The following is a 72,089-nucleotide window of genomic DNA, read 5'->3' as shown; positions in this document are numbered from 1 at the left end:
AAGCTAGCTGGGGACAGCTCACACAGGGGTTCCAGCAGCCAAAACTCAACTTTTAGGTATGGGTATGGCACTCAAACTAGTGCTAGGAGTGCAGGAAGCAATTAACAGTGCAGGAAGCAGTAATACTTGGTAATTAAATGGGAAGAATTGGTATCAAAGTAGTCTTGCATGGCTAGACCTTCCTCCACAACGCTGCGGAGGAAGGTCTAGGAAGGGCTAGTCCATACAGCATTCCTGGATGGGAGAAAAACGTGCTCTGGTTTATTGACATTTCTTTAAACCAATCACAATCATCTTGGGTGGTGCTGAGCGCCGGACGGAGCAGCGGTGCCTCTGCAAAATAGTCTCAGGAAGGAACTTGTTTTGGTGGAACATGTGTACGTTCAAAAGTAGTTTTAGTCGTGCAACAGAAAACTCAGATTGGACAGATAGTCTAGCTAGCTGTCTGGATTTACCCTGCAGAGATCTGAGGAGCAGTTAACCATAGTCCTCACAAATCCACCAGAGGTTAGAACGCCAACACAGAGAAAGAGGAAGGGGACGGACATCCAGCCGAAATGAGGGACATTTGGTGGAATTTCCGGTGGCATCGCAGCAATCCCGTAAGTGGAACGTTGTGGATATAGACTAGTATCAAAGTAGAAACAAACTGACTGCACTTTCATTTGAAGCAGCCATTAAATGGCCCTGATTCTTGTGATTAGTTATTAGATTGCATTGCAAATCTCATAAAAAACAATTTAGCTACTGTACATTGTTAAGTGTCCATGGAATGTTAAGTGGAAGACAAAAAAAAGACTTTAAAATAAAACAAACTAATATTTAAAATGCATGTTAAACTCTGATATCAGATAATGGAACTGCGACGGACCTGGATACCATTGTTCCACATGGGTTATTCCTCTGTTATCCAATCAAACATTGCAACATGGTTTCCCTTCATATTGATTCATAGAGGTCAAAGGTGCCGAGCTCAACACAAGTTGATGTATAAAGCAAGAAGTTTAACACCTATTGACTGGATGAATAATGTGCTGAACAGATGCCAAAAGTGAGGGCACACCGTGTCCTCTACCTTAAACAGCCTGCCCACTCTCACTTTGTCCCTGTTTTTCAGTTTCCAAGCAGAGGAATTGTTGATTAAGAGGAGGCTTGTGGGTGGCTGTTGTTTTACTCCCTATTGATCCTCAGAGCACAACTTTCCATCATGCAGAGAAGGCCAGGGCCAAAGACGACAGCTAATTAAGATGGCTAATCACTTAATTTCACAATGGCTGCAGGCTCTGTCACTCTTCTCCCAGCACATGTTGTTTGCTATCAGTGACATGATTTACAAAATAAGCTGAACATTTCTAACATTAGGCCTTTAAATTAGATGAGACTATGACACAGAGATCCTACTAAGCTAAGCTATGGGAGGCCAAAATAAAACACTCTAATTGGTCATAACACATGCTGGTGCCTTTTGAACAAAGATTTACAAAGTTTGGATGTTCTAGCACTAAGCATGTTAGGGTTACAATAATTAAAATCCTGTGGCATAAATATGATTGTTGGCCATTGAAATATGCTTTGTAAAAATGTATTTGAAATCAAAGCTTAAAAGAGAAATTGGCTATGTGCGTGCTATGTTGACCGAGAAAGCTGCAGGTTGCAGCTGCAAAATCTGTTCTCCCTGCATCCTATGCAGTTACAGTGATGTAGTTCGAGGCGAGGAAGAACTACAGGCTATTCAGCTTGCATTTCTGCTCTGGGAATCCAGGGGTTTACTCTAGATGCCGCTCAAAAACAGAACTTTTTCTCTTAACTTATATTGAAAACTAGCTACGTTCCAACAGTGAAAATGGCATACGAACATTTGAGTGCAGAGGACGAGGATACATTTACAGTGTTTTAGCTGACTTGGATATTTAGCCATATTTATCCGAGCCAGAGTATACAGACGAACAAATGCAGCGGAGAGAGGCAAAGGATATGGCCAGCAGGGACCCTCCAGAAACGGTGTGCCCAGAGCAAACACCGACTGGTGATGCCTTTGCTCAAACTGCCCTCCAATGCAATCAGAAATAGAATCAATCAGTTTTTTTGATGGATGGATGGATGAATGGATGAATTGAACTGAACTGAACTGAAGAATTAAATGTAATTGAGTGCTTGGAGTGGAAGGTAGATACTAGCTTAATAAACACGTGATTGTTCTGTAAAGTACTTGTAGAGACAATAAAATCTGTGAGTCAGGCAGCGAGACGCTCTGCTTCTGAGACGCTCCCGGTGTGGTATGGCGCGTGGCGGAGGACGGAACAGAACCGCGGCACAGCCGGCACGCAGCACAGACACGCCCGGTGGAAAATCCGGGTGAGAACAGTGGGGTCAAGAGGGCAGATGAGTATTTTCCAAGGTGAAAGGAGTCGCGTGACCTTATATATTTTTCCTTTCAAAGATACCAATGAGAGACATTTGTGCTTAGCCTGGAGGAGAAACATTGTGGAAACCAAAAAGTTAGTGGCCTGTGGAGATATTAAGAAGCAAGAAGGGGCGGCTGTGGCTCAGGTGGTAAGAACGGTTGCCTAAGGTTGGTGGTTCGATCCCTGGCCCTGCAGTACCATGTCGAAGTGTCCTTGGGCAAGACACTGAACCCCAAATTGCTCCCGATGCTGCGCCATCAGAGTGTGATTGTGTGTGAATGTTTATCTGATGAGAAGGTGGCACCTTGTACGGCAGCCTCGGCCACAGTGTCTGAATGTGAGTGAATGGTGAATGGTTCCCGTACTATGTAAAAACGCTTTGAGTAGTCGTTAAGACTAAAAAAAGCCATTTATTTTACATTTACATATTCACCCCGGCGGAGACACAGCTGTAAACGGCCAAAATGGCGGTACTGCTGTGACAGAAGCAGAAAAGCATCAGGCTAATGACCGCGGCTAAAGATTGGTAAAATATTTGCAGCACTGGAGAAGAATGCGGCTGATCTGGAGAGTCTGAAGGAAATTTGCCACGAGAGACTGAGCCAGAACCATTCTGGCAAGATTTGAGATCTTCGGACAGGGACCTTGTGTAGCAAGGCCTTTCCTACACAGATGAAGAGTGACAAATTCAATGAGTGTAAGAAAAAGCTTCACGAGCGAGAGGTAAAATTCAGGATCCTATATCATGCCAAACTTAAAATAGACGCCAAGGATGGAGTAAAGACATTTGAACGTCCCTGAAAGGCGATGGCATTCTTAGAAAATATGGAGTGATTTGCTGGCGAGGGAGTTATAATGATGTGCAGCCTTGTGCTCAACGGGGGATTTGCTATTACGTGCTGCTTGCTGCCTCTGATTATTTTTTTCGGCTTTCCCCTGGGGTGGACTGGCGCTAATATAGGACACTGGCTAGGACTCTGGTTGGACACATTTTATTTTGGTAGCATTGCATGGGAGACGGAGCGTGTGAAGTGAGAACGGAATACAGACCGTAAAGACAAACTTTTAAGGAAGTTGAACTGTGCATTGTTCAGGTTCAGGTGCACACGGACTGTTCTGGGAGTATTTGGGATTTAGTTGTTTTTAGTCATCACCACTATGTATTTGGTATGTGCTCAGAAGATGGCGGTTATATTTGAATTAGGGCTGTCAGCGTTAACGCATTCATCGCGATGCGATTAATTTTTTTTAATCGCATGCCGGCATGCGATTAATTTATTTTCCACTTCACTCGGCTTTGCGTCGTGCCTAACGGCTACTATTTTGACCCTTTGGCGCTGCCGTACTTCTTAACACATCTTCTGCTACAGAATGCAGGCAGGCTGCCGGCATGGAGAAAGACAGCAGCAACACACTTCTGATGGCGCTTTTCTTTTAAAAAAAACTCCCAGACGGTAGACAAGTCAAAAGCCATATGTACATTGTGTAAAGCCAAATTAAAATATCACCGAAGCACGTCAAGCTTGAGCTACCACCTACGAGCTAAGCACATTAACGTGACGCAGTTTGATGCTAGCGGGCTCAGGCAAAGTATTTTGGAGAGTGCTACTTGCCGACCTGTGGATGAAACCAAATCCCAAAAAAATGACTACAGCTCTTGCAAAATGAGTGGCAACTAACTGCAGACCTGTCAGCATCGTAGAGAACTCAGGTCTTAAAGACGTACTACGCTTGACATGTTCTGACCCGTCTTATACATTGCCATTGAGGGGGACAGTAGTTTCACCACACACAGCCTGTATGACAGAGAAAGCAGCTAAACTGGAACTGCTGCAGAGTGCAAACGCTGTCTCATTAACCGCTGATCACTGGACGTCATCAGTAATCAACATTATTTAGGAGTTACTAAACACTAGATTGACTCTGGCTGGACTTTACACTCGTTTGCCTTAACGGTGGTTGTTAGTGTTACATCTCAGTCAATTGTTCTCAATCCTTGTTAAAAATGTAAAGGTTAAATGTCCTGCTGTGGCATCTGGTTTTTGGACCATTTAGTTTGTACTGTATAAGCAACGTGTTAGTGTTACATCTCAGTCAATTGCTGTGATGTTTTAGTTAGGTACTTGTGTGAATGTCATTATTGCACAATTCCTCCATTTGTTTACAGTAAAGAAATAGTCAACTTCATAAAGTCACTTTCTTTGCATTCATTTGATTCCCAATCAAGATCCACTGGTAAGAATTGCTTTCCATTGTTATTATGTACTTAAAAACAAGTAAATGCAAAATAATAGCATTTTAATTGTGATAAAACATGCGATTAATTGTGATTAACTATACAACTTCAGCGATTAAAAAATGTTAATCGTTTGACAGCCCTAATTTGAATACATATACATGTTGTCTAACTTAAGCTCTGTACGTTTCTCCACCTGGAATGTTAATGGAATGGGGAATCCCATCAAGAGGAGGAAGATTATGTCCAGTCTTAAAAAAAACAAAAACATGATGTGATATATTATTGTGATATTAAGAAACGCATGTCGATTGTGGAATCTGAAAAATTGTGTGGAGGATGGGTAGGATATGTGTTTCATAGTGTGGGGTCTAGCAGGAGTAGAGGGGTCATTACACTGATTAGCAAGCACCTGCACTGTTAGAATTACGGGAGGTATTGGGGGGGTCCAACCCCCCCTAGATGAGACTTGGACCCTCCCAAAAGAGGAAAATAATAGTTTGAGGGGTACTGAAAATAATGTAATAAAATATAATGTTAGCCTATCCAAAATTGTATGTATTTAAATACAGTATTACCATCACATGCCAACAAGTCAGGAAATAATCTAATAAAATACGATTTTCAAACCCTCACTCCCCATTGGGCTGTACCATTTCTCTGGTACGTTCAGACTGTTCTTTGATATCACTTCACTAGCTGTCAAAACGTACGTACCAGGTACAGCACAGGCACTGGTGTGTCAGCGAAATTAAGAGCAAGTGGCTGAATCAACTTTAATCTCTGCCTATGGTTTTGGCTGCCATGTATATCATCAATACACAAATATAGGTGGAAATACTGACGAACTAAAACAAATGCAATGTAGGCTGCAAATGCCTGATATCCAAATGGGTTTACAAGCAGTGGCCATACATTTGTCTAATATTTCACTGCCTTTGTAACATAGTGATAACCAACCTTTGGAAAACATTGAGTAGCAAGATCGTTATAGTTTAACCGGAGGTCTCTTCCACTCAGCGGCCACGACCATCGCTGCTGCTTATCTTAAAAACATTAGGCCTACAATCACACGCCGTAGCAGGAGTTCCATAGATATACTGACACAGGGAGGGGTTTAATGAGACAATTTATAATTTTGTGCAATTTCCATTCTTAATGTCTTAAAAAAGAGGAATCTGCACCAATATTCAGGGAATTTCGCATATAGATTAGTGGTTCTTATGTGTGTAAGCCTATATAAAATGGAGAGTGACGTCACCAGTCGAAATAGCTGTACCCCCCGAAGCTCACGTTATAATTTGAACACTGAGCACCTGCAATTTAAATTAATTTAACAACTTAAGGATAATTCTGCAAAAGTTATCGTTCTGGCTGAAATACAAGGGCAAGAACTAATTCTAGCTAACATATATGCACCTAATGTAGATGATCAAGCATTTGTTATAGATTTGGAAAAGAAATTACAATTATTGTTCTCCATTTGATAATGGATTCAGTTCTGGACTACAGTGGGGTTGCGGCACGCAGGGCCCCCAGAGCCTCTCTCACATTCCAGAAGATGAGTAGGATTTTAAGCTTGGTTGATATTTGGAGAATTTTAAACCCAGCTGGGAGAGACCATCCATTTTTTTCATCAGTGCACAAGACATTCTAGGATAGACTCTTTAATGTCTAAATCACTGGCTCCCTTTGCTGTAGGATCATTCTGGAAGAGTTATCGTTCTGGCTGAAATACAAGGGTGAGAACTAATTCTGGCTAACATATGTAGATGATCAGGAATTCTTTATAGAAATTACAAGCTGTAGGTAACCACAATATTGTTCTAGGGGGGAAGGGGGGGTCAATTCTAGGCTTGGTGGATAGTTGGGACATTTTGACTCCAGCTGACCATGCGTGCGTGTGCCTAGACCTGCTGCCTCAAAGTGAGAGAAGGTGCTCTTATAGGGGTTGTCCTTAGTCTATAATTGACAACTATTAATTTCCGGGATTGTTCCGGTGCCGCGGAAAATTCCGCCAGCTGTCCCCAATTTTAGGCCGGATGTCCGTCCCCTTCCTCTTTGTGTTGGCGTTCTAAACTCCGGTGGATTTCTGAGGACTATGGTTAACTGCTCCTCAGATCTCTGCAGCAATCCAAACAGCTAGCTAGACTGTCCAATCTGTTTTTTGCACGACTAAAACAACCTTTGAACGTACACGTATGTTCCACCAAAACAAGTTCCTTCCAGAGGCTATTTAGCAGAGGCAGGAGATTGATTTAAAGAAATGCCAATAAACCAGAGCACGTTTTTCTCCCATCCAGGAATGCTGTGAGGACTAGCCAGACCTTCCTCCTCAGCACTGTGGAGGAATGTGTGGCAATGCAAAACTCTCCTGTCAAGGCTCAGCCAGAGGACTCAATTGCACAACTCAGCAGCAGTGGTTCTAATGTTAAAATGGGTTTATTCTACAAAGAGTACAATAAGGTTTCCAAATCTCAAGGCAGAGTCAAAGTCAAAACACCGCAATGGTCAGAACTACACACTGGGAACAAAGGCTGGAGTGCTAGACTCAGAGGTGCGAAGACAAACTGGCAAATGACAGACGACACAGGGTGAGTATTTATACACTAGGGCAGGGGAAACAATTAGACATGGGTAGAACACATTAGTGCAGGGCGGGTAATCACACAGGCGGGGAAGGCAGACAAAGACAAGAGACCTGCAACAGAGACAGACAGCGAGTGTCAATATAAAACTGGAAACAAAAACATGAGCTAAGGACGGGAGCTGGATGTGATACCTTCCTTTTACAGGAGCCAGAAAATACAGAAAGGCTTAGGTCTGAGCTAAAATACTACTTGGCAATCAATTGGTCCTCAGTGTCATCTTCAGGGGTGGCATGGGAGGCCTTAATGGCTGTGATCAGGGGGCGCGTTATATAACATGTTCATTTCATAAGAGGAATAGTGCTAAAGAATTAGAAAGTAAAATCAAACATGCTAAAACAGAGATTAAGCGAAAAAATCTAATAAAACACCAATAGTTATATTCTAGCTCAGGGCAAAAAAGAAAAAAAAAAAAAAGAAAAAACTAATTTTGAATCAGGAGATAAAGCAGGAAAATTGCATAAACATATACTCCTACAACATGCACAAAAGCATAACCACACAGGGTCTGGTGTCAGAGCGCCGATCAATAGAAAACGGCTGTTTTCCTTTACATTTGCATTGTGCAGGCTGTTAAGGAGCCTGCTCATACAGGCTACTCTTGCTGAGGTTTTCAAGGTGATCTAAGAGTAGACATTTGCTGTGGATTTTTCATGCTTTAGCAGCGCTCTTGGCAAATTATTCAAGACACAATATCCAGCTTTCACCCACACGCTGTTGCTGGACGAGAAGAGCACGCTAGTCTAGTGGCAGCCACATAGCCAGTCCTTTTAACGTAACCACGCTATGAAAAGTCCCTTCTGCTGAGTTTGATCCTGTAGTCTCAGGTGTTGCCATTACTCATAAAAGCTATTTAATAAAATCTATAAAATCTTTTTAAGTATGAATCATCCATGCTGACCACCACTGTAACTATTTGCTGCTAGGTGCTAGCCTATGGGTGCAACTGCTAAGGGCAGTTCAGGTCAGGGCGCTGACCCGGAGCGAGAAGGAGAGGATGTCACGTGACATGAGGCAGGTTCGGTCTTTGACCTCATCGTTGATCATTCATCACAGTGTGAGAACCGACTACTCGTGTGCAAATCGATGTAAACGTTGGCCTGAGCGTCAAACCTGTGATAGAAGCCAAAGCCTCTGCCTTGGCCCTCGGCCCACCCATGGCCTGAAACTTGATGCATTCAGGAACGGTAGTTTTTGGAGCAAGCTGTGGTAAAAAGAGCATTCCATTATGTTTAAACAACTTGACGGTTTTACTGGAGTATGGATAATCCTGATGCAACGTGGCTGGTGTGGATGGAGGGAGCTACAGTAGCAGTTAGACGGAGCTCAGAGTCTACAGATAACTGAACGGAGATTCCACACTGTTTTGAAAACCAATAGAAATAGTAAGACATTAGTACAGGTTAAAATGTACAGACAGAAGATAACAAGATGTCATGAAGACAGCAACAGCAAAAAAAGCCATTTAGAGCAGGAAGCAGTAGAACATTAGAACAGTAACACATCAACAGTATTCACATTCAGTATATTAAGCCATTTTCTTGAAACATGCAGAGCAGTAATAAGCAGTGAGACAAAAAAAAATTAAAATACACTCACTATGGAGATCTTGATAGAATATTAAAAGTTCCATTACAAGTTAATACGATGGTGAAATAGATACAAGTAATAGTGCGTAACTTTTAGATATTAATGAAGATCCATTACATTCAAGCCATTGCCAAATGAGTTGCTACAAAGCTAATTAAGACTATCAGCTCCACACAACTCTCTGTGTTTCTCAGTATGACTATGTTCAGAAGATTGTGGCGTCCCGTGACTTTCCCACGCAGAAGCTCGAGCGAAGATAAATACCTCTTCCGGAGAGTGCATTATTTTTTTTTAAATCCTCCTTGTCCTCCTTGGCTACTAGCAACCGTGTTGAGGGAGGGGTGGGGGTGTGATCACCGAAGGCTTGCTTCATGTGGATGCAATGACAATGTTATCGTCAATACTTTGAATTCCTCATGGGGGAGGAAGATAACTATGCACTAGCTAAGTACAAGTGAATGGTTCACACATACCCTCGCCATGCAGAGCTGGCTGTATCTCACAACGGTAAGACATCGGACATGTGAGCAGCAGGTTAGCCAGGAATAATAAATTAACATGGAGATTAAAAATGTTATCATCTGACTTTTCAGAAGCCAGACCCTGAGATGTCTTCTGTTTGGTAGGTGGTACAGTTTAAGTTGGTAGAGTGTTCCACATATGAGAGGCTCTTACAGAAAAGCATGATTGGCTAAAGGAGCTGTAACTGTAAGGTGTTACACAGTCCCCGCTCTCAGATCTTGTGGGTATTTTGTTTGAATTGTTCTGCTTAATGAAAATATTAAGTGGTGGAGGAGCTTTGCTATTTAGGATCTTAATCATTAGCAGGTGTCATTGTATTTAATTACATTTTCCCAACTAAGTGTGGCAAGGCGGGTGGCGCTAGGGGAGGAGCTGCCACCCGAGTCCAACTAACCGACAACGCCACCTGGGGACTCTTACACCAAGATATGTTTATTTCTACTTCAACAAGCACCCCAGTTATACAAAAGGCTAAACAGGTTCACTAACTTAAGTAAGACAGACGTGGTTACAAAAGAAATTAATTTATTAATGGATAATTTATGACCAGAAGTGCCTGTAAAAGGGATGGTTAGAAATGAGGTTTAAATCAAATTGCAATAGGAAAGGTAGAAAAGACACGATCTATAAAAGGCTATTTCTTCTTAAAAACAGATACACTCCCAGTTATGGCTTAAATTATCAAAGGAGAGGGGGAAGAAAGTGGGCAGAGGCCAGCTGTGGAGAGACAGTCTACTAAGGGTGTGTGCTGGGGGTACACCAACTTACCCACTGCATGTGCCCACTGCAATTGATAGTCACTGCAAACCAGTTCACTGCAAATCGTGTCACCACAAATCGTGTCACCGTGCAGTTATCACTACAATCTGTGAAAGGAACCACACTAACGTGCCTAGTCTCCACCACAAGCTGGCTACTAGCTCCCCTGCAAAGCAAAATAACAAAATAAAGAAAACAAACTAGTTGATAACCTAAAATACAAGCAAATTAAACAGGGAGAGTGTCCTGGGGGCACTAACAAAGATGTACTAAAATGATTAACAGTGGTCAATTTGTGATAACATTGAGCTCAGGTAGTAATCATACCAGACTTTCTACTTTAAGTTACACATACCTTCACTCAAATGTACTCAGTAGGCTGAGGGAGAGTTCATCACACCACTCCAGGCAGGGGAGCTTGGAATCCCTTCCAGGCCCAAGCGGACAACAGTCAGGCAGGCAGCAGACTGCTGCAAAATAAACACCTCCGTATTTAAAAACTCCTTAAAACCATAAACCGACTTAACACAATTACCTACCTACCTACCTACCTACCTACCTACCTACCTACCTACCTACCTACCTACCTAAAAGTCACAGCGATGGTCCCATGTGGCAACCAACAGGCACAGACAAAGCCAAGAGGCAGCCATGACGATACAGGTGCTTTATATAAGCTCAGCTAACGAGGGGGTTTGGTCTGGGTGGAGCTAATTTGGTCTAGTTAAGGTGCGTTCAAGAACCAACAGGGTGCAAAGCTTACTGCACATACCACTACATAAGGATGTCATATTTGTGAAGAATGTTGCAATGATGGTAAGTATTGTGTTTTCTGTCTAACACTTTGAGAGCCTGTTTGTACATAGAGAGAAGCTTAAGGCTGCGTCTCATTTCTCTATCTTACCCCTACCCCTTACCCCTAGCCCTTGGTTTGCGCGCTCCCGAGAGAGTAAGTGCTGTCCCAATACTCATTTTGGTCGAGGGGTAGGGCTAATGGGAAGGGCTATATACCCCTTGACGCCAAGTAAGGACGCAAACTTACTTGAACAGCAAGGGCTATCCAGATTCATTGCGCAACACGGAACATGGCTGCCAGGTCGACCAGAGAGACCCATAAATGTAAGTATTTTCGGCTTAAAGAATTGATTTAAAAATTACGACGGCCTTATTTTGTGCTCTACACAGTCCTGTACATATATATTTGCAACCATATTTGTAATTGAAACATTTTTAAAAATCGCTAGCTTGCTATGCTAACGCTAAAGTTAACGTTAGCTACATTGCTTATTTGCACAACAGTCCCGCATTTCTCTGCCTTGAATGGACTCCATGCATGTCTACAGTGTTAACTAAACTCCATTAGCAACGAATTTCGTTTGATATCAGTGTATAACACTACCGTCCTGTATCACACAGGGACGCCTGAGGAACATATACCATCCTGTATCACACAGGACGCCGGAGGAACATATACCGTCCTGTATCACACAGGGACGCCGGAGGAACATATACCGTCCTGCATCACACAGGGACGCCTGAGGAACATATACCGTCCTGTATTACACAGGGACGCCTGAGGAACATATACCGTCCTGTATCACACAGGGACGCCTGAGGAACATATACCGTCCTGTATCACACAGGGACGCCGGAGGAACATATACCGTCCTGTATCACACAGGGACGCCTGAGGAACATATACCGTCCTGTATCACACAGGGACGCCGGAGGAACATATACCGTCCTGTATCACACAGGGATGCCTGAGGAACATTTACCGTCCTGTATCACACAGGGACGCCTGAGGAACATATACCGTCCTGTATCACACAGGGACGCCGGAGGAAACCCAGCAGCTGATCCACTTTCTGAAAACGAGCAGAAGTTTCTGCGTTCATGTTGTAGCCAGTCATTATTATATTGGTACTGTATTATTGTAAACATGTGTAATTCATTCCTGTTCATGCACCTGTACATTGTTGTTGGTTATGATACAGGACACTAATGAAGGAAATGGGGTATGAGGGGAAAGGTTACTGGCCAACAGGCATCAGACTGGGATCTGGAATTTCAGAATAGCTGTAGTTTTTTGTTTGTGGTCTTGTGTGTCTTTTTTGAGTTTTATACATTTGAGTGCCTTCTTTATGTGTGTGACATGTAAGTTAAATAGTTGATAATGGTTCTGTAATATAACATATTTTTATATAATGTTTTTGCCTGTAGTGTTTACTTTATTGGGCAATAAAGACAGCTTTTTGTTAACAAAGAAAGTGTTTCTGAACATCAATGACATTTAAAACAATGATAACTGAAACATATATACAACACACCATGCAGTGTGTATACAAATATGTATTGCAAACAGACCTAAGTATGTATGATGATGTAACCAAGTGGCGTCCCATTTCATAGGGGTATGTTTTCACCCCTACCCCTTACCCCTCGTTTTTCTAGGGCCAAGGGCTAAGGGGTAGGGGTAAAAGAGAAATGGGATTCAGCCTAAGTGTTGCTCGTGTCCAGCTTGTCATACAGTAAATTAAGTGGGGGATGATCATTCATATATAGTTTTGCTGCTGTATTTGTTAGGCAGCGTCTTATGTACCTAAAATTAGCCAGATTGTATTTTGTTATTTGCATTACTTTTTTCACTTGTTTTTTGATGGACAAGGTGGAGTCAAGAATGATACCGAGATATTTGACATGAGAGACAACTTGGATGGTATCTCCAGACACATAGACGTTGGGATCACAGTCAGATGCAGAGTGTGTCTTTGTAAAAAATATGCCGACAGTTTCTCTGATATTAACAAACAGGTGTGAATCGTTGTGAATCATCAAGCCATTTGGTTATATTTGGTTTTAAATTGAGTTTAGAAGCTGCTTGTTCTTTAGTTTTTGCATGGACATACATTACATTGTCATCTGCATGCATCTGAACTTCACACCCTGTGCAATGGTAAGTCATTTACCTATAAGCTAAACAGGAGAGGTCCCAGGTTTGTGATTTTCCCTTAGCTTCCCCTATTGGCTTTAGCTGCTAGGATGTCCTTTGTTAGCCTATTTCTACGGTAAGTGAAATGTGTCCCTCATTCAATAGTTTAGTCTTAAGAAATGTTTGCAGAACAAGATCTGTTCTTCATTAATCTCTGTATATCACCATTCATCCAGGGGATAGTATTTACTGTCACCTTCATCATTTTGTGGCCTCTAATGTACAGACGTGAGGGTTTGATGGGAATTGTGTCGTCAAACTGCAAATTAGACATGTTGTTCATGCTGCTTTGGGGTTCAAAGCCCCTCAGGATGAGAGTGAGGGCTTTAACTCAGACGCAGCACACAGCGGAGGATAACATAGTTGATGTACAAGAAAACTCAAAGTCTTTACATCTCACTTGGATTTTATTTTTTCATTTTCGCTGAGAGCACCCGTTCTCCTCCTTCATGTTTTAATTGACTGCTCTCTCAGAGTGCCAGGGGACCCTGCACAAGAGTTTGCCAATCCTCCTGTGATCACCACACCCCAACCCAGCCTCAGAGGGACCGGCAAAACTTGGATACTGCTCCATTATATCTGTATGTCGTTGGCAACCGCCTAGGAATACATTGTGAGACAAGCTTGTTATACAGTAAGAATCCAGGAGGAAGCAAGTCACCTCAGTCCTTTTCAGAATCACTCTCCGTGAGGTATTGGATGCTGCTCTTTATGTCAAGTGGACTTATTCGGATCCTTAGAGAAAAAGGAGCCAAACATTACTCAACCAGTAAAGGTGGTGGAGTGTATTTATGCATGGCAGGCGCAAGATCACAAAGTGCAGCATTTCTTTTTTTCACCAAAGCGATATTGATAACAGGAGACTCCATCTGGAAAGTCGACCCCAGCCTCGGTGTCACTCCCATCATTTGTTAGCTCTTTTGACCATTCTGAAAAGTGATTTGTGCGCTGGGATAAACACAGCGGAGCTAAGCCTCAACCAGCGCTTATAAAAGGAAACTGTTAGGGAATGATTTCCCACCTGGATTCAGTCTGGATAAGCAGTTTGAAATGGCAGCTGCTCGTATACTGTTGACTGCATTACTGAGTCTGTGCGAGGCCGCAATATTGCATCGCTCTTTCATTGTCTGATCCAGAAGTGCCACTAGTGGAAAAAAAAGTCTAAGAAAAGAGTGTGAGAAGTTGAGTTAAATCATGCCAAGTTGTAGAACATACAAACTTAGTGAGAGATTATAGCTGGAGTCACTTCACATCAGGCAGATCCACCAGGGAGCTAATAGAGACAGGAGAAACAGGAGGAGCTGTCTCTTCTTACTCTTATCCATTGGGGGGATTGATATGCTGGGAAAAAAGGAAGGGAATCACAAAGGATAAGGCTGAGAGATCCAGGCTTTGCTACACATTGGGCCTGTCATCTTCTGCTGCCATTTTGATATTTCCTCCCGTTTTAGGCTCCTTTCAGATTGGCTAAGGGCTGTTTTCAAATTCACTCCACTGATCAGTCTGAGGTAGGTTGAAGATCAGGGAAGGTTTGGAAATCCAAAATAGTTGAATGATAAAAAGGAGAATGTGATATTTAATGTCCTTACATGTCTCGTGTCAGTTGTCAACACACTGTAGCCATGTGTCTTTGAATGAGACTTTATTTTAGCGATACTGTGGGAGACACATCTAATAGGCATTTAGCTGTCATTGTTGCTTTGACTGTGCCGCTGCTGAAATGTTGACACATGCTCCAAACTGGATGGAACTGTGTGGTTGAAAAGGCTGAGAGGAAGCAGAATAATTGGACTACTATGGATGGGAAAACCACAGGATGCAGCAAATCTGAGCGATGAGCCCCCGTGTCAGGATGTATTAAATGGAGCTAGGTCATCTGTAATTATGCCCCTGTTGCAAGGAGGAATACATATGATCATTGTATCCCAGTTTTTTGAGCTTTTCAACCTCCATTTTGATGTGAAGGCCCGGGCCACCAAAAAGAAACCCGCTGCTGACTCAGACCAGCTTCTCTTTCATTTTTGAGAAATTTTTCCCACATTGAGAGCTGATTGGTTGATCCCCTTCACCTCTATATACACAGAGTGGGCTGATGGCTTTCCCTGGAGTCTTACCTTTTATATCTTTATTGGTAGCAGCACAACTGCACAGACATGGGATGTCTTCAGATGCCCTTCAGTCATTCTCTAAAGCAAGGAGCAAATCATCTCTGCTGTCTGAGGGGAAACTTCACAGAAACAGTCGTCCTGGAATAATTGCTTCAAACAAATGAGCTCTTGAAGGTCCATTAGGCAAGCATTGTTCCCATCAAACAGTGTGTGATACTGAGGGTTGCTCAGAGGGCCTGTGTGAAACAGATGGGGCTGTGTTGTCCACATTTCTAGGAATTACATTATATTTATAATCTTAATTATAAGAATTACAATGCTATCCAAGTCCTGTACGTTTCCCTTGAACTTAAAGACACACTATTTGTCACATGCACAGATCCTGAATGATCTGCTGGATGGAAACGTTTCATGCTACATATCCTGATTATTATATTGTTCTTTTTGAGTTAAACATGTTTAAAACATTAACATCCACTTTAGTCAGCCTTTGCACATATGGTGCAGACTAATTTCATATTTCAAAATGCTCAATATTATACTATATTTTATTTATAGTGTCAAATCGCAACAGAAGTTATCTAGGGACACTTTACAGATAGAGTAGGTCTGTCTTTTATTCATTCTCTTAATTTACCACATGTTCATGTTTGACATTTACAAACCCAGCAAAACTGATTCTATCGTCTGAACGGGCTGCTCAAAAGCACTGTGCAGCTGTTGGTGTGTGTGTTTGTATGTGTGCCCTGAAGAAAGGCTATAAGGAACAGCTGAAGGACAGGGCGAGTGTAACTCGAAATATTTCTTTATTTCCACTGAGTGTACCCCAGCCAATTAAATGTTACTGTCCGAGATTTAATCACTTCATTACATTAGCCAATCACATCATGCACTGTGTGCTTTTTCAGTTCAGCATTCACAGAAAGACAGCTGGTAGGACTGCCCTGTATTGAACTGATTGAAACCAAAGTGAATCTTTTATTAACAGATCATTTATTATTTGACTTGGTTAGAAAAGCAATATGCCCGAAACATATCTTTCAAAAACAAACATAACCCCATACTAATGGCCAGTGATATGTGAGTGTGTTTGCACACGTATTCATGTGTGCTAATGATTTTGAGAATTTCCCAGGGTGTTGTTAGGAGGACGGCAGCCTCAGCTTCGATTATGTATCCTCTTTTATTCAATCATTGCATTGCTCTATAGCTGACATTTGGTCAATACTGCAATCTTCTAGTGATCAGAATATGCCAGACAGTCTGCTCCACAGAATTCCATTAGTTTTGCCTTCAGATTGATGCACTAAAACAAGATATTGAGTGAGAAACAACTATTTGATGACTATCTCTGGGTTTAATTCTATCCTTTGAAGGATATTGAGTCATCAGTTTATTCATTCCTAAATGTTATAATTTGTTACCCATATAATAAGAATTTATACGTGCATTCTGCACAAATTACACTACGTACAAAATAATTTACAAATCCATGTTAAGATAGTACATTCGCATGAACAAAAACCGATATATTAGAAGATTCCCAATAAAATGAATTGGTTCATCTTACATTTGGATTTCAAATAGTTTGAAATGAGCGTTCCAAAGCCACAATGTATTAAGAAAACAGTAATAATAATAATTCTATATGTAAAATGTATGTACTTCAATTAATGAACTATTTTAGTTCTCATAGATGACGTAAACCTCAAGCATACATTGTAGTAACTGACAGGATTACATTTCACTGGAATTGTATTTTATATGATTTCATGCGAGACAAAAAAAGCAAACCTCACTCGAAATGTTTGGCACATATCAGCCAATATGCAATATTGTTTTTTATTCCCTGATTCACAAACTCACATGTGAACATCTGAACAAAAATATGTGAACACTCATTACTCATACTCATTACTAGTCCACACAGCATTCAGGGATGGGAGAAGAACGTGCTCTGGTTTATTGGCATTTCTTTAAACCGATCACAATCGTCATGAGCGGTGCTAAGCGCCGGACACAATGACAGTGCCTCTGCTAAATAGCCTCTGGAAGGAACTTGTTTTGGTGCAACATGTGTACGTTCAAAAGTAGTTTTAGTCGTGCGAGAAAAAACTCAGATTGGACAGATAGTCTAGCTAGCTGTCTGGATTTACCCTGCAGAGATCTGAGGAGCAGTTAACCATAGTCCTCACAAATCCACCAGAGGTTAGAACGCCAACACAAAGGAAAAGAGGGACATTCGGCGGAATTTCCAGCGACACCTGAGCAATCCCGGAAGTGGAATGTGGTGCATATAGACTACTCTGTGCTGACTTATACAGCAAAAGACTAAAATGACAGGCCTAAACCACTGCAGTGATAAGTAAGTAACTAATTCCGCAAGTCCCCAAATACAGTATCAAAATGTTCCTTTAGGAACCACACTCTCTGTGGCCAAACCTCTGTTTTTATATGCGATATCATTTTCACTGTCATAATTACAAGCATTGAATTTGAAAAAAATGAAATGTGAATGGATGCTCTTAATCCCAGAAATCTGTATTGTGTTATATAAACAGTATTATTTTAGATTGACAAGCCTATGCACACGTTCTACACTCTACACACACTGCTCTACATTTACAAGAGAAACCACAACCGGAGTATGAAAACCTCATTCATGACGTTATAGTGTTAAGTGTTAATACATAACCCTGTTCAAAAGTATGTTGTGCGCTTCAATCAACATATCTAGATAAGGATAGTAAATGGTTTGAAAATCTCATATTACTGTTATTTATTATTTCTGTTTCTGGACACCATTTTCCTTAACCTTTGCGGGTTACAGTAAACCGAAGAGGCCAGTCAAATAGGCCAGGGCTTACATAGCTGGACATTCCAAAGAGCTAATGGTAAGACAACATGCAAAACAAACACCTTTTCAGCTACAAAGTTACATATTTGACTTACCTTCATTAAGTTACAGAAGCAACAAGTCCTACAAATCAAAGGACAAAATATGCCCCCAGTTTATACACTGACATGAGCAGCTCTTGTACACACATCATATCATTGACTTGGTATAAAGAGCTCATGCTCATGTTCCTCAAAGGAGACATATTGCTGGTTATTTTTTGACTCACTCAATAATTAACTGCACTTCGTCCTTTTTCTTTGGCTGTTGCATCGTCTCGTCTATTGCTCTGGAGACAGAATGCATGTCTCCATAGATTGCCACAATGTGAATATTTAAAGGAAACAGCATGAATAAATCAATGCCCTACAACTGGGTATACTTATCAGCAGCCAGGGCTTGTGACAGACAACTGGATTAAACCCAAACTGCCTAAGGTTTACATACAGTATAACCTCCTTTGACTGGGATTCAAATGCTGTAGGTTCTGCAGCAATCCTAACCTTATTTAGTCTTTGGGAAACACTGACATTAATTTTGACTAAATATAAGTTGTTTTTTTAGCATTCAATCACAGCTGCTATATACTTTCAGTATATGCTGAGCCTGGTCTTTGAAAACATCACAAATATGCTACAGCTGCGGCTGCAGAGTCGCCTGGTTGTCAAATTGTTACTGTAGCCATGAAACTTGTTATGCACGTTTTGAAGTATTGCATTAGAAATGCTATATGGAAACAGCATAGTTTCTACGTGCGCTTAAGGTGGGGTTTTCCTTTGTCGAAAAAGAGTTGATTTGCTAAATTGCATATGGAAACGTCTTTGCCAAATAACGCGATTATTATATTATTATTATGACGTAGCGAACATTTGACTCCCAGGACAGATCATCTGTTTCCGCTGTTGGCGTCTTGCTACGTGCATTACAATCATTGCATAACATGTCTTCTCCAGACAGCATGAAACATGGCCAATACTATCTGAAATGAAAGAACAATTAAAACTTGCCCAACTGAAGCAGATTCCTGAAGACTTCTCTCCATTATTTGTATCGTACATGGGGTAGAGGGCCAAGGCAATTTGTGTTTTTTTGGTTAGCAACCTCTTCTTCTTCTACTACTTATTCTTTAATAGCGGATTACAGCCATGCTTAGCCTATAGCTTCAACTTCTGACTTCACTGTCGCCTAGTGTATTTGCTCTAAAACAGCTGATGAAAACATGTCTAATTTTTTTTTGCGACGAAATGTTAGCTTAAATGTGCTTCACAATTGAATGGAAACACGACTCCACATCACAACGGTTCAAGCCTCTGTGGCAACATTTTTTTTTATAATTTTTTAATTGTTTAGGTATGTCATGAGTGTTATTTGAGTGTTGCTGTGTATTCTAACCAAGGTTACCTGTTTTATACAGTCTATTCCACAGACATATATAGTTTCTGACTGGAAACCCAGAAATTCTGACATTCCATGTAAAATTGAACACAACTTAGTCCGTGCCCCTCGCCTGGCATCATGGCGGTACCGAAAGTCTGAAGAAAATGGCAGAGTCCTGTTTGATTAGGACTGTGTCAGATAAAAGCAAGTGCCTCACAGTGGAAGGTGGTAAAATATGTGGACAATTTATTAAAGGGAAAAATCCCACGAATTTGAAAGTACATTTGAGAAGCATGCACAAGGAGGCTAACCTAGCTTAACTTAACAAGGTAAAGGAGAAAGCAACGCCCCCTTTCCCCGAAACAGAAGCTAACCCCGGTACAGGGCGTGGACGTATGGGTACAGGGCGTGGATGTATGGGTACAGGGCGTGGACGTATGGGTACAGGGCGTGGACGTATGGGTACAGGGCATGGTACAGGGCATGGACGTATGGGTACAGGGCATGGACGTATGGGTACAGGGCATGGACGTATGGGTACAGGGCATGGACGTATGGGTACAGGGCATGGACGTATGGGTACAGGGCATGGTACAGGGCATGGACGTATGGGTACAGGGCATGGACGTATGGGTACAGGGCATGGACGTATGGGTACAGGGCATGGACGTATGGGTACAGGGCATGGACGTATGAGTACAGGGCATTGACGTATGGGTACAGGGCTTCAAAAAGTTCGCCACTTTACTCAAACTAAAGTTCAAAACACCTGTCCATGTCTGTCTTCTTTAAGCGTCCATCATACTCGCCATTCCCGACCTGTCACGCAACAGTGTGACATCATGGGAGCGCCATAACTATTTCTACTCACACTTGGTGGTCGTGACACTAGTTGCCGTCTTCTCCTGAACAGAGGTGGCGCAACTGAGGAAAGGCTATCGACTTTGCTATTTCCATGAAGTAGAAGAAGAAAAAGGTAAACAATGGCAGAACTGGCAGCAGCATTGACGTCAATGTCAACAGTGGCGAAGATGATATTGGAGTCAGTGGATGAGGAAGAACAGCTGCTTTTGAGCCCGCTTGCAAAGAAACAAAGAAAAAGAAGGTGGAATGCTCGTCCTTTGAATAATAGCAGACATAAATATGGTGAGTTCAATATCCTCGTGAAACAAATGAGGATGATAGACGAAGAGAAGCACTTTGAATACTGAATGTCTGCATAACGATTCGATGACCTACTTCGTTGGATCAAGCCTTTCATTCACCATAAAAGACCTCATCTTAACCCAGTAAGTTTACAAGAGAGACTTGCAGTCACTCTATTCCTGGTATCTGGTACCACTCAGAATGCAGTTGCTATTGGCGCACTTGCTCGGAAAGCTAGCCCTCGAACTCGTCCATGCTTCCTTTTTCTGCTTTGTCGTGCGCCGCTGAAAAAAATAGAGTGGTGCACGACCTCTGGTCGCACACTTTAAATCCTGGCGCGCCAGTGAAATCTACGTCATTTGGAGGTCACATTGTCGCGCGACAGGTTGAGAACGGCGACTGTAAAGAGGCCTTTAGTCTGTTGGCTATTTAGGTTTTTTCCTGGCACACGTCACTTACTGCTTATTGCTGCATCTTGTGTAGACTGTTTCCATATTTGTGCTCATCATCATATGTACATTTTATGTACTGGTGTTACTATTGAATACATTGTGAATACATATTTCTAAAATTGTATGATGTTTTTGTTGAGTTATTATTACACAATTCTTTTTCTGACCTTTTTCAATCTTGCCCCTGACAAATAACCCATATTACAAAAAAGACTAAAACTAATAAAAACTGAACAAAAACTAAGCATTTTCAAAAAATTTAAAATAAACTAAACTAGCAAACCCACTTTAAAAACTAATTCAAACTAATCTGAATTTGAAAACAAAAAGTCAAAACGAAATGAAAATAAAAACTTTAATAAACTGCAAAACTATAATAACCTTGATTCGAACACAGAGCAGAAGTAATCCAATTTAGATTTGACTTGGATTCACCAAGTGGGAAGCTATCCAGTCTTATGCCACACTGCATGTGGAGACATGTGTATTTTAGATTGAGTTCAACATTGTATATGTTTTAATCCTCATCATCATTGAACCTCTATCTTCATAGATTAAAAGTCAGAGGATCACCAATGTGATTACAATTCATCTGTAGGGAAACATGAATGTGTGTGCCAAATTTCATGGCAATCCATCAGTTAGTTGTAGAGACAGTTCATTTAAAATAATAAATGTCAACCTCATGGTAGCTCTGTCGGGATCACCAAAGTCATAAGAAATCACTCTTTGGGTACCGTGAATAACTGTAAGATTTCGTGTAAATCCATCCAATAATTCTCGTCTGGACCAAAGTGGTGGACCGACCCACTGACTGACTTACATTGCCATCCCTAGTGACATGGCTTAAGTAAGAGGTTTACAATAGAAATATGGAATGTTGCATAAGGCCCAATGTCTTTGTGTTTTGTTGGGTCCAACCGCAATTTAACTGGATTTACCCATAAATTAGATCTAACCTGGAACAAAGACAACTATGTTATAAAATAATTGGTGTGGTGTAAGTGGTAAAAACGTATTGATAGTAAAACAAATTCATCTTGATGCTGCTTGGAAGGCCACAGCAAAACAAGCACAACAGTTATACACAAACAACAAAATGTAATCAAAGTCATATTAAAGAGAGAGCAAAGGAAAAATATCCAAACATATATGTGGCTCTGCGCTGTCTATGTGGATATAATAATGAAGGAACCTTAGCCTCCACCAGTATTTCCTCCCTCGCAATCCCACAGTATCAATTGAGTCAATCAGAGCTTATTCCAAAGGCCGGGGTAGGACACAGGGACCTTATTTCCAGATAGAGACTTGGCATTATCATTCATATTAAACAATAACCCAATGGCACTTATTTTCAGAGAACAATATCAGCGGTCAATCAATAATGCATCCAAGGTTCAATTTGAAATTGATATTCTGCTTGCTGTTAATATCATGTGGCTGCTCAGCTGCAGCTCTGTGTCTATGAAGAAATTACCTGGCTAAATAATCAAAGGGTATAGTGTGAATGGCTGCCACACAGCAGATATTTATCTCCTGGGAGGACAGCTTAATATTGAAGGAAACATTAATATAAGAGGAGGATAAGCAAATACTTGTGGAGATAAAATGTTTGCTATGAAGCAGCTAAACGATTTTCGACTACCACATGTCAATAATAGGAAAGCTTATGCATTTGTTAAAGTTCTGCTTTATTGCCGATTTACATAGAAATTGCCTTATTTTAGACTAAATAAGGACTTCTTTCATTCTCTTATTATAGCTCTTTATCCGAGGTCTGGGATAGGATATGGTATTGATTGAGAGTGTTCCTGTGCTAGTGCACTGCACTGATGGAGCAATTTTCAACAGTTAAGAATGGACTTCCCATTCTATTGCTGCTTATCAGAGGGGGTAAGAAACAGTACTACACAGTAAGTACTAGACTTTAATCCAGTACAGTTAATGACACAATATTACTCTGCCGTTTTTGACTACCTGTACTTACCAATCTTAAGTTTAAGTCACTGTGTTGGCATCAAAATGTGTTGGGCAGCTGTAGGTCAGGTGGTAGCATGGGTTGGTGGTTCAATCCCCAGCTCCTCCTGTCCACATGTTGTCACCTGTGTTGTGTGTAGAATAGGCAAAACTGGACTGTGCGTCTCTTTGGACAGAAATGTCTGGCAAATGAGTGAAAATATTTATTCCCTCAGTGATGGCAAATCTTTTTCAACATACTAATCTTTACTTGTGCTTAATTAGTAGTGGTACATAATGTGGTTGGTTTAATTGGCCATTGGCTAAATCTGAAGTGTGCTCTACAGACTTATACTGTATGTACTGTGATGGATCTGAAGTGCTCAATGTCATTACGTCAAGTCTGCAAAAGTAAAAAAAAAAAAAGTACTATGAAATAGGATGTTTAGGACTTGTAATCCATCTGAGAGATTTTTTTTAACAGTTCTAAATGGAATTCCCATAGGTACAAGTGTCACTACATAAATAATCTATGTAATGCTTAGTTTTATCATCATTATCATCAACCTTTATTCAGTTCTCGAAGGTACAATTGAGGGCGAGCCCTCATTTTCAATCTTTCAATCATTTTTAATTTTAAATCTTTTTAGATTACAGAAAATAAATACACAATGAAATTTAAAATACAGTAGACAAACAGCACAAACATTAAAAATTGGAATGACCAGAGAAGATACTAAAACAATTATGTGAAATGACATGTGAAGGAAATAAACATTTAAACATTTAAATGACTAAAAACAATTACAACCAGAAACATGACTATTTAAAACCATTGCTCTTAACTGCCCATAAGACGGAAGACAATTTCATCTCATTTTCAACTGACTGTTGAGGTCTGTTCCCGGTTGTTGGAGCATTAAAAATATAAAACTGATTTACCTGATTAACGATGTAGGGCAACATAGCAGCGTAAATAAAAGACTATATAAGTGTCTCTAGTCTGCTCTGTTGTTGGGATTTGTGCAGTGCTTTTGAAATGTTCGTAAATCCTTAGTCAGTGTAGCCGGTTTGACTAACCCATAACAGAAATGTAGAGCCAACTAGCTAAATAATCCTTGTATTATTTTTGGCATGTTTAACTTATTAGTAGAACACACAATAAAACATTGCATCATACTCCATGTCACGGAACATTTCCCAGGCATACTATGGCTTATTATTTATTATTCACCATAAATACTTTGAATTGAGTAACCAGCTGCTGTGGCATAAGCAGTTAACTCCCGGCGTCGATTTGATTGGCATAGACTTTGAGGTATTTTCTCACTATGATCTATCTTCAGATAGTCTAAACAATGGATGCGGGCCTATGTATTCATTACACCTGATAGCCTATAGTTTTACAGTAAAGTCCAACATTGGAGTGAATTTACAGAAGCAGCTTCCTATATGATTTGATTTGATTTTTATTATTATTGTGTCATACGTGAATATTTTCAGCCCAGGAAGGTAAACAAGACACCATTATTTAGAAAAAGACACCAGAAACCAAACTAGTATCATATATTACAAATAATACTAAACATATAAACCATACTGACGTTTTTTTCCCGAGCTTTACAACAGCATTATTAACCCATGAGGTAAATGAATGGAATACCCCATGGCAGGAGCCATGTTATCCATGTAAACAGTGAGGCTGATGACATGCATGAAATACAGCTGCCTCCACAGACGCCCACAAATGGTTATTGATGAAAATATAATGGTGGATTGTGCTCTCCTTCTGTGGCTCACCGTTAGCACACAAGGACCATAAGAATAACCATCATTTCAGGAGAACAACTATTACCCCTTGGGCTCCAATTATTTTCATGCATTTGCTCCTTCGGTGTCTGGCTAGATTCTTTGTTAATGCTAAATAAATAGTGTTTTGCTTACAGCCTGTGTGTGAAAATCTAGCTGCTACGTGATGCACAATTGAGCTAGGTCATTTATTTATTTTAACCTTTATTTATACAGGTGATCTCATTGAGACTCGGGGTCTCATTCTCAAGAGAGACCTGTTGGGGACAATACAGCAACAATCAGGTACAGACAGACATCTATATAAAATCCCCTAGCGGGATCAAGCTGGACAAAGTAAAGGCTTATTATGTCTTATTAATGTACTACTGACAGCATATTTTAGGTGTTTGGTGTCTAATTAGGGTATAACTGTTTGTTTTCTGTCGGATGAAGACCATGTTATTTCTATTTAATTTGATACAAAGTAAGGTTTATTACATATTTTTAATGTACTGTAAAATAAAGTGTAACCATTATTCATGACACCATTTGATAGTGAAATCAAACTTCATGACATCTTCATGACAAGTCCAAATATTTCACTTTAGTTAAGGTATAGGAAAATAGTGTATAATGTCAACATATAAAGCTACATAGTTCCCTTAGGTTTGATAATTGCTTAATGTCAAGTTGTCATGACACAAACATCTCAAACAAAGTCAACTTTTCATTAAAACTGTCATCATTTACCCAATGACAACAGTCATAAACATGAATTAAGACTCCTTTATGTTCATCACAGGCGTCATGTCATTGGTTATGACGGTGTCATGTCAGTCTTATTCACACCCTTCAAGTAAAGCTGCTTACACACCAACCAGACGACCAACCGTTGGCAGAAAAGGCAGTTGGACTGAGTTGGTCCCCGAGTTGGTCAAAAAAATGCCTCAGAACATTACGAGACGTAATACATCTCCATAACAGCAGGCAGCGCTAATCTGTATTGTTGCCCAAAAAATGAAAACCGGCAGCTGATTGGATGAACGCGTCACGTGGGTCTGGTTTCTCTGGAAATTCAAAGCCAGACTGTCATGGCGGCTTATTCAGAATACCTTCACATATTGTCCCGACTGCACGGAAAACACCAAACAGACTCGAGTCACCGACCTCGCCAGACTGTCCTACGGCCGATTATTGGGTTGGTGTGTAGCTGCCTTAAGTTTCTAACAACTTATAATTGTTATTCATGCCAAAATAAAATGAGTTGCAGTTTTTACAGGGTACTAACATTTCATTCAATTAGCTAATTTCATTTAGTATGATATGTTGTATAATTAAATTGTATTTTTTATGTTGTCCCCATAACTACTCCATATCAGGCCTTATTCATGCTGCAACAGCTGATTCAGTGATTGACCCATTTAATGGAAAATGACCGAATGCAGCACAGAAGACTCCAGCCAACTTTTGCTCCATGCAAAGACTGGTATCATCAAAGACAGAGTAAAGTTTACTCCAACTAATTGGCAGCAACATAAAAGGGAGATTGCAGCATTAGAAGACACAGAAAAACCTCCAAATCTTTATTTTATTAATTTATCTAACTTTTTTTTTTTTTTATCATACGGCAAAAACAAAGCATTTGCTCGTTAATGATGAAAGAGCTCCATAACTCCCATGTTGACTGACAATCACTGAGATGTATGACACCTCTCAACTTGTCATAGAGGAGTTATTTGTACTCTGCTGCGATCCATTCTGTGAGGAAAGACCAGATGTCCCGTCTTAATTAGGCCGGCAGTGATGTTTTTAATGACTTCTAGCCCATTACAGGCGACGGAAGAGTTTTCAGATCTTCCTCCCGTCACTCCTGTGGGCCTGCTGCTCTTTGTCTCAGGCTTGAATGTGAATTTTGACACATTTAAATCCTCCAAAGACAGTCAGGGAGAACGAACATGCACTGTGTTTGTGTGTGTGTGTGTGTGTGTGTGTGTGTGTGTGTGTGTGTGTGTGTGTGTGCGTGCATGTGTGCCTGTGTGCGTGTGTAGGCACGCCAGAATGAGAGCCTGAGACAAAGAGTTGTTGAATATGTTGTCAAAGAACGAGAGCAACTTTCCCTAATGTGTTCTATGTTGTTCGTTTATCATGCGTACTTCATTTATGGGAATGTGGGCACGTATTGTAAAATATATTTAATTCATGGTATATAAAGTTGAAAAACTAGGCCATCGTAGTTGATGCAGGATCTGCTGTGTGTGCTCCTTAAATAATAGTGCAAAGGAAGGAAAAAAAAAAATGCCCTCCAAGGAATCCATGGAGCTCTCTCTCTAAGGTTTTGAGTCAGACAACACCTTCTTTTTTTCTCCTTTCTTCCCTCCCCCTTTGCTTCAGCTCTCTTTCTTCTGTTTGGTTATTCTGTAGTTCCGCTCCCCGGCTTTTTTTTTTTTTTTTTTTTTTTTTTTTTTCTTATTCTATTCTTTTTTTTTTTTGGCAGCCAAGACACCATAATATTGTCAGGGAATGTCTTCCCTCTCATTCATTTTATCTGGATCATGGCTCAAAAAACTGCTCACAATGAAATAGCATCAGAGAAGGCAGCAGAGTTCAGAGCTGCAGATCAAATATGAATATAGCATATTTGCAGTGATATCCTGTCGTGTGTTGTGTCAATGAGTAGCATCTGCAGAGCAGTTGGAGGAGGCTGAGGTGAACAGACACCACCTTCCCGTCCTATCTGCAGCACATGGACCACCTCAAGGTAAAGATAGAAGTAAGTCTTCTGAACAAATGTTATTGCTTGCTGTAATGAGGGTATAAAATGTTATTAATATTTTAGAACAAGCCCTATTTTTCATTTCTGAAACCCACTGTGGGGCTTCTTTTCAAAGGGTTTCAGTCAAAACCCAATGGGAGATTCAATTGACTTTAATCTTGCATTCGTTTGAAAATTTGAGCCCATTAGTTAACTTTGCCTTCTCTGTGCAGTTTTCATTGCATTTCAATGAAGCCGCTTTCCTGTGGTGTTAAAACACTAATAGTTGCTTCAAATAGCAAATGAGAAAGAGGGAGCATGAGCACGAAAGAGAATAAGAGAGGAAGGAAAAATGAGACAAGGGGAGAGGAGAAGATGGTTAAGATGGTCAAAAATATTATTGTGAAACATCTATATTTCCAATTTGAAAATTCTATATATATGGCCTTGGGGGTCAGAGAAATCCAATACATTGCTGTGAGGTACAGTCATCATATATTAATGTGCTGGGGTGAATAATTTGCAGATTGAGACACATTGCCTCAACACATTGTGCCACCTGTCATGCTCTGACAACATATCAGCTGCGTCCACGTAGTAAGGCTAACTGGTGAAACACATTGTGGCTGCATCGATGAGAGGTCGGAAGGGCCATAATAAAATAAAGGGAAAATGATGGGCCCTGAATAATTCTCTTTGATGTCAGTTGGACCTCAGAAGTAAGACTCTCTAATTGCCACGGCCCAGTACCGTTTCTCTCCTCTCTCCACTCTTTCTGGACAGTGTTCACCTGCTGTCACTGTACACAGCCACACTTCCGAGGTTCCCTCACCTAAGGCTAGCTAATCTTCGTATCTCAGTATGATGGATGTGAATGCTCTTCATACAATATATCCCCTTTAGACTTTAAGTTCCGAGCATCTTGAAAATTGCCTTTTTTGGATTCATGAGCGAGGGCATTGGAAACCTCCCAGCAGTGCTTTCACCAAGCATTTTTCAAAAGGTGTTTGTGTCACCAAGCTCATCTAGCTCTCCACTCAGCCAGCCCGTCCAACCAGCAGCCTCACCCAAACACAAAAGGCACACAACCGTCGGGGTCAGTGGATGTAACTGCATCCTACCCTGTCCACTGCCTTTAACCAAATGTCATTATGCTTTTCATCACAAGCTAAACAGCTATCGTATTCACCCAGAATCCCCATTAATGAAAAGTAGGTCAAGTGCAGAGTTCCAAAAGGAATGCCAAAATCTCCCACCCCTGTACTACCCCATACCGCCAGCCCGACCCTGGGGAAAAACGTGTGGAGAAGAAACTCTCTCCAGCGAATTTGTCATGCTTCTCAGCCAGCTCTGGCTCACGTTAAATGTATGTACACATCAAAGGAAATGAGGAGAATGGCTATTTCCAGAGCACTCTCTGCATTGTTAGATTACCTAAATGCCTCTCCTGCTGGTGGGCAAGTCTGCGTCAATGCAAAATGAGTCAAGAGATCTTATAGAAATGCCAAAGTATCTTGTGGATTTTATAGAATCAGACTCTGTGTCCTTGTGGATTCCCACCTACCTTACTGCAGTCCTTCATCAAATTAAGGCTCATGTTGTTGTTTCTGCTGCCTCTGTTTAATCAGGCAGCCCCATCCCCCTCCCCAGCGTCATCACAAGCTACTGACACAATGCCTGACTAATCCTATGCCCAGCTTTGGGATATGGCACCCACACAGTCAAATGAGCAAACAAAGAAGCTTAAATCCTCTATACTGGATTAAGGAGGTATAGGAATAATGGTGGGCCATAGATACTCAGTGAGCACGGCTGCTGCTGGCTACCATGCACCCAGCCACACCAAGCCAAGTGTCTCAGACTGTCTGAGCCCAGCCTAGCTGAGCCCATCTGTCATGAGCCTGTGCAACATGCAGTGGTTACTCTGACCATCTTCAGTTTTGCCCATATGTATCAACTTGAGACATAAATCATTTCAGGAAAACTTACAGCCGATGACTGATAGACCCTGACATCAACAAGAACTCTTCCTACACCTGAATGGATGAACGCACCGCCCACTGGGCCATCACTGGACTCTGTCCCTAAAAAACATGTCAGCTTTTGTGGAGACATTGCCAAATTACTTAACATCTGTAAGTCAATAAATAAACTACTTCTAAGTAGAATTTTAACCCCAAGACTTATCTCTTAAAAACAGAACAATCAGCTAACAGTGTTGACATGGGAGACCAAAACCTGTGCTTACCAATGGTATCTGGCAACCTGTGCTATAGCTGGACACGCTGCACAGAACTGCTGGGCACCTGACTGCCCCTAAAGCCACACATTGTCTTTACATTTCTGCTCATGTACAGATAAAGTAAACCAGATCCAACATTTTTATCAGTGAACTTTGGACAGAGCCAGGCTATCTGTTTCCCCCCTGCGTCTTTATGCTAAGCTAAGCTAACCATGTCCTGACTCTAGCTCGGTGTTGAAAGAGGAACGCCATGTGTATAGTGTAAAACATTTGTCTTACACTATACACATAATCCCATATATTGTTGTTGGCATAGGATGTTAAATGAGATATATACTCTTCTGTATTTTCTGTCATAGCCAATCTATAATGTATATTGTGAAATGTCACATTACACGTGGCCAAATAATGAGGTAAACCTTCATTTGATACCTTTTTTTGTACTTCATTCTATATCCATCATGTGAATGGAAACTGCAAAGCACCACTCCACCACTAGCTGCTGTGGTAGGGTTAGGGTTAGGGTTGGCCAATCACACGTTACATTAAATCAAAAAATGCCTGCTGTGATTGGCTGCAAGCAAAACCATAGAAAGTTATTTTTTCTCGATCTGGGTACAAAAATGATCGAGTGCTGGAATCGTTTAACTGGACAGGTTTTGATACTAGTAGGTAATGGATAATTTGTGATTTGATAACATGTGGACAATGACAATGTTATGTTATGTTTTTTACATGCTGGCTGTTTACCAGGTATGTTTACTATGGTCAGGGAAGTGCGCCTATGTTCCCACAGCCCTATGTTCCCACATTTCTAAGATTGTTTTCCAAAATTAGGCCCTATGTTCCCACATTTCCTTTTTCATAAATTTGTATCAGATTTTATCCCCCTTTCTCCCAATTTGGTAGCCAATTACACCCAACCTATTATCCAGCAGCAATGGACTACAGATGAAATGTAACCCTAACCCTAACCCTAACATAGGGCCTACCTTTAAGAAAAATCTTAGAAATGTGGGAACATAGGGCCTAATTTTCATTTTCATCTTCAGGCCTGAAGAAGACCCAGTAGGGTCGAAACGTTGCCTTTATATTAAATATGGGAGTTTAAAGCAGTGTTGCGGACATTACATTTTTTCATTTTAGTATTTTACATTTGTCCTGCTCCTGCCAGAAGGTGGGTTGTGCACACAATTACTTGTATAACGGTTTAGCATATTAGCATGCTAACATGTGCTTAGCAGCACTAAACAGCTGAGTATGATGGGATTGTAATTAGTTTTGCATGCATTGGACAAATTAATATTTTGGCCTGATGATGGTGATAAATCAAGGGATCATCAAAGTCAGAGGGATTTGTCCTTTAGCCACCGCAAATATGCCAAATTCCATGACAATCCATCTATATTTATTAAGACCAAAGTCAGTAGTATTTTCCAAAATATTGAAATATTCCTTTCTAAAAAACATTCAAATGGGAATTTACAGTGGTGAAAAACACTTGAGGAGTCCTCCCATTCCACAGCTCCATTCTCTCACTGGACCAGCTACCACTTCCCGGGTCCAGGCAGTTTTCCAGACTAGCAAATCAGGTACTTGTTTTATCACGTATAGATCCAATCAGAGAGGAAACACTGCTGCCTTCATCACACTGCCATTACAGTTACTATTCAACACGCACGTGGCGGTACAAACTGTTGTTTGGCAGTGATGGCAGCCAGTATGTACATTGTTTTAACAGGATGGATGATGAACAGACTGGTGCTCCACTGTTGTGTAATGAAAGATGGTGAGCATCCAGCACAACAAAGTGCGGACTCTGATAGATTATAGAGCAGGTGGGATTTAATACTTGACTGGACTGTTCAAAGCAGGTGTGCATATTGCTAACAGCATATGTGCTGGTGTGTGTGTGTGTGTGTGTGTGTGTGTGTGTGTGCTGCTTTGTGGTTTGTGTATGTGTGTTTAGAGGCAGTATTTCTGTTTGTATTTGTGTCTGGAGGTGTGTGTGTGTATCTGTGTGTCAGTCTGTCTATAAGTGTTTAAAGGCTCAGTCATTGGACCCGAGGGAAAGGAAAATGAAGGAAAAGGCACAGGGCAAAGTTGCAGCGTGGGGGTCTGTATCGAACCCGGGCCATCTACCCACGATCCCTGCTGCATCCAATTTCAGCAGCAACGCTTCCTGTTAAACCCCATCAAACAGACACACGGCGGCACAAAGGAAAACCTCATCTCCACGGGAAACTAATCCGCCGGTGTGCGCTGTAAGCCTGTCAGGTTTTTATTGAAAGAAGTCATCACTCATTTCGCCAAAGATTAAAAGTATGGCTAAATTGAGAAAATCCGCTTATGAATTCTGAATTTAAATAGTGAGTTGGAGGGGCAGCTAGGAGAGATGCCAAGTCTTGTGGGGAGCACAGACAGGTATGGGAGGTGAGATAAATTGAAAATATACATATTTGTTTTTGTAGTTGGATTTCCCATAACCATCAGACTGTTTTTCATTTTTAGTGAAAGCAGAGGGTGGAGGGGAGCTGGAAGCAGAAGGCCTTCTCATCCACACACAGCAGTATAGGAAATGAGAGCGCCTCACCTCACAGGCAGTGTCTTGATTGGAGATTCCAGCTGCAGAGACACGCATGTGAAATTACTTCCTGTGACTTTAATTGCCTTGCTGTTGGCTACAAGGTCTTTCAGCAGGGGAAGGCCAATCGCTTACTAGCTTTGCCATGGAGAGCGAGTCAACAGGGGCATGTCCAGGGAGTGGCCTGGGGTGGCACGGGACCCTGAAATCATTATCCTAAACTATTATCGTCTCTCTGCCCAGTCAGAGGCACGACCCAACAGTGAAGAATTCATCCGGATTTTGTGAAAGTGTTAGGCTGCAGTACGATGTGGTGGGGTTTTCAAAAAAAGAAGAAGAGCGTAAAGGACCTTTCAAAGTAACAGCTTTGTGGTCAGATTAAACTTTTTTTCTTTTGAGAAGTACATGTTGAGCGAGGTTATGTTCCAAGGTTTTCTTACTTCACTTCATCGACATTCTATCCAATGTGTAATGTTTTAGCCCATACATACCTTAAGGCTTCAATCACCTTGAATACTATATCTTATGTCAGGGACACACAGATGTTTTACATTGGGGATCATTACTGGAACGTTCATAAGTACACTTTGTGTTATTTCCTTCTGCTTGCCTTGTATGGCTGAAGAAAGTCTGAAAGCGTGTATGAACTAAAGGGTGTTCTTATATTTTAATGAATCTACAAAATCAAGAAAATACTACAAGTAAATATAACATGCCAGTCTCCCTTTTTTTTCGTAACATGTATCTGAGCTGTGCTTTCCAACGGACTGATATCACTCTTGTCTATGAGATATTTCATGCACTGGCCAGGGAGCCTGTGTCTAAGGTGATAATTATGTCAGCTCACAGACCAAATGATGTATTATTTATTTTGCAGTAACTCGCTGATCCCTCTCCCTCTAACTGTTGGCTGAGATGTGTGCCCCTGGAGTGGTCATTAATCTGATATCTGGCCGGCCTGGGCGCAGCCCCTATGATCCTGACCCAATCTCAGATCCTTATCCAAGGAGGAAGAGGGCTGCAGGCCAGGATTTGGAGGCCCCGGCTATCTCTCTCTTTATAATTGATAGGTTTTAGGCGATTATACGCTTCACGTGATTACGATCTATAACGATGTATTGATTGTACTGTAGTGGGATCCCACTGGCCTGCTATTCATGCCAGAGACACCTACACCTCCTCTCCATCGTCCGGTATCTGACTGCTATACATTTTGGTTTGGAGCTATTTCAGACTTTGATATAAGTAAGACAGGCGCCAATACTGTGTGTGAAATATAATACACATATACACACACTTAGAAGAAGTTATTTTCTTGAACAAGGATAGACCATTATATGGAGGCTGATATTGGCCTTTTATTCTCTGAGGTATTTGGGTGGGTCAGTATCCTTCAGCTCTGATAATAATAATGGAGATTTCTTCCTGTCTGGAAAAGCAGACCTGAAATTTTCCAATGAACACTGTTTTGCTGATTTGTAGGTGATGAGACATGTATTCTCCTAGGTTAAGACCAGACATTATTTAGTTTGTTTTCCAGGTAACATACGGTTTAAATGTTTAAGCCATGCGTGGGGTCTGGGGTGGCACCAGCCCCAGAGTGAAATGTGATTGGCCAGATTGATTGACCATGTCATTATAACTGTGACGAAGAAGGAAAGAATATACAGCCCATTGAGAGGACCTAATATAACAGTGTGTGGAGGCAACATTTCATCTTTCAATAACAAACCCTACTTCTACAATAACTACTTATGTGTCTCTACACTTTTATCTTCAGGGAAAATAATATTTGTTCTTTCATGGTGCAACAACTAACCATTCACAGTAGACACATTTCTGCTTTTAACAGAATTTCAATGGCAATATTAAATGTTTTGCGGGTCTTTAGTTGAACCTACTACTTTGAAGTATAATATACTGAAATATTGGTGTATTATCAACAACGTGTCTACAGCATACCAGTATCGTCCTTTTGACCAAAAGCATACAGGTGTGACTGTTGGCCTGTGAAGCAGTAGAGGAGCAATGAGAGATAGTTAATTATGATACGAATGCTCTCTGATCTCTATCAGCTGCCATACAGCCTTGAGCTCTGAAACATGAAGGACAGCTCAGACCAAACAGCACTCACTAACACAGCGATCTATGGCCACAGTATCTGTGGGGTGACATGTGCTGTAGCATGGCAGCTCAGCTGCCTATCAGTACACATCAACACCCCGCTGACACAAGGTGGCACATCAATGATGATGACAAACCAAACTTAAATATTTTTGGGTGGATCCCATTGTCAAAAATGACACATTTTCAAGATTCTTAAAATGTTAGTGTCTATCACATAATGATAGAACATTGTCTTAGGTCAAAAGCTTTCAAATAACATAAAAGACATGCACCCATGAAACACTTGCATAAAATGACGTTAAAACACAAACGTGCAGACCTCTGCCAAGCCATGTCCTCTCTCTGTTAATGCAGTGGGAATTTTCCCTTCCTGGCAATCATGTTTCCCGATTATTCCAACACCACATGAATGCAGCACAAACGCTCTATCTCGCAATGTTAACAAAAGTGAAAATGAATTCATATATCTGCCCCGTGATTTGGAAAACACAGCTACTTTCCTCGCAATGCAATGTCATCTGGCAACACACTGCTTTGGCCAATCAAATACCTGCAAGTGTACAGACCTGGTAAATTACTTTGTAACGTGTCACAGTTCGATTCTATTGTTTAAATTACACACATGACTGTTGTTATGATGATAAATACATGTTTCTAAGTGTCACAAACACTTCAGAACGACAACAATGAGCCGTTGAATAAATTCTTGCTGTACTATTCATGTGGGCGGGGGAGTCACAGATGGTCTTTCGTGCTATATTGGCCCAGAAACATTAACACTGAAGTATGCATCCAGTGAGAAACTTTCATCAGAATGAATGGGACACCTTGGAGCACGGTATGTTCAAATCCACTAGGTTAGGCCTTTCTGAATGTTAGTGAATGTGTTTGGTCTGTCTGTGTGTTCGTTGTAGTATCTAAATATAGAAACAAACCTAAATAATTTGTAGCCTGTTTGATTTAAAAAGAAGAAATTACAGGATGTCATGTGACCTAATGGCGAACTAGTTAGGTGAAGGACAAGCTCCGTATAGTGCACTGCTGTATTTATCCTTTTGAAGATACTGACCAGAGATATTTGTGCTCAGCCGGGACGAGAAACATTCTAGATGTCGACAAATGTCTAAATCTAAAAAGTTAGCGGCCGTTGGAGATATTAAGCAGCATATGCTCCGTGGGGGAGACGCGGCTGAAAGGTGTCAAAATGGCACCGCTGCTGTGACCGTGGCAGAAAAGCAAGAGGCTAACAACATGTCGACATATTGGTAAAATAATGGCAGCACTAGAGATAATCTCTGCTAAACTACAAGGTCTGAAGGAAATTCACTGTCTCCAGCCTGGTCACCAGAATAAATGAGGTTGAGAGCCACGTGGAGAGTTCCAAGGCAGTCGAGAGGGAGAGACAAGATGATCCTACAGCTAGCAAGACAGAGGACATTGACATGCTTTGGGACAAAATTTAAGATTTTGAAGATCAATCCTGACGCAATAATGTCCGTTTTGTTGGCATCCCTGAGGCTAAGTATTGATTCCGAAACCTGTATCCTACCAAACTTAAAATAGAAGCCAAGGCTGGAGTTAAGACATTTGAATGCCTTGCCGGAAGGCGATGGCATTCATAGAAAATATGGAGTGATTTCTCGGCGAGGGATTTATAATGTGCAGCCGCTGCTAAAGGCTGCTTTACTTTTTTTTTCTTTTGTCCCGGCTTTCTCATGGGACTGGCACAAAGATAAGACACCGGCTGGGATCATACTCGGACATATTTCTCGATATTTCTCGGACTCGAACGGATTACGGACCGTAAAGACAAACTTTAAAGGGAGTTGAACTGTGCATTGTTCAGGTTCAGGTGCACATGGACTGTTCTGGGAGTATTTGGGATTTAGTTGTTTTTAGTCATCACCACTATGTATTTAGTATGTGCTCAGAAGATGGCTGCGATATTTGAATATATATTTATGACGTCTAACTTAAGCTCTGTACGTTTCTCCACCTGGAATGTTAATGGAATGGGGAATCCCATCAAGAGGAGGAAGATTATGTTCAATCTTAACATGATGTCATATCTTTTAAAGAAACGCATGGGTAGGATATGTGTTTCATAGTGTGGGGTCTAGCAGGAGTAGAGGGGTCATTACACTGATTAGCAAGCACCTGCAATTTAAATTGATTTAACAACTTAAGGATAATTCTGGAAGAGTTATTGTCGTTCTGGCTGAAATACAAGGGCAAGAACTAATTCTGGCTCTCACATTCCAGAAGATGAGTAGGATTTTAGGCTTGGTTAATATTTGGAGAATTTTAAACCCAGCTGGGAGAGACTATCCATTTTTTTTTCGTCAGTGCACAAGACATATTCTAGGATAGACTCTTTTTAATGTCTAAATCACTGGCTCCCTTTGCTGTAGGATGTGCGATAGGAAATATGGTAATTTCTGAACGTGTGATGATGATGTGTGGGTGTGCCTAGACCTGCTGCCTCAAAGTGAGGGACGGTGCTCTTATAGGTGGTGCCTTAACTCCTCCCTTTTACAGGAGCCAGAAAATATAGAATTGCTTAGGTCTGAGCTAAAAGATAACTTGCCGATCAATTGGTCCTCAGTGTCGTATTCAGGGGTGGCACGGAAGGCCTTAAAGAATGTGTTCAGGGAGTGCATTATACATTATACAACATGCTTCACTTCACTTCACTGTTAGAACTAGAAAGTAAAATCTAACATGCTGAAATGGGGATTAAACAAAGAATTTCATGGGATGGCCTGAGAAACCTGACTCAATTAAAATACCAATATAATCATATTCTATCTCAGAAAGTTGAATTCAATTTATTCAGGGCAAGACAAAATTATTTTCAATCAGGAGACAAAGCAGGAAAATTACTCGCTAAATACATAAAAGAGAGGGAATCAGCTTTCACTGTTTCTGGAGTTAGATGTAATTGTGGATATGTTTTTACAGCAACTGTAGATATTCACAAGCTTTTTAAAGAATTGTACACTGATCTCAATGGGTCATCATCTACCTCTATTGATGAAGAAATGTGTTCCTTCATTGAGCCACTAGGGCTTCCCAAACTGACAGAAGAGCAAAGAAAACTCCTTGATGCGGATTTGTCTATAGAGGAAATTAAAGAGGAAATTGGGGCCCTGCTTGCAGGGTAAGGCACCAGGGCCCGATGGCTTCACAGCAGAAAAGAGTTTTGCAACTGAACTGGCTCCACTTCTGTTAGAGGTATAGAGAGAGGTAGTGGAGAAGGGCACACTGCCACCAACATTTAGGCAGGCTTTGATAACTTTGATTCCTAAAAAAGGTAAAGACCCAGGCCCAGGAGACTGTAAGAATTACTGCCCAATTTCCCTAATACAGTTAGATGTTAAGATTATTTCTAAAATTTTGGCAAATAGCTTAAATAAGGTTAATACTTCAATAATTCATCCTGATCAGGTGGGGTTTATTCCCGGGCAGAGCTCGCCAGATAATATCAGGCGTCTCATTAATATTGCATGGTCTGTAACTGATAGACAATCTGCAATATCTGCTATTTCCCTCGATGCCGAAAAGGTGTTTGATATGGTGGAATATATACTATATGTTCAAATTTTGGAAATGTATGGGTTTGGCAGCATTTTTATAAAGTGGATTAAGGTGCTGTAGAACACCCAAAGGCTGCAGTGCAAACTGATTTCGGCACCAGCTGATTTCGAAATATTCTGCTCTTGAAAGGGGAACAAGACAGGGCTCACCTCTTTCTCCTTTGCTGTTGTGTTTAGCCATACAGCCTTTAGCAGCAGCCATTAGGGGGGAGACTAACTTCCAAGGTGTTAAGGTAGGAGGTGTAGTGCACAAACTTATGCTTTATGCGGATGAGATATTACTTTTTGTTTCCGAACCTAGCAGATCAGTCCAAGTCAGAAGCTTTACCTTTAACAGCTCAGGGCAAAGCAAGGTATCGTATATGTGGGTATCTTATTCCCTCCCTAGTTAAAAGACCTAGTTAGTTAATTTGGATCCATTATTTAATAAAATTAATTATAGATGGGCGATTCATCTCTCAATAGCAGTAAGGGTCAATGTTATAGAAATGGTTTGTGTTCCTAAGCTGAATTATCTTATCCAATCTCTTCCTCTGGAGGTTCCTCTGTCATATTTAAATGGTTTGACATGATAACAAAGACATTCATATGGAATGGTAAAAAAAAACCCGGCTACATTTTAATAAATTACAAAGACAGATTGATAGAGAAGGTTTGGGTCTACCAAAGATGCTGTTATGATTAGGGAAATGGTGGACCCAAAAATGCATCAACAACAGGGCAGTGGTGAGCTTGGGGATTTAATAAAATAAAAAGTGATACAACAAAAGGAGTCCTGAAGAAAGCAGGAAAAAATTGGTACCGAAAACCGTTGAGGAACCAAAAAACCAGGCATCCAAAAATAAACTGGCACACCGAGACTAAGGGGGTAGACTTACTTACACACACACACACACACACACACACACACACACACACACAAACAATGATCTGACAACAGACAAAGACAACACAGAAACTAAATACACAAGATAACCAGGGTGAAACAAGGGACAGGTGACATGAGGGCTCAGGAACAGGTGAAACACATCAGTGTGGGGCAAACAATCACAAAGGCAGGAAAACACAAGGCAGGAAGTAAAACAGGACATGACATGGAGAAACAGAATACAAAATAAAACAGGAAACTGAAGCATAAAACATATACAAGGATGAAAACAGGGTAAAACGTGGAACAGGTAACAGAGAACACGAGAGTAAACAACAAGGAAACAGGGAATTAATTAACACAATAAAACAGGAAAAACTACAACCATGACAGATGTTGTATTATTACTATGCTTTTAACTTAAGACATCTGGTCCACTGGTCACTTCCTCCTGAGAGTGCCCCACCCTGGTATTGTATTGATCAATCTGTTCTTGCCCCATTATCGCCCTTACAAAGCCTGTTAATGTGAATGGTGAGGCAAAAACACATCTGATAATCTCTCACTTAAATGTCCTTTGGACCAAAGTGGACCGGCTGTTTGAACTGGATCCATATCTAAATACTTCATTAAGTATCTGGCGTTATCCAAAGTTATGTATTGGTAGATCTCTCTCTTTTTGGAAGGATTGGTTGGAGAAGAGAATTGTTACACTGGGGGATCTGTATCTTGGTGGCATGTTGAAATCCTTTGAGGATGTGGTACAGCAATTTCAAATCCCTAGGTCTTAATTTTTTAGATATTTGCATTTCACCATCTGTCAGTGGGGAATTTTGGATCCAGTTCTTCAGCCCCGAAGGTACCAGAATGATTAGATAAGTTGTTGTTGAAATATGGAGGTCATGAGGCTTCTGGGTATTATTCTATGCTCATGCAGGACCTTGGGGATGGAGTCTGGTCAGCCCTCAAAAAGACATGGGAAAGGGATCTGAGTAATACACTGGATGATAAGGAGTAGGACAGAATCTGTAGGAATATTAAAACCATGTCACCCGATGTGAGGTTGTGCCTCATTCAGTTCAAGATTATGCGTCGCTTCTATCGGACTCCCTCCAGATTGTTTAGAATTGGTCTGAAATACACACCAAATTGTTGGAAATGTAAGAGAGGACGGCCAATTACTTCATGTCCTATGGTCCTGTGATAAGGTCCAGGAATTCTGGACCAGGATACATGATAACCTATGTCAGATTGCAGGGACCCAGGTTCCATTCAGCCCAAGATTATTTGTTCTGGGTGATGGTCCAAAAGGTCTTTTACTTGAAGCAAAAATCCAGGCTGGGAAAAGTACAAAGGTGTAAGGCTAGCTAGGCTCCAGAGAAACAAACTAGACACTAAAACACTAGAGCAAAAGCACTGAGACAATTTGGCAGCAAAACCGTGGAAATGACTTGTTGATATACTAGGGAGCTAATGAGTGAATGAGAAACAGCTGAGTGGGGAGGATGAGCAGGTGAAGTGAATCAAGTAATGGGAGGGCAAGCAGATGGAAGTGGGAGGGTCTGAAATGACAGCAGAGTTGAACACAGGCATAATTAAGAAAACAGGAGGACTTCAAAATTCAAAACCATGACACTAGAAAGTGGGAAAAGTACCTGAACTTTCTGGAGGGCTCCTAAGAAGCTTTGTGCTGGGAAGAGACATGTATGATAGGCTTGTGGTGTTGTCTTTTATACATAGGTTTGTGGTTTATTGTCTATTTTGTTACTGTTTTGTTGAATGATCTGGAATGTTGTAGTTGCTGTGTCATCTTGATTTTTGTCTGGGTGGGTGGTGATGACAAGGTGGGGGGGGATTTGTTCATGTTGTGAGTTGTATGTTTTGTAGTTTATTAAAAAAAATGCTAATCACAAAAAAGAAGGAGAAATTAAGTTACAACTATTCACATACATACACAGATCTTTGCTGGCTATATCTCCTTTTCTTTCTTAATCGCCCAGTGTTTACAAGGCTAAAGGAGATAGCATACATTGAAGATTCCTTATTTAGCGTTAAGGGTACACTGTGTTGGAATTTCTCCCATGTAGCGGTAAAATTGTATTTTGCATTCAAACTAACAGTGCTCTCTAGCGCCTCGCTTTTTCAAATGCGTGTCGCAACTACGGTAGCCGTTATGTACCAAGAAGCTATGACAACATGTCTTCCAATCTTCGCTTTTTTGGCGACGAGGATTCCTTCTCGTGGGGCTCGACATAAGTGTGATCCTCCATTATGAACTAAAGGGCAGTGACAATCGCCTCTCACTGATCTCCTTCTCCGTTTCAGCTGGTTTCAGTCACGTGACGCTGGCTCTGAACGAAAACACGTTGGGGATTAGCTAGACAGGTAGGCTAGTGCTGGCCCGTCCATTGGAAATACAGATTCTTCGCTTACGAGGATAAGTCAGATCATTTTACACCAATGAGGAAATATTTATGAATGAAGACATTGATTTTAGCTAATACAATACTTCAAACACTACACAGTGTACCTGTCATCTGTCTGGATCACTCAGTTAGGATCCAAAACCTTGATCCGGATTTGAACATACCTCCTATAAAGGTGAATTAATAAATGGTTATAATGCACAAACATGACTGAGTGTTGCATTCAGGGCCACACTGCAGAGAGCAACAGCCCCTGTCTCTGACTTCCCCTCCCAGAATCCATCTATCTCAGTAGCAAGCCATGCAGGGAGAAAGAGAGGGAATTAAAGAAAAGCAGACAGAAGCACTTCTAGCTCATTCCAGCATTATGGCACATTTCCATTTTTCGCCTCGGTCTTAATCTCCATTGAGTGACTGTCATCACCCTCCGGCAGTAATTAGGCATGGACTCTGGACAACAACAGACGAGCCGCTCTAGCTCGTCTTGAGAAGCAAAATACCTTTAGCTTATGGTAAGCAATATTCTGTGCCAGGCAACTTTTACTGCTGATTAGCAATTAGCCCAAACTAGCGGCAGCCGAAGCGCTAATGTTTAATTTGCTCCTCTAATGATATACGCCGTTGTGGTGCAGGCAGTGGGGGTGGAAGCAGGCACGGAGATGTATGGATTTCTACTTAATTCCTTTTCATTTACGACCTGACAGGCCCGCAGGTAGGAAAGGGAGGAAATTTCTTTGCGATTAGTAATGGCTGCTCCTCAAAGAGAAGGCAGCAGGCGAATGCTAAGAAGGTGCACGCACACACACACACACACAGACACACTTCACTTACTGTCTCATTTCTGGGCCCTTCCGAGCACATTCACTAGCTCAATTATTCACAGTGAAGTTTGAATAATAATAGCATTTTCTCTGAGAAAACAGAGTGATTACTGGGCGCGTCTCCTCCTTCTGTTAGGAGAAGCAGTTGTTGTGAATATGAGCTGAACATACCTGGAGAGCTATTACAGAGGCCCCTCCAGTAAATGGATGCGGCACGCTGTCACTATGATAATGTTGTTTCAGCTAAGAAGCCTGCGGCCTTGGGAAAGATCAGAAGGAAACAAGGGACGTGACATCGGTAAACATCTTAACCAAATGATGAGGTGATTCTGCACTAAAGATGTGTTTACTATGATGTGTGGCAAAAAAGGCAATTTGTAATCCATGGGATCAGTCATTATGGGGTGACATTTTGTGCAATAACACCATTAAAATTGAGTCCGACCGCACATTCAAACGCATGTTGTTGTCTTTGGCTTGTAAGGGCGCTGCGGTGACAGTTTACACAAGCTTTTGCTGTCTTGTGCTGAGCTAATATGTGTGCTTCTTTAGCTCTTAATACCGTATTTAGTGCAGAGACTCTGCTGTTTTCAAACACAAGCAGGTGGTGTCAGAGGAGGCTTCAGCAGCTCCCACAGGACCACCATCATCTGGGGGGGATTTAAACTAAAACGTGCTAGTGGGCCGGACTCGACAAATCAGGTGGACTGGACAAATCTCTGGTGGGCTTTGTCTGGAACAGGGGCTTGTTAAAAAGTGCAATGGGCGCTGTGGGAATGGCCGCTCTCCCCTCGGGGTTAGGGACTCCTCCTCTCTAATGAAGCTGGAGGACGAGGCTCGTTATGTGCTGCTGCTGCCTGTTATTCACCAGGCCGAGACTTCCTCACTCTCGCCCTCATTTTCTCTTCCACTGGATGTAGTGCGGCGACTGCAGCGTGAGACCATTTCGGATCCTCTTTTTTTTCTTTCAAACTGCTCCAGCGTTATAGATGTTTCAGAGGGGAGTGATTTAAAGGAGATGTGGCCCTGCAGAAGTTGAGACAAATGGAGGCAGTCAGGGCTGCTGGGGAACATCCAGCGTGCGGACAGCTGTAGTGCTTAGATGGTGACGATAACAATAAGAATTGTCTAGTGGGTCATTAGAACTCTAACACTGACAATCACTCACACTGGCCACTGGATTATTTATTCTCAAACATGAAAACACAACAGGCTGCAGCTTCTTGCACTCTATACAGATGCAACAAATAGAGATCTATTATATTCAGGGTGTCCGCGGGGGCTTAAAAAGTCTAAAAAAGTCTAAAATTTCAAAAGAAATATTTTAGGCCTTAAAAAGTCTTAAATTCGCTGAAGTATTGTGTTCTAGGTCTTAAATCATTTTATACAGGTCTTAAAGGATCACGCTGACTTATTGGGACTTGGTCTTATTCCCCGTATCCCCCAGAGTTAGATAAGTCCATACATACCCTTCTCATCTCCGTGAGTGTTGTAGCTCTTTCCGACGGTTCCACCGGTAGCTTAGCCTAGCACAGATCCTGAAGGTAACCGGTTCCAACTAGCCTACTGCTCCGAATAAGTGCCAAAATAACGCCAACATTTTCCTGTTTACATGTTGTGATTTTTATAGTTGAAGCGTGTACAAATAACAAGGTCACATGAGACACAGCCATCTTCTAACCGTATATAAACTGGGAACTATATTCTCAGAAAGGGGAAGCACTGCTACTCTCTGCTTGGGGCTTCTCAGGTGCTGCAAAGCATATCACTCCGCCCAAGTAGCAGAAGTAGCACTGCTTCGCCTTTCTGAGAATAGTGACTATACAAATCACAACATGTAAATAGGAACATGTTGGCATTATTTTGTCACTTATTGGGAGCAGTAGGCTAGTTGGAACCAATTACCTTCACGATCCGTACTAGGCTAAGCTACCAGTGGAGCCGTCGGACAGAGCTACAACACCACAGAGATGAGAAGGGTATGTATGGACTTATCTAACTCTGGGGGTTACGGTGAATAAGACAAAGTCCCAATAAGTCGGCGTGTTCCTTTAATTTCCCTACGTCCATGTGACGCTCCCTCTAATGCTCATTGAAATATATATATTTAGCCATAAGTCATGACCTGTTCAAACAAAGCCGTGTCCATGTGTGACCCAGCTGACCAGTGTAACCAAAGATTGATATATTTGTTTGCCCTTGTTTAGTTTGAAAATGACTGAAAGGGTCTTACATGGCTACAATTATCCAGAGGAAAGTCTGGATTCAAGATAAGAGAACATCCTTTAGTGTAGCAGCCTGTGATGTGTGTGGACATATTTAATGCTGTATGAATGTGTCATAGGCAGTCCAGAATGGTCAGCATGGAGAATAATGGAGACCCACTGACAACAGAAACACATCTGTGGAAGTTTACAGCTGAAATAGTGAAGAAAATAAACACAGCTGTACATTTCAAATGATAGGTAGAAAACACAGCTGTCCTCCCTGACCGTGTGCTACACTCCCAGCTTATTTGACTTTATATTTTTATTCCCATGCACGCTCTGCTGAGGTACGGCTGTTGTGTATGTTGCTGTTGTGAAAGTTCAAAAGCAAGGTATATTTTTTTTCTCTTTCAAAGTCCACAAACTCAACTTTTCTCCAACCTGTGCAGTGGATTTGCCCAGACTCTGGGGAGCGGTAGTATGGAGGAGGAACAGGGAACTCTCACTCATCTCCTCACACAAAAACACAGAGAAAGACTGACAGCCAACTGGTTCAAAGCTCCCTCTCCTCTCTCCCTCTCCTCTGGTGCAGAATTTCAATGCTCCATTTTAGTTTTTTTTCCCCCACAAAGATGTTTTTTTTCAATGATTCTCTGTCAGCCACTCAAAGCTCCCCCTGCTCATTGATGAATTAAGATGAACATCAAAACAATGGCAACACTGTGCCCTAAGAATTGCATTGCAAACACAACGGCATTTCCTTTGTTCTGTCTTTAGAAAACACGCAAAATAGGAATATGCTGCACAGGAGGGAATGATATGCTCTTTGCAAAACAGGATCGGATTTAGCAGGCCAGGTAACAAGGTGCCACTACAATACAATGCAACACTGAGGAACATTAGAAGCATTATAGTCATATCTTCTTTCATCACACGGCTGGCCTGTACATACAGGTATAGGCAGGTTGTGTATCAAAGTAGAAATACACGTGTACTGCAGACATGGTAGTGCCTTAAAGATGACCCCCAGTTAATGCAACAATAAAGCATGATGGGAGTGACACCCTTAACATGGTTCATATTACAGTACTGCATATGTACTGTTGACTGTTAAATAAAAAATGCAAGCATGGTTATTGGTCTACTGTAGCATATGTAAAGGATAATTCCAGTTTATTACAACTTGGATCTTATTTCCATGGTTTGGCAAATGCTTTTTTTTAAAAAAAATGTTTAGCAAGTTAGTTGCTGAGATCTGGAAAGACGGTGGCATCACTAAAAAGAAGTCTTGAGCGGTGAAGAAACCCCAGCAGTCATATGATTAAACAGGTTCATCCAGATCATCTAAACCACTTTATTTAGGGGTCAAACTGAGAGTGATGGCAGGAAAACAGAGGGCGGCAGTTGGGAACTACACTTGGGAAACACAGGGTTGCCCATTCAAGTCTCTGTAAGGACTATGTATTGAGTGTGGACTGGTAGCTGGAGAGGTGCCAGTTTGTCTCCTGGAACATCGCACTGCTTTGAGTAAGGCACTGAACCCCCAAACCCCTCCAGGGGCGCCATGTCGTGGTTGACCCCGTGCTTCCCCCTCAATTGCATGAATGTGTGCTGTGTGTATAAAGAGGGGATCAATAAAGTAGTCTGACTCCGATTATGCAAAGGATCCTTGTATGGAATGTGTGGATTGACAATAATAATAAAAAAGTTTAAAAGAAAAATGTGCACACAACTACAGAAAGTTGTAACGGCTCAGTATAAGTCAGTATAACCAGGTTTGAGAGCAGGCAGGCTGAGCTGAATGCTAGAACACTAAGTAGCAAGCATTTTTTTCAGTGAGCGTGCTCTCGAATGTTCCCATTAATGTGCTAGTTGCCACAGTTTAATTTATACTGCAACACCCTGACAAGTTCACCCACATACACAGTACCCACTCCGCGACGGTTACAATGTCATTCTGTGTTAAATACAAGGTGAGATATTCAGCTCAATGGATGCAGATGTAAGGTTCAAGAGCCTGCCTACGTAAACTCACCTCTGAATATACCAGTTCACACATACAGTATATGCCACGGGCAGGGCTAACACACAAGCAGCAAGAAACAGACACGTTTGTACGCAACATATAGTGCTGCTGGACGCACCGGAACAACACGTGGCCAAATCTTTTCTGAAGAAGATATAGAATATTTTCAGTTTGTATAATCCGGTTACAATTTATATTTTTTAAACTCATACCACGTCAATATTCACTCATATGCACTTGTAGTCTGTTATAATGGTACATGTTTCTTCCCTCTCCGAGTGATCATTTCACGGCCCCTCAGATTTATGTGGTGACCCTTTGGAGGGGCCCGACCCCTAGGTTGGGAACAACTGGACTGAACCACCTAACTGTATATTTAGTAAACCAGCTCCACCTCTAGCGGCTACAACAGTAAAATGCTGCTTACACATTGTTGCATCTAATAATGTAATATACAATAATACAGTATATTAGTCACAGAGGTCAAGTACTTTAAGTTGAGATATTTGTATACTAAACTCTGAAAGGTGACAGAAACAAAGATACTTCAGGTACATTTCCTGATCTGTCACCATAGTTTGGTTAGGTTTAGGTTACTACCACTACTTTGTTAGAGAAAGATGAGGGTACACCGACATTGACGCGTTATTATGGATCCCACGAAACTTCTAGGCAAGCCCCGCCCTACTAAGCAGGCCGATTGGTTGGGGCTAGGCATTGACCCTGAGTGGTTAAGGTTAGGATAGCCGATTGGTCAGGGGATAAGACCTGAACATATCAATTCAATTCAATTTTATTTATAGTATCAAATCATAACAAGAGTTATCTCGAGACACTTTACAGATAGAGTAGGTCTAGACCACACTCTATAATTTATAAAGTCCCAACAATTCTAGTAATTCCCCCAAGAGCATGCATTTAGTGTGACAGTGGCGAGGAAAAACTCCCTTTTAGGAAGAAACCTCGGCCAGACCCAGGCTCTTGGTAGGAGGTGTCTGACGGTGCCGGTTGGGGATGTGAAGAACAGTGGCAATAATAGTCACAATAAAGATAATGGAACAGTGACTAAAAAATGGTAGTCGTAGTAGTTCATGTCATAGCAGGGCACTGCAGGGTGTTACAGTATGTAGCGTGGCACAGCAGGGCATGGCTGGATGTAGGAGGTTCAGCAGGGCACCATAGAGCGTAGCAGGGTGTAGTGAAGCAGGACCACGACGGCAGCTGCAACCAAGATCTTGGTACCATCCTAATCCAACAAAATATGCTGGGAAAAAGAAACATAAGGACTCCGGGGAGTAAACTCCCCAGAGCTAGGTTAGTAAAAAGCATTTCTGGATCTCCTCACTCCCTAACTATATGCTTTATCAAAGAGGAGGGTTTTCAGTTTATTCTTAAATGTGGTGACAGTGTCTGCCCCCCATGGGAGAGGAGCCTGATAGCTGAAGGCTCTGGGTCCCATCCTACATTTAGAGACTCTAGGAACCACAAGTTGCTCTAAATTTTGCGAGCGTAGTGCTCTAGTGGGACAATAAGGTACTATGAGCTCTTCTAGATATGATGGTGCTTGACCATTTAGAGCTTTGTAGGTCAGGAGAAGGATTTTAAATTCAATCCTGGATTTTACAGGAAGCCAATGCAGAGAAGCTAATACAGGAGAAATGTAATCTCTTTTCTTAGTTCTTGTCAGAACACGCGCTGCAGCATTCTGGATTAGCTGGAGGGTCTTAAGGGACTTATTTGGGCAACCTGATAGTAAGGAATTACAGTAGTCCAGCCTGGAAGTAACGAATGCATGGACTAGTTTTTCTGCATCGTTTTGAGACAGGATGTTCCTAATTTTGGCAATGTTACGAAGGATGGGATTGGAGGATTATTTTAGATGGGCGTTAAAGGATATATCCTGATCAAAAATAACTCCTAGATTTCTGACAGTAGTGCTGGAGGCCAGAGCAATGCCATCCAGGGTAGCTATTTCTTTAGATAATGAAGTTCGGAGGTGTTTGGGGCCCAGCACAATAACTTTTTTTTTGTTTGAGTTTAATATCAGAAAATTTTAGTTTATCCAGGATTTTATGTCTTTAATGCATGCTTGAAGTTTAGCTAACTGACTGGTTTCGTCTGGCTTGATTGACAAGTATAACTGGGTGTCATCATGGGCGTCATAACAGTGAAAGTATTATTAGTGTTTCCTAATAATATTGCCTAGAGGAAGCATATATAAGGAGAATAGAATTGGTCCAAGCACTGAGCCTTGTGGAACGCCATGGCTAACTTTAGCGTACTTGGAGGATTTATCGTTAATTATAACAAATTGAGATCGATCAGAGAAATACGACTGCTTAGTGCAATTCCTTTAATGCCAACTAAATGTTCAAATCTCTGTAACAGGATGGTATGGTCAATAGTGTCAAATGTAGCACTAAGATCTAATAAGACAAGTATTATCGGGTTACGTTACCTAGCATAAGCATGGACGCCTGGCCAATATTAGCGTGTGAATGCTATTGAAGGGAGGGCCATGCTTAGAAGTTGTGTGGGTTCCATAATAACGCGACATTGACTGTTGGTAGGAAGCATCACACAAACAACAGGAACACAGAATACAGCTGGTACAGGCAGAGACTTCTCAACAAAAGTATGACAACTAAACAACACCAGACACAGAGAGCCCAGAGACTAAATACATGAGGTAAGGAGGGTAGAAACGAGGGACAGGTGACATGATAGCTGAACAGGTGGAACACATCAAGGCGGGGCAGACAATCACAGAGGCGGGAAAACACAAGGCAGGAAGTAAAACAAGACATGACACAGGAGAAACAGACACTACAAAGTAAAACAGGAAACTGAAGCATGAATTTAGCATTTTCCAATTAAGACATGTGGGCTATGCCGGTATTATTTTTTACAGCACATTCCAAATATGTGTCTCTATCAGGGTTTTTACTGCAATTTGCAACAATTTACAGCTTATGGTCAGCTCTGTGTGTTGCTATGGTTGTTGGACACAACAATAGAGTCATCTCATCTTCATCAGCAGCCTCAGCAGGCTTCTCCGCATCAGGCTCGGACACGCCCTCTGGCAGCTCCTTTAATTCTGACATCCCGACAAGTTGAAATATCACTATAGGTTCACTATAATATCCGACAGTTTATTCAGTGGCGCTGATCAGGCGCACTGATTCAATGTAATGCTGTCACTGCTCCACAGCAGCGTCAAGTGCTCCAGCCAACACAGCGTTTCCTTCACCAGACATCCAACAACAAGCAAGCGACATCAATCTCCACAACAGCAAGTCCACCGCGGGACACCCATTTACAAACAATTCCTTAGCTGAACATACAATGATTGCTTCGGCGCATGATTCATTGCACATCCAATATTGTTCATTTTAACTCTTGTCCCGAAGTCCAGTTGCGTCTGTTACTTCCACATGATCGCTTGTTTAAAATCCATTTTCCTTTTTTTGCCCTGTGTCCAAGGAGTAGTGCGAGCAACTCCAACGCAACATTTTTTTTTTACTTATTGTATTGGCTATTCCATTTCAAAATGATAGCCAAATATCCCACCTATAGAAATAAATCTTTATGATCCTACCAAAACGTTGTAGGCTAATGTAGCATGTGTGTGTGTGAATCAGGGAAGCTAAATAATACTGATGGTTTGATGAACAGGATGACTAGATGGTTAAAAAGTCGTGTTTGGTCTCAACTAAAGCTAAAGGACTCCCAACACTTCCCACTCATGTTTCTAACTTCCCTTTATTAATTATACCACACCCACAATTACTATGGTGTGGCCAATTTGCCAATCAGTGGCCTAGCTGTCAATCAAAATCAGTGGATCAGAACTATAACCAAAATATGGAAAGTCTTAAAATAACTATTGCTCTTTAAATATTAACAAAAACAGAGTGTAGCCGAGGTAATGCATCATTAAAAGTGATGTAGCAGGGAGGGATGATCTGGTAATGACGACGCATCTCTTCAGATTTCTTGCCAAATCTGATCTGGTGGCCCTTCATGTAAATGAAGCCCATATAGGCTGTACATGTTCTTAGTAAGATATTATTTATTATTTACGAACTACAGTTACACTGAATATCTCCATCACAGCTTCATCACAAGTACACGTTTCTGTCCAGACTTGATGCAGTCTAGGACATCTGACCTCCTCATCACCGGTTCAGTCCACCCAGAGCTGTGCTGCCTTCAGGGTCCCAGCTGTGGGCCAGCTCTGTTATCAGGCTTGGACTACCCGTGGCTACAGGTCCTCAGCTCTCCGGCACAGTGATAAGGAAAGGTCATCTTGCTGCCAGGGGCTGGGGAACCATCTGACAGGCAGCTGGATGCACTGATACGCCTCCATCTTAAAATACTCCAGCAAGGATCTGACAGGTATATGACCTAAACATACACTCAGTTTTTTTATGGTATGATCCAATTCTTTTAATTACAGCTTTGAAAGTTTGTGTGACTTAATATCCGAAATGCACTTCTCTACTAATTTCACAGTATGATAAAAGGAGCTGCTCCAGTGCTGACAATCAGACTAACATTTACCGAGTGACAGCATTTACATGCACTATTAGAGTTTTAGTCATGAAATGGGAAAAGTAATAATCTACAATTAATCTTACAAATGCATAACAATGCAGCATAACCCATGTTGATTTAGTGTCGTCTCCTGAGCATTGCTGAAAACTTCAGGAACTCGCCGAGCCTAAAACTGGTACAGAGGAACAAAAGCAGAAGCAGAAACAATGGCTGCCCCTGAAGTGACAGGCCTACGACAGGTCGCATGTCAGGAAAATGTTCAAACAAGTTATTTTAAGCATTTAAAACAAACGGCCCACTACAACACAATACTCAGCTTCTTTTGCAGCAATTTTTTTCCCCATCAGGCCTCTTGGTACAACCATGTGGACTGCATTCTCATTATGCCATGCCCTATTTGCAGCTAGCATACAGAGCTAGGAACCTCCCATACATCTACTTAATAGAAAGGCAGAAAAATGGTACCCTGTCTCCTAAAAAAAACACTGCATTATGCAATAACTGCATTGTCAATTACATTTCAAGGGAACCATATAATCTACCAGATTACACGCCCTCACACCAGCGACAGGAGCACGTTCTGAAGCTGTAACAGTTTTAACATCTTTAACGTGTGAATTGAAACAAACTACTTGGTTTGGGTTAGGAAAGATCACGGTTTGGGTTCAAATGTATTATTGTATATTTAGGGTTAGGGTTACAAAACAGGGTAACTGTAAGTCAAGTACATTACTTTAATGATGTTACATATGTGCATAGCATAAGTCCGGTATGTTTACTTAGGTACGTAAGTAAGTAAGAATAAGTGGTTACACTTTACTTGAAGGTATAAGAGTGACATGACACTGTCATGAATGTGTCATAAACATTATAAACAAGTCATAAACGTTCATGACATAATGTTTCTTTTAGTAAGTGTCATTCGGTTTTTGTCATGTCAAGTTATAGTTAGGGTTGGGGTTAGGGTTAGGGTTCATGTGTCGTGACTGTGTCATGACAGTGTCATGTGTTCATGACAGTGTCATGTCACTCTTATGTAGCTACCTTTAAGTAAAGTGTTACCGAATAAGTCAACATTGACTTTTGTTTTGACACAGGACAGGAACAGTGGCCTTTCCCTCAAATTTTTATTGACAATGTAGTTTAGTTGTATGGGAACATGTATTTTTTAGGAGACAGGGCTTTTCCTTTAATAAAAAGGCTCTGATGTGGAATCCAGAAGAGAAACCATGATGCAGAAACATTCATCAGAATATCTTCAACAATCAGCTATATGGAAATAGTCTTTCTGATTTAGAATCAGTGAGAATATTTGAGTCCATGTAAACACAATCACTCCCCCCCCACCCCACCCCACCCCAAGCACCATTCTTTTCCCTGTTCAGGTGCTGCGAAGTTTAGCCAGCCCCCACACACAACACAAACCAATATTAGTTCCCATCCTAAACATCCCTCCCCCACTCTCTGTGTTATTCCTGATTAACCGTAAACGAGCAAATATTTTCCCAGTGTTCGCCAGGTTAGATCCCCATTTAATTAAACTGGCTCATTATGTCGCTCTCTGATTAGTGGAGGAGAATCAATTATTCAATTCACAAACATGGGCCGCAGGAGCTGGAGGTGCACGACGAGCTGCTCATTTAATTCCAAGGACACTAATTAGCTACAAAGCAAGCAGTAACTTTCCTTCTCTTTTTTTCTTCCCCTGCCTTCTTTTCCAATTAGCGCGCATGTAGGACACTTCGAGTTAGCAGGCAGAGGAGGAAGAATCACAGGCCGGGCTGTGGGTGGTGTTTTAAGGAGGTGTTCTGGGAACAGGGAATGGAGAGGGGTGTGGTGGGTCAATCTTTGCCTTATTCAGTGCGATTCTCTTCTAGTTAGTGAGGTCAAGAAGGAGAAGCAGGCAGCAGGGAGCTTATTTGCTGATATGTAGATCACGGAGCCTAAGCATTCAGCAAACCACCCTGGGGATTTGCAGATGTGTCGAGCCGGGGCCGCTTACTTTGGTTCTCTGCAATCAAACAGCGGGCAATTATCCGAATTATTGACAGCAGATTTCTCATTTCAACTGCAAATTAAGGCTATCAATAAAGCTTTCTGATGCAAAAGTGACTAATTAACCAACGGAGTGGATCTCTGAAGCCTTGATATAAATAAATTACAAAAACCTCCAGTCGGCTGCACGTTGTGGAAACACAGGGGAACTAATTAGTTTAATTATCAAAACAGCTAATTAAAATTACACAGTTGCCTAATTAGTTCTGTGCTTCTTGCTGTCTCCTTCTCTCCCTCTTTCTTTTTTCTCACTTGCCCTCTCACTCTTTAATTGACAGGTTGAAGTTAAATATAAAGTAGGAGGAAAGAGAGCGGCGTGTGTGCGTGTGTGCGTGCGTGCGTGCGCGCGTGTGTGTGCGTGTGCGCGCTGAATATCTCCCCCGTGTGACAGAATACTAACAGCAGAATAGATGACTGTTGTCCCTTTGGTGATGCCAAATGTTCCTCCCATTAATCTGTCCCCAGGACGGGAGACGGGCGGGGCAGGGGTAAGAAGGGGAGGGGAGGGGGGGTATAAACTAAGAGCAGGCCTCCTGTCTCTAGAAAGAGACAACGATGGGTGCAGCATGTCTGCATCTTCCCTCAACAATGTGATACTGATGTAACTAAGTACTACTTGTACTGTCCTTGAGTAATTCCATGTTATGCTACTTTATACATCTATTCCACTACATGTATTTGACAGCTTTAGTCTTTGGTTACTTTTAAGATTAAAATGTTACATTAAAAGAACGTATACAGTTTATTACATACAACACACTATTAAAGATTAAAGACTTGTGACCAGTTTGGATCCCTTGTCACATATTTCACTTCAATAACTCTTCAAGGTTCCATATTTCACAGAAACCTATTTCCTTCCCCATTAATCATCTTACGAGCCGTATCTTATAAGCCTTTGGAAGGGCCCAGCCCCTCAGTTGGTAACCATTGGATACCTAACTGTATATAAAGTAGCCTAAACTAGTTCCATTTCATCAATATTATTGATTGATAAATGTCATTTATTATTTCAGTCACATGGCTGATTGTCTGCTAAACAAGTACTTTAACCTTAAAACTTTTAACAGGAAATCTGTCCTGTGCTTTCACTTCAATAGGACATTTATTTGTAATGGAGTATTTTTACATTTGGGTTATTGATGCTTTTATTTAAGTTAAGCACCTGAGGACTTCTTCCACTGGTGATAATGTTTATTTCAGTTGTTGCTCTCGAGCACCAAATATGATTACTCCATAGCTGAAAAATGTCCCCAACAAATGCACAATTTCCTACAGTTTGAGTAAAGTTTTTTAGCCCTGCATAGCTTAAATTACTGAGCCCTGGAAAAAAAGCTGTACTTCTAAATGTGCACCAAGACTTAGATTCAGATTCTAATCATTTCTTATTGTATTTATTTGTTCTCTAAGCTGTCATCATGCACAATTTTGTTTTTTTCCGTGGTCACACCTCATATTCAGTAGAAATGAGTGTGCAGGGGAACAACAACATGTGCCGGGGCTACACACTGGAACAACATCAGAGCCAGTTAGAAGTTGACGACATGTTCCACTGGAACACAACCAAACCCTCCAACCTAAATTCATCATTGTCACGGGAATGGCAAGGCTTGGACCCAAATGCAGATAGGACGGAGGAGTGTGGAGTTCAAAGATTTAATAAAGCAAAGGGTACAACAAAAAGAGTCCAGAAGAAACAGGCAAAATATTTCCAAAAATACTGAGAAGACACAAAGAAAACACAGAGAGCAGGCAGCAGCAAAGGCAGAAACCCTCCGGCGACCAACGGCGAAGGTGAAATCCCTCTGGCGCCCGAGCAGGATGGGAAAGACTCTCTGGAGGCGGGGGTGAAGGCGAAATCCCTCTGCAGGACGGCGAAGACTCTCTGGAGGCCGGCGGCGAAGGCAAAATCCCTCTGGCAGCCGAGTAAGATGGTGAAAACTCTGTGGAGGCCAGCGGCGAAGGCGAAAACCTTCTGGCGGCCAAGCAGGACGGCGAAGACTCTCTGGAGGCCGGCGGCGAATCCCTCCAATTCAAAATCAATAAAAAGCTGATATAAAATGTCATCATGTTGAGTCGATTCTGAACCAATCAGCTGGTAGATCAGCTGAACGGCAGGTGTTTCCCAGCATGCCCTGGGTCCGCCAGGGTCTTGCAGTCGGTGAAAAGCAACTGCACTGCCTGCGTCTCAAAACTGCGTCCGCCTTGATCTCGTGAGGTTATCGTTGCCCACGTGTGCATGACGTCAGAGCAAGTCGGGATCAAGTCGGACACAAATCTAACAGGCATGCATTGCGCGGCAATCGCTGGTGATCGATTCTGCGCAGACCTGGCTCATCTCGAACGAGCCTAATCACACAGGAGGGAAAACACAAGACAGGAATTAAACGAGACATGACTAGGGAGAAAACAGAATACTACAAAATAAAACAGGAAACACTACAACAGACACTAACAGTCATGACAATCATGGCAGGAGCATGCAAAGCTGGAAAGCTATAAATGATGTGTACTACACAAAGCACAAAATAGGACAAAGTTTATTCTTTCACCATAAATAATACTGCTAGTTGCAATTTGATATTTTTTTAACACAAATGCCATGCAGTGGTTATCAAGCCTGCACATTATGCATCTAAACAACATGTTCATGTAAGAGGAATAAGGAGTAATGATTCTGTTAATACTTAACAAAATGACTAATTAAATGCTTGGCAGCACTTCCACAGACATGCCAAACATACACAACAAACATATAAGATACTGCTATCCAGGACATCCTGAGATAAAGTTGTTCTAACTTGCAGTTTGATTGTGACAACAACCTGTTTGAATCCTTGCAGCGGATCTGGACCTCATACATGCAGCTGTTTTCAGAGAAAAAGCTGTGATTAAGCCACTGTCCTCCGCCTGCTTAGCTCCAAACAGCAGACAGACACAGACAGACTAGCTGGGGAACTCAGAGCAGCCATTTAGCAGCTGAAGAGACAGAGATTTCCCTCAGGAGTTGGTGGAGACCAAAACCAGAGCTAAAGGTAGAGTTGGACCTCCATTCATCAGGTAGACAGCATGGTGCTCAGCAGCAAAGCATGTAGTCACACATATGTTCACTACAACACCTTTATAGGCAGATTATTGTGATTGTTGATAATAATAATAATAATAATAATAATAATTATAATAATAATAATAATAATAATAATAATAATGCTTTTACCAAGTAGTAGTAAACCTAGTTAGTAAATCTAGTCTTGCATTGCCAGACCTTCCTCCACAGCACTGTGGCGGAAGGTCTGCCTAGTCAACACAGCATTCCGGGATGGGAGAACAACGTGCTCTGGTTTATTGGCATTTCTTTAAACCAATCACAATCATCTTGGGCGGTGCTGAGCGTCGGACGGAGCCACGGTGCCTCTGCAAAATAGCCTCGGGAAGGAAATTTTTTTAGTGGAACGTGTACGTTCAAAAGTTGTTTTAGTGGTGCAATAAGAAACTCAGATTGGACAGATAGTCTAGCTAGCTGTCTGGATTTACCCTGCAGAGATCTGAGGAGCAGTTAACCATAGTCCTCACAAATCCACCAGAGGTTAGAACGCCAACACAAAGACAGAGGAAGGGGACGGACATCTGGCAGAAAATGAGGGACATCCGGCGGAATTTCCGTCGGCACCGGAGCAATTTATAATTTGGCTCTGTGTTGGGGCTGAGTTTAGGTCAAACAGATGCTACCTGATTTATCATCCAATAATGCCCCAGAATCCCACATTTCCTCACAGGTCACTGTTCATGATTTGAACCTCAAATTGTGGGTGAGGTTTGGGGTCAGGGTTTTACACACTCTCCTGTTAAAAAAAGAAAACTATCCTGATAGAGTCCACATATTCAACAGATTTCCAAATATATAATGAAGAAAAAAAGGCATATTGTCGAATAAACCTCCTGTGATATTAGGCTCTGAAATTAGATCAAATCCCATTTTTAACCAGCTGCTTCCTGCTACCCAGTATGTGGATATCTCAAAATATTTTTGATTGGATCACTCTTGGACTCAAAATTGAAATAGCATTAAAGCCAAAAAGCTACAGCGACATCTTGAGGCCATCCATGCTGCAGGGCCTTCTGGACGTTGCTGTTGTGGCTGTCCAACAAGGTTCCTTTGCCCCCAAAGAGAGCTAGACGACTCAAACAAGCAGCCAGCGAGGTCTGGGGATCTTTGGGCAGCTGTCAGCAGACACTCTGTCAGGTGCGACGTGTTCATCCCCTCCAGCTAGAGGAGGTGCTCATCAGCAGCCTTCCAGTATGTAAATGCTTCAGAAGTGAGCCTGGCCAACCTGGAGTCTTCTCGGCCACGGGTATTTTTAGCCACACTAATCAGGGAGCTTATTATTTCTTGGGTTTACAGGAACTTTGAACTGCAGACTGTCCTGGCCTAAAAGATTCATGAAGGAGAGGCTATCGGGGGACCTCCTCCAGGCTGGAGAGGTCAGAGGTTGCTGTTATCCCTACGGCAACCACAGAAAAACAAATGATATGTGTTAAGGGTGCATTGCTTGTACATTTATTGTATATGTTTAATGTAGCATGTTGTGGGTGTAAGTGATTTATAAATGGCGGGAGGCATATTGACATATACTGCCAGATGGAGATATATGGGATTTGTTTTCTGTTCCAATTAAAAAAAGATTAGCAGTGCAAAGTAACCAGGCTTACGTCTATTAATGTTGTGCATGAAAACATGGTTTCCAGTGTAATTGGTCATGCTAATGAGGATCCGAAGCATAAAGTGATATTTTTAATGTAAAGGCAAAGATTAAAAAGTTTCCTTGGCATTGAGGAACCTATTTGGAAATCAAAGTAATTATTATTAATGTGTCATAGTTAGGGTATTTTGGATGCACTTGTAAATCTCTGGACCTTATTAGATTGTGAGTGTATACGATGGCCATAGGAAAAGAAAGCCTTTTGTATATAAAATGCAATCTAGCTGGGGCCAGCTGCTGAGGGAAGCATGTAGATTACAAGGTGAATTGCCTGCATAGCGCTGTTCCATTTGAATTGTCAATGTGCTTTCTCCATTTGACTCATACAGAGACCATTTTTGCTCAGATAGAGCAAAGACAGATTCCATCAGGTTCTTATCTGTTACAAGTTGCATTGCTTGCAACTGGATTCAATAGGTACCAATAATGGTGTTATTTTTTAAACATTAGGATACCTGGGTTTTCTGCACTGGTCAGCAGTGGGCTATATGAGTATGAGAAAGACATATAAAACATGCTCAGCTTCCTTCCCCTCCCTGCTGTCCGAAACCATGAATGGTATATTATTCCTATCATTTTTCTGACTTTCTGGAGGAAAAAGTAATTTTATCTTGTAAAGGGATGTATTTTTTTTCTGCCACCCCCCCCCGTCCCCCGAGTGGTGTACAGTATATTGTTCTGGGATGAAGAAGTCTTCCAGCTGCATTGATACATCATCGCAGCCAAGCGCAATCACTGTCTGCAAGACTGTCAGCAGAGACCAATTTGGGCCACATACCCTCTGACCATGACATTTAAGAAAAATTAATCCCACTCTAAGCCTTCGAAAAGAATTAACTCTGCTGCAAAAAAAAAGGACTATCATCAGAGCCGTACAGAGGGCCGGCGGTGCGTGTGGTCTGCCGTTCTCTGGTGTTGATCAATAGGAGAGAAAGTGTTTGACAGCTTTTGTGCGAGTCGGCTGATTCTTTTGTTGTACAAGCGGATGACGCCAGCAGAAGCGTCTCTCTCCCTGATGCAGATATGCCTAACATTTGAATTGGATGACAGACTGAGTGTTGAGTGAGAAGCTCTGAGTAACCACTTAGGGAGCTGTCAATCACGCCACTGATATCGCTGTTTTCTGCGCGGCGATGAAGTGCGAACGAGGCGGCGGGAAACGGCGCTGCCTCGATCCAGTGAGGAACAACTCTCTTCCCTCAACACAATTCATGTGGAGCCAAAGCATTTGGATAATAGCCATTTCTCCACTATGATAGAGACTGAAAGGATGAAGGTTTTTTGCCCATTAAGGCAGCAGGAACACTCACAGATACACTATTGCAGGTTATTAGTGGGCATGAGAAAAAAGAAAAAAAAGCACTCAGCAACATGACAGGAGACAAGACATTTCACTGAGACACAAACATACATCCCACCATCATGCTGCGTCAGAGCTTGACAGGTAGGAACCAACTGATCATCACTGCTCTAAACTAAAAGCCTCACGAAAAGGAAGTGCCTGACAATTGCTAATATTCTCTCTTTACATTTCAAAACTGTGTATGTATCAGGTTGAACAATTTGTTTCCTTCCTCTGAATAAGACCAGTAAAACTTGCTTTATGTAAAGTCCCTTTGATTGCTTAAGACAACCTTGCATGCTCCGTTTGCAGCGGAACAGAATGAGCCGCAGACTCCATCTTATTTACATTTCCCTTTTTGTAACACATTCGGTTACAGCAAGAGAGCGGAGAGAAGGCAGCTAGAGGAGAAGGTAGGAAGGAGGGGAAAACAGACAAGAAAAAAGAAACACTGTGTTTCAATGCCAAGGTGCCTGGGCCTCTTTTTAAGCAGTAAATGTTCTGACGGGGGAAGAAGAGAAAGCGATAATGAGAGCCAAACTCCTTTCCAAGACAGCAGCATTGTTTTAATTGTTCAGACCGGAGAAGCGAGGGAGAAAGAAGCCGAGTCTGTTTTCTCAGAGCCAGTGTTAAAAAAAGAACAACCTGGCTTTTTCCCGGCAATGTGTTGGAGCAATTATATACAAACCCTGTAATTATGCATATCTTTTGGAAACATGTAAAAGCTGTATGGAAATGAGACTGGGCTGCTTAGCTGCACACGCGGCGCCCCCCACGGCTGTGCATTGTTTGATATTTTAGGCAGTTTTGGCAAAGTAATGGGGAGTTTAAGGCACGTTGCTGTTTTGTTGTATGTTTGTTCATGAAACTGTGTCTGTGTGCAGCCATGGAGGTCAGTGTGGACACTAGCTGGTGGGCAAAATGAAGCACAAACATATTATTCTAAATCAGTGACCCCCCTCCCAACCCCACCCCCACCACCATTTTCATACCTCCTCCACAGATCCAATCCTCTCTCCTTCTCCTCGCCCATCTCTGCATGTAGGTCCCACCCTTAATTAAGTCTGCTGGGGTTTAAAGTGTTGAATCTTGTTTAAAGCCCATATCAGCACATTTAAAAGGACTGTGAGAGTGTGCATGGTAATCAGGACACCCGTAGCTGTTTGAGTACGAGCGTTGGCCACTGAGAGCCTGATTCCACACTTGATTCCTTCACAGTTGTTGTTTTTTTTCTCTGAGTGTGTTGCTGAGGGGAGGGAGAGGATGTGATTATTCCAACTGTCATCCAGTATGTTTCTATTGTACGGACTCAAGGCTCCTACTGCTCAAAACTACCACAAGTTAATCTTATCACAGTAAAATTCAATTACTTTTATCAAGGTTATTTCATAGGCTACAAAATGTAGCCTGGGTAGACTCGATTCTGCTGGTCATTGTGTGCTCCTGCGTGTGCTTCTGTGCCAATAATTGAGCTCGGCTTTTACCCGCAGAATGCTGTGTCCCGAGCAGCGACAATGGAACATGTAACAGCTCTATGAGAAACCAATAATGGGGGCATTACTGCAGTTCACCTCGGGCCGAGCACCTGTTACTGCGTCTCCATTCTGTGCTCACACTGACATTTAAAATGGGCATTTTTCGGCATTGATAACAGGTTAGTGGCAGGGCTGCAAGCCAGGAGTCTGATGAAGGCTATTTAAATGCTTGCAAAGTGGCGAGATTAAAATCGAATAAGTGCAGCTTTTTCCCCTCCCTTTTTCTGCTTGACTTATCTGGATTGGTTCCCCCAGACCCTCGCCGCAGTGGATTCTGGGTGACTCCCACTGCCCAACACACCAATTACCCCTGGATGGATTTTTTTTGTGTGAAGCAGGATAATTGTGTAATTATCTGGGTGAAATGGGAAGTCGAATGTGTTAAAGTGGGATTTTTTTTTTTAAACCGCTGTGAAAAGTGGAGACGGCAGGGTGGGATTGTGCTGCTAGTGACGCTGATAATAAGATAAATAAATAGATATGGCCAAAAAGTTATGGAGTGAGGCGAGTGACCTGGGAGACCTAAAGGCTGAGAGAATCCAAAACTTGTGGGGTACATTACAGACACTACATCCATGTTTTACACAGTCTATGGAGGAGCCACCTATTTAAATTACAGGATCATTTCACATTTTCATTTTCAGTTTCACTCATTTGGTGACTTGACTTAGAATGCGCAGAATGAGACATTGGCAGGAAACAACAAAAATAGTCTCCTGGTGAGTTATTGTGTGTGCACTTGCTTTACGTTTTTGCCAACAAAAAAAAATAATTTCCAGTCCAGGAATTACCGGTATTGTAGGTGGTAGGATGTGTTTGTGGTCATAGGCATAACTACAAGTTACAACCTCCCCCCCATTAATGAAAACAGGCCAGTGCAACCCACCCCAAAAACCTATTAGAATTTCCTTTACATAAATAAATCCATTTGCCCCATAAATTCATGCAGAAAAGGTACACATTGTTGCAGAAAAATTCAGCAGAATGCAAAAAATTAAGTGTTTGATGTTAACATTTTTAATTTTGCTCAAAAGTGGAAATCTCAACTGCATACACCCCAAACAAGGATGTAATTTTGGGTGTTGAACCCAAAATTACGCCCTTGGTTGGGGTGGATGCTGGACCTTTACACCGGTGATCCCGGTTTGCATCCTGACCCTCACAGGGTTGGGGGTTAGTTTACTGAAATACTTTGATTGAGGTTCAGATTAAAGTTGTTTAAAGAGAACCATGAAACCCTAAATTATGCTTTAGTTGCCATCAGCGGATTTCATAGGAAAACAAATTACATGTCGACATTGAAGGAAAATTCCGGCGCAAAATGAACCTAGGGGTTAATAACATGCGTACCGAGTCGACCGTTCTCTGGGATATGTTTTGATGGTAATCGAATGTGTCTCTAGCTTGAAACAAGCTAGCGTGAACCACTGATTAGCTTAATGCTAGGCTTTCGGGGTACTGGTAGAGTAAAAATAAATCGCTATTTCTATACCACTAACAAGGCACAAAACAGCACCACACTTTCCATGGTAGCATAATGAGGGTCCCTACATAAACCGAAGCATTGAGAACTTTGTAAGTGTACAGACAGGCGCCATCTTGGGAAAACAGTCATGACCACACTGGTCATGACTGTTTTCCCAAGATGGCGCCTGTCTGTATACCCGAAGGTAATGTCTTTATAAACTATCTTTTTAATAAACTGTCTGTACACTAATCAGCTAATCAGCGGTTCACGCTAGCTTGTTTCAAGCTAGAGACACATTCGATTACCATCAAAACATACCCCAGAGAACGGTCGACTCGGTACACATGTGTTATTAACCCCTAGGTTCATTTTGCGCCGGAATTGTCCTTTAAGTATTTGCACATACTGTTTGCTCAGTATGAACATTATGCAACAGATTTGTTCATTAACACTGTTTCTTCATTATGTTGATAAAAAAGTGTAATCTCAGCAGCATGTTTTATCCAAAAATGTATTTACCATTGCAAACATAGCAATATATGTATCAGTTATGGCTATCATACGACACCATACCAGACCATGAAAGGCTGTGAAGGTGTGTTTTATTGCATATGAGCTCAGATTTTTGATTGTGAGAGGAAGACACAAAACTGCATTCACTTTTACATTATGCTTAATAAATATGTACATAACTTCCACAAATAATAATAATAATGCACAAACCTTAAAAACCAACAGACTTTATTGATATAAAATCAATGTGTCTGATTTTATGCTGTATATTCTTGCACATACTGTATATAAAGGCCACATTGCAACATAGCAGTATGTAGTGGCCCAACACTGGCAGCATACAGGCCATTCCATTTATGCAAAGAGGACATCCCAGCTCTGTAGTCTTAATTGATATTTTTTTTAAAAGACGGAACAAAATCAATGGAAAGCCGTGAAGGTATTTCTTCCCCAAAATAACACATCGCATTGACCCTAATCCAAATCCACTCAGAAACCAGGCAATTTCTCACTGCCAGTCTCCAGACCCCAGCTCGAGTCGTGGCTGCAAGCGGGTGGTAAACACTCACTTGTGAAACAGGAGGAGGAGTGGGGAGGGACATAAATGAAAATTCAAGGAAAGGGAACATAAGATATGTTGTCTGCTTTCAGCGGTTGTTAGAAAATAAATTGCTTTGGAAAGTAGAAATGTTTACCTCAATTGAGAGCCGTTTTATGCCCTTGACAGGAAATTATTTCACAGCTTCTCAAGCAGTCACCCTTTCCAATGGTTATGTTTCCTTAACCCCACCAAATAACATTGGCCCTTACATTCAGCTAGAGTATAAATAGCCTACTTTGCCCGTGTTTGGAGGACTTTCTCAATCGGTTCCTCAACTAATTTCTCTCCTCTATGGCGCAGCTAGGGGAACAGAATAGAAGGAAAATGGTACATTTGGTGTATGAGATGTCCCTGTAGCTCCAGTATCGGGAGTGAATTTGTATGAAAATGATGATAAGATCGGACATGGAATAACACAGCAAGCTCTGAGCAGACATCAGGTGATGGCATATGGAAAGCCAAAGATTTTGTCAAATACATCACAGCAGTTGAATAGAGACTGTCCTCATTAGAAGAGAATCACAACATGGTTCACTTTTTTAATGAAAGCAACTTCTTGTGGTTGTGAGGGTGTTTGGGCATATTCCTTGTTTGACTCTGACAGTGGAGGCCGTGACTTGCAGCTTGTCTCCAGCAAAGTGGATTTGTGAATAGGTGAAGGGAATTAGCTAGTTGGAAGGTTTTGGGGTTTTTTCTTGCTTGGATGTGTCATAGTTGTGGTTTTCAGTTGTAGTTTTTCCTGTTTTATTGTGTTAATTCATTCCATGTTTCCTTGTTGTTTACTGTCCCTTGTGTTCCTGTATATTCTGTGTTCCATCCTTGTGTATGTTTTCATGCTTCAGTTTCCTGTTTTACTTTGTAGTGTCTGTTTCTCCTGTGTCATGTCTTGTTTTACTTCCTGCCTTGTGTTTTTTCCCACCTCTGGGATTGTGATGTGTTCCACCTGTGATGTGTTCCACCTGTCCCTCGTTTCCCCCTCATTACCTCATGTATTTAGTCTCTGTGCTTTCTTTGTTTCTCGTCGGTTCACTGTTGTCGTCGCTCCCTGTGTCATTCCCTGCGTCACGCCTTCCTTGTTTTTCCATTCTTTTTGCCTGCCTTCCTCTGGACACCTTCCGTTTGTAAGCCTTTTGATTTAAATACATCTTTTAACTCTGCCTGCTGCCTCCTCGTTGCTACACTCATCGCATTTTGGGTCCGAGCCTGCTATCCCTGACAGGGTCGGGAGCAACACTGTGACAACCGAAGTGTCACGATTTCAATAGGTTAAAACATTAATTTATTCTGATTAAAACAACAATTAAAATGAATTCAATACTAAAATACTATACTAAATCATGATAACAAAGGTCCTTAAAAACAACAGTAGGAGAAGAAGTGGGACAGGTGTCGGCACGACACCGGCACGGCGTGGTTTCTCCGAGTGCTCCTCTGTAACGCTGGGCCCAAAACAGCACAGAAATCCAACAGGACAGCTCGAGGCAGTTGTCCTCATTTGCTCATCATCCTTGGTTCTCTTGCACATCTCCATCTCTCATTGGTTAAAAACCATGTCCATTAAAAGAGTTCAAGTGCAGGTAATTTGATGATAATTATTCAAGTTGACAGGGAAAAGCCATACTTAAAACATGCAATTAAAACCATGCAAGATTTTAAAAAAACACACACACATGAGCATGCATAAAACCACAGCAAACAAGTTTAAAAGCAATTAACACACACTTTCACCCTGTGACAGATACGTGGTTAAATGTAATTTGCTGTTACCAGTGTATCGCTGTGTGTACTCTGTCCATAAAAATCTCTGCTAATCATTCTCCGAATGTCACTGTTAGATTGTAAATGCCATAAACATATTCTTTTTAAATCAATCGTACCAGAAGCTTAAAAGTATCGTATTTTGAGGAAGAATTATTGTACGCTTCACCACAAGAACAAACAATGCATTGAAACAACTTTTTGACATGTCTAAAAATTTTTCACATTTGTTAATATTCTAATTTTTAGGGGGACTGAGATGAAATTTAGGGGGGCTTGTAGCCTACTATTACAAAATTAAATTATAACACTGGAGTCCTGAGTTTTTTGGCATTATTGATTGTACATCTTACAGAGGGCAAGATTATCGTTCAAATGTCACTGTCACAAGCTCAATGTCAAAATTCTCACCTGCCAACTCCCATCTAGAGGAAGTAATCCAGCACCTAAAGTCTAGCACTATATATATATATATATATATATATATATATATATATATATATATATATATATATATATATATATATATATATATATATCATAGAAAATATTAATAGCTCCCTGCAAACTGACATTTTCCCTGATTCTCTTAATAGGTGTTGTCTCACCTCTGTTAAAGAAAAACAATCTGGATCAGGTACAATTAATAACTAAAGACCAATTTCCAATCCCTCTTTTATAAGTAAAATAATGGTTTCAGAACCAATTATAGCACAGAAACAGCTCTCATAAAAAGTAATTAATGACCTCAAAATAAACACTGACTCACAGAAAATTTCAATTTTAACACTGCTTGATCTCACTGCTGCTTTTGATACGGTTGACCACCACATTTTAATTAAAAGGCTCCTGTTCTTAATTGGTTTTCATCATGGTTGAAGGGCAGGAGTTGTTTCAATAGGTAGTTTTATATCTACAGAAAGAAAAATCTTCTCTGGGGTTCCACAGGGGTCAGTTCTTGGACCATTGTTCTTCAATTTGTACGTGCTCCCGCTTGGTATTATCAAAGATAAACCAGTCATATGCCGATGACACACAGTTGTACATTTCACTTTCCTCTGATGATCTCAGCTCTGTTAAAATAGTAAACTGTATTAACGATATTAATTGCTGGATGTCCAAAAACTTATAGCTACAGCTAAATACAGATAAGACTGAGAAGGTCGTTGTTGGTCTTAAAAATCATAGACGAAAGATTTATTCACATCTGCATTCACTGTCTCTGGAAGACAGCAAGTCAAAAACCTTGCACAGCATTTTATCACTTAAAAATATATTAAAACGGGCGCCTGGCTAGCTCACCTGGTAGAGCAGGCACCCATGTATAGAGGTTTACTCCTCGACTCCGCCCTGCGGCCCTTTGTCATCAAAAGTTTTTTATATATATAATAAAACGTTTTCGAGCATTCATATCTCAAACTGACTTTGATAAACTGGTGCATGCATCCATCTCAAGCAGGTTAGACTACTATAACGCTTTATTTGCATGATTTTCCAACCAATCAGTAGGACGCCGCCAACTCATTCAAAATGCAGCAGCCAGAGTCTGAACATGTACACATAAATTACAACACATTACTCTGGTACTTAAATCACTTCATTGGCTCCCGGTACAATACAGAATCACTTTCTAAATGCTGTTAGTCTATAAAGCACTGAATGGTTTAGCTCCTCAGTACATCTTGGACTTGCTCACTGATCATAACCCCATCAGCCCTCTCAAGTCATCAGGCAGAGGCCTTCTAGCTGGACCCAGAATCAGTTCCAGGTCTGGGGGGGGGGAGGCCTTCAGTTCCTGTGTTCCTGCTCTCTGGAACGAACTGCCTGATGACCTGAGCTCCAACACAACTGTGTCCACATTTAAAAGCAAACTCAAAACTATTTTCTCTCAGGCATTTGTTTAATTACTCTGTGTGTGTGTGTGTGTGTGTGTGTGTGTGTGTGTGTGTGTGTGTGTGTGTGAGAGAGAGTATATATGGAGCCTGTATGTTGTTTGTTTTTGTTGATTGTCTTGTTGTGTTTATTGTATTCTTGTTTCTATTCATGCTTTGTTTTAATGTGTATGCTGTTTTTTATGTGAAGCACTTTGGGTTTATGTGTAATGAAAGGTGCTATACAAATAAAATTAACATTGACATGGTACATCTGGCAACGCTAGTTGGGGCAATCACTCCCTCTGCGCATTTTTAACCTGTTCCTCTGCAGTACGATGGCTACAGTGTTAGAGCGTCCTCCGCTGATCATAAAAAATAACTAGTAATTTGATGTAAATTTAATGTGGGTTGCTTAATTATTTAAGCTACTCTTTAGGCTACTTATTTTACCTACCTACCAGAAAACTGCAGACCTGGGAATAAAGCGGTTGCAATCATTTCTATCAATGAACTTCATATTACTTTGCAGGAAGTGACATCAATAAATTACCAGCTATTTATTATCTGTGTGTTATTGTAATTGTTGATAGATTTTGGGGTAAAGGCTTGGTAATGGCTTAATAAGTAATATGTAAGGATGTAGCAGCTGCTCAAAGATCTGCTCTGGTATTACTTGGCATTTACTTGACATTTTGATGGTACACCAAGAAGAACAGGAACAATTAAAAGACATTTTCCAGGAAGTAAGATAAATGGAATGACGTCATACAAAAGAGAGCACAAAAAGTTACGTTTATGCATATTTGACACCCTTTGGTAAATCGGTGTGTTATTTTATGAAGCATTAGCTAACCAGGTGAAAACTCCTTTCTCTTATTATGGTGGCTTTAACAATGAAGTTGGAATCTTTTGTCACAACTTTTATATTGTTGGAGTTAGGATGCTAAGAGTTCAAGCACCTCTCCAGACACAGAGTCAAAACAAACATGTAATGGTAGCTTTCCAAGCACAGAGCTTCAAGACTGCAAACATCTTTCAGCTCTGACCAGAGGTCTGTACTACGAATCAAGATCAACATGCCCTGGATTTCTTTCAGTTACCCGGCTTCACCTAACCTAACAACCGCGGTCCGCATAATCTGTGTCACGACGGTGGTTAACAACTAGTTCAATCAACCCAGGGTTTCCCAATCCCGCGGCGCGCGCATTCACATAAAAGAGGCGGGGTTTGCACAGCACAACCAATCGCAAACATCTACCAGAGCCGCATATTATAAGAAGAGCAAACTATAATTCTACATAAATATAAAGAACACAGACACAGATTTAATGACTGGCAGCATTAAATCCTACAGTGCAGCCATTGACTTTATTACATTTATGCTTTTAAAGAAGGGCCACAGTGGCACTCGGACTACAAATTCCAAAATGACCTATTCCCATGACAACTGACTAAACTCTATCCACTTTAGAAGAGTGAGATGTGTTTGAAAGCCCTGGAAAGCTAGTTAAAGTAATTTACTATTCACTATATTACCCTTGAAAAATGTGGTTTTGGGAAATCACTCATTCATTGGATCAAAATGTTCTACAACTCACCATCTGCATTGGTATAACCAATAATCTAAATTATTTGACCCTCTCACAGGGTTCTCAAGAAAACATTTGTATTACAGGTATGCAAAAAAACTTTTCACCACAAAATTAGTTTATATGCAGATGATATCCTGTTATGTATAAACCTCACTCACCCGTTCAGAAGTATTTAATGTAATATCCATAGTCTCACCAAATTCTGATTACTCCATAAATTAGTGCATATCTAAAACGATGCCATCCTTTAGCAGGTATGCTGCAATTAAAAACTCCCTGTGACAATAACAACAGGTAGCATTAATGTTTCCACCAAGCTGTCAGAGCTATTACTTCTGAATTACGCACCATTAGTAAAACACATCGACGAAGACCTCACCCACTGGAACAATTTACCCTTCTCATTATTTGTAAGAATAGCAGCAGTAAAAATGTACCCGAAATAAAAATAAAATAAAAATACATTTTCGCTATGACCCCAGTCCAACCTAATTCACATGGATTTACTACGTTGGATTCTATGACAACTAAATAATCTACTGGAACCATAAGAGACCACAAATCAAATTATTCACTCTGCAGAAACCCGGAGACCATGGAGGCCTAGCTGCCCCAAATTTCAGTTTATAGCACCTTACAAATCATTTTCAGTATAAACCCAAATGGTAACAAGATAATTGACTATCACAACTTCCGTAGGCTGGATGTAGAACAATATGAATGCAAAGAATGATCGATATCAGTTCCTCACCCTATCAATAAAAAAAGCATTGCTGTTTCAAATGTCCATTAATGGCAGTGACTCTGACAGCCTGGGAAAAATCCAACCAAATCACTGGATATCCCACATCTCTATCACATACATTTTGATCCATTTGGCACAATCCAGACTTTCAGATCAAAAATAAAACACCACCATTAAAGTAGGAGTTATGCATTTGCAACATTAATTTTATGACAGCTCACTGATATCCATGAAACACTAAAACAGTGTACATTAAACACGACTAATGACTACTTTCATGCTACTCCCACCGCCCCTCCCCCCATTCAAACATTCGGGCGAACATTACACATGACTGTAGGTCATAGCATTCCAGTCTCCCATCTGTATGTCTGCTAGGAAACCTTTCCTCGGTTCTTTATTGAAATTTCAATAACCCATACTGGTGGCCTTAACAATCGCAAAATACTCTTACTGAGATGAAAAGACGAAAATAAGATGTCATGGCTGATGTATCAGATGTGGCTTGTCATCTTAGAGTCTTTGAGTCATTCTTTTTTATGAGTGGCTATATAAATAAACCTGACGAGACATCATTTGATTAGGCTATACATTCTGATTTAAAACTTCACCAGGAAGTTTTTTCAGGCATATTACAACGTGGTAGTTTTTGAAGCTCAGGAGAAGCAGCAATAATCATGATTGAATAGTGATGACGACTGTCATAAAGCTATGGTTGTCTGATCAAATTAGTTCACCAAGACTAACGACTGCAGCAACACAGAAGAATTGACGATGACTAATTAGCAAATCCATAATGTTTCCCTCCCCTTAAGTATCTCCCTTGAGGCTGTTTTGAATCGTTATGCAAATGGTGTTGTCAAATGTCAATTAACGTGAGCAGAAATTCTGTGATTTATTATTGTGAAGAGTTGTGTGCAGGAAGAAACTTTCTTCTCCAAGTCATTAAAACTGTGTCACTGACAAAGGTGGCAAAGAGGAAATGGGGGAATAGCAAACTAGCATTTAGCTGCAAAGAGAAAACAGCCCTGTTGTTTAGATGCTGTCACTGACCAATAAAGGCTGCAGTGCTAAGCCAGCTTTCATGTAATGATCATGGAAACACATGCAATTACCATGAAAAGTAGATGAAAGTGTATGTGTTACAAAGGACTAGGACTAAGTATAAATTAGGGCTGTCGATCGATTAAAAAATGTAATCTAATTAATTACATACTATGATTAATTAATCAAAATTAATCGCATACATAACGGTGCCTGAACCAATACTTTTTAAGAAAGTAAAAAAAAATGAAAAAAACAGAAGGGTACTAAACAACATTCGGTGACATTAAAGAACGGCTTGTTTATTGCTAGGCCATATGGTCAAAATGAAATGATTTAATAATAATGTAATAACTATAACAATAACTTATTTCACAAGTAAATTGCTGTTGAACGACAAAAACAACCACCAGATGGGAAAAGGACATTTAACAATAACTCTGAATGCACCACAAGACTGTAATTTACCAGTTTTATTTAACGCACCGTCTGTGTTGTTTTTCCGACAACGGCAGCTGCAGATTGTTACATCCCGGTGTTGGAATCCTCTACAGTAAAACACAGTCAAATTTTACACCGTTTAGCGTTAGCTGTCAGCATTTTAACCATTTTTAATCCAGCTACTAGCTAGTGGTAGGCTAACGTTAGCTGCTGTTGAGTATAGTGTTAACTAGCGTCACGTGCAGCGGTGTTTGTGTTGCCTGTATCGTCTGTTTCAGAGCATCCGAGAGAAGCGCAGACATATCAGTGGCACCAGATTTCGGTAGCCAACCCTATTCAGGAAAAAGATATAGTAAATGTAAATGTTCCAATCAATGATACAGGCAGCACATTCTCGTCTCCCTCCTTCATTTTACAGTCGAATGGTGGCTAGAACGGCTCCGGGTCAAACGTCAATACAGAATGGATTAATGTGCGTTATTTTTTTTAAAAGCGTTATTTTTTCTCAGATTAATTAATCAAAATGAACGCGTTATTTTGACAGCCCTAGTATAGATAGTCTCGCTTTGCCAGACCTTCCTGTACAGCGCTGTGGAGGAATGTCTGGCTAGTCCACACAACATTCCGGGATGGGAGAAAAACGTACTCAGGTTTATTGACATTTCTTTAAACCAATCACAGTCGTATTGGGCGGTGCTAAGCACCGGATGGAGCCACGGTGCCTCTGCAAAATAGCCTCAGGAAGGAACTTGTTTTGGTGGAACATGTGTACGTTCAAAAGTAGTTTTAGTCGTGCAACAGAAAATTCTGATTGGACAGATAGTCTAGCTAGCTGTCTGGATTTACCCTGCAGAGATCTGAGGAGCAGTTAACCATAGTCCTCAGAAATCCACCGGAGGTTAGAACGCCAACACAAAGAAAGAGGAAGGGAACGGACATTCCAGCGGAATTTCCGGTGGCACCGGAGCAATCCCGTAAGTGGAACATCGTGGATATAGACCATGGTATAAAAGACGCACCAACAACCGGGAGAAATTAGGAAGTAGTTGGAAATGGAAAAAGGGTGGTGGTCATGTGGAGGTGGGGAAAGGTCAGGCCTGTTAAGACTGTTTAAGTTCAAGACCAGTCGAGTGCCAGTCTGGCTCACACCTACAGGCTCCTATACACTGTGAAAGCAGTGGCCACAGTAACCCATGCCACATTACTGGTGATAAAATAAAACTCAGTGTGTGTTTGACTGGGCTATGTCAATTTTGAGGCATGTTGGGTTGTGTGAT

This window comes from Sander vitreus, chromosome 23, assembly GCF_031162955.1.
Source record: "Sander vitreus isolate 19-12246 chromosome 23, sanVit1, whole genome shotgun sequence".
Classification (NCBI taxonomy): Eukaryota; Metazoa; Chordata; class Actinopteri; order Perciformes; family Percidae; genus Sander; species Sander vitreus.
Note: the sequence above shows the minus strand (reverse complement) of the source record.